Source organism: Toxorhynchites rutilus, chromosome 2 (genome assembly GCF_029784135.1).
Source record: "Toxorhynchites rutilus septentrionalis strain SRP chromosome 2, ASM2978413v1, whole genome shotgun sequence".
NCBI lineage: Eukaryota > Metazoa > Arthropoda > Insecta > Diptera > Culicidae > Toxorhynchites > Toxorhynchites rutilus.
In genome coordinates this window covers 276,627,609-276,699,697 of record NC_073745.1, presented here as the reverse complement: position 1 = coordinate 276,699,697, position 72,089 = coordinate 276,627,609, and the positions used below count along the sequence as shown (strand labels likewise).

The 72,089-nt window shown below is 39.8% G+C and overlaps 2 protein-coding genes across 2 annotated transcripts; both read right to left on the bottom strand.

The window, feature by feature from the left end:
- Positions 1 to 47,012: 47,012 nt before the first annotated feature.
- Positions 47,013 to 59,396, bottom strand: LOC129766911 (uncharacterized). Its single transcript, XM_055767510.1, has 2 exons — positions 54,314 to 59,396; positions 47,013 to 48,157 (listed from the first exon to the last, which is right to left on the bottom strand). Exons 1-2 carry the CDS (start codon positions 59,394 to 59,396, stop codon positions 47,013 to 47,015), a joined length of 6,228 nt encoding a protein of 2,075 aa, XP_055623485.1.
- Positions 59,397 to 65,514: 6,118 nt separating this feature from the next.
- On the bottom strand, positions 65,515 to 70,869 carry LOC129766910 (uncharacterized). The gene has a single exon (XM_055767509.1). It carries the CDS (start codon positions 70,867 to 70,869, stop codon positions 65,515 to 65,517), a length of 5,355 nt encoding a protein of 1,784 aa, XP_055623484.1.
- Between the last annotated feature and the right edge of the window lie 1,220 nt (positions 70,870 to 72,089).

Sequence of the window (72,089 nt, the reverse complement as noted above, 5' to 3'; positions counted from 1 at the left end):
TTTCTCTCGTTGACTGTAGAGTGTGATAATAATTCGTCGGTGCACAACAAGCCGATAAAAAAACACGGAATACCATTGCCACGGCACCGTCATCCGTCCGAGATGAGGCAACACCAATTACCGCTCCTTTTATGATAACAATCGAAGATCATCGTATGCATAAGTTATTGGATTGTTTTTTCCCTGCCATCGAACCGATTGTTTAACTGTCACCCTTCCGATGGGGATTATTAAGAGATACTCGATATGGCAATCCTAATTCGTCATATTCGGAGGTGACATTGTCAGCTAATTGGCCACAGACGCGATGTTACCGTGAGCGGTTCGTCGTAATTTGCACAACCGAGCAACAATCCTACCGTACCTCGCTGATCTTAACTATTTCACCTCACTGTAATAAATCCCTGTGTTGCTTGAAATACGACGTGTTAAAAACAATTAATTTAATTAGTGCCGTGAAAGTGTGGTGTAACACTCGATCCGAGCGCCGTGCGAAATCAAATCCACTCACTCTTAGTGCGAGTGCCCTCCCCTCCTTAAACCTGTACCCAGAATTTCTCAAGAAAACACATCAAAATCGACGCCTCGGAATTGGTTCTTTTGTGCAGTCATTAAAATTTTAATTGCTTTTGGCTGGATTTTATTGTTTTACACTGAGTTTTCCAGCGGAACGCCGAATCCCTTTCGTCACACGAAAATGCGATGTCGTGCGGTGGGAAGTGGTGCGATTAGTATGGATAAAAGCAGCGAAGCTTTGGGTGCTCATTAAATGGGAAGAAAAATCGATGGCAGGGAGATTGTGACAACAATATGAGCTGACGGTTGGATAATTTTATTTTGAATTTAACTTCTCATACAATCCCTGTTGCCATTCAATTTTATCCGGTATCATCAGTTGTTTTATTTTTTAAATATTTATTTTTAGGCATGGTTTACATAATGCTAAACATACTATAGTTAATATATTAGAAAGACTGGAAGAACAAGACTATGAAGTTGATCTTCCAGCCTTAGGATTCATAATAAAATTGCATGTTATAAGTAACAAAACATTGAGTCCGATGTACATTGTACATGCAAATTAAGTTCCGATACTCAAACTATACATTGACATCGAGGATATAATTATGAGAATTTTATCAGTAACTAGCTGACCCGGCAAACGTTGTTCTGCCACATAATTTATTTATAGAGAATATTTTGATTGGTAAACATAACGAATACATTTCAAGAGAGTTTGTATGCGAAACATAAATATGCGTACCGAACTTCCCTTTTTATTTTTCCAACTTTGTCCCGCCAAAACATTATGTTTCGTTATCACATCCACGTTTTCTTACTAAGCGCTGTTCATGGGTCCATTCGCAGAATCATTCATTGATTGATCTTCTAATCTATCCTTTAAAATTACCTTTTGCTATAAATTTTCTAGTACTTCTACCAAAACTCGACATATCAGATATCAGATTATTTTCAGACACAATTCTCGTTCAAGATTTTTCAACCACTTGCAAATAACATGTTTATCCGTTACGTTACATGCCAAATTTGGTTTTATTGCTTGATTAATTCTCGAGTAATGCAGAAATTTGTGTTTCATTTATATGGCAGCCCCCCTGAGAGGGGAGGGGGGGGTGCAGTATCTAACCGCTATAAAATTATTTATTGCACCCTTACACCTCCATATGTCTAATTTGGTTTCATTTGCTTGATTAATTCTCGAGTAATGCTGAAATTTGTGTTTCATTTGTGTGACAGCCCCTCTTAGAGAGGGGCGAAGGAGTATCTAACCACCATAGATTCATTTATCACACCCTAAAACCTCCACATGCAAAATTTCATTTCATTTGTTCGATTAATTCTCGAGTAATGCAGAAATTTGTGTGTCATTTGTTTGGCAGCCCCCTCTTAGAGAGGGGGGTGGAGTGTCTCACTACCGTAAAAACATTTATTGCACCCTTAAACCTTCATATGCCAAACATGGTTTTATTTGCTTGATTAATGCTCGAGTAATGCAGAAATGTGTGTTTCATTTGTATGGCAGCCCCCCTTAGAGAGGTGGGTGGAGTATCTAACAGGCAAGATACACCTATCTAACAACCATAGAAACATTTATTGCACCCTAAAGTTTCCATACGCCTAATTTGGTTAAATTTGCTTGATTAAATCTCGAGTAATGCAGAAATTTGTGTTTCATTTGTATGGCAGCCCCCCTAAGAAAGGGGGGAGGGGTATCTAACCACCACAGAATCATTTATTGCATGCTAAAACATCCACAAGGCAAATTTCGTTTCATTTGCTTGATTAATTCTCGAGAAATTTAGAAATTTGTGTTTGAGACAGTATCGGGTCCATAAATTACACGAATTTTTTCGGCCACCTTCGTTGCAGTTTTACCTCGCAGGTAGTAAAAACGTAAAATGTGGCGAATTTCTTGATTGGTAGACTCCATCTTTGACGCGCTATAACTTGAGATTGAAAAGGACAATCACAACACTGTCAAACTGACACTTGTAGCACAGATTGTCGTCTTTAAATAGCCGTATAGTATGACCCGATGCGATAAGTACAACACAAGATATGTTTATGTGTTGCCATATATTGACAATATACGACATTTCTTTTTCCCCAAGAAATATAGAAATAAAGGGTGTGTCACATCAAATTGCATCACGGAAAAAACGCTGTAAAAATATCATTTTCAGGAATTATATCTTCAGCTTTCGCTTATAATCAGATAAGAGTGTATAGATCACGTTGGTCATGCTTCACTGTCAATTTTTCGTAAATTTGGAAAAATGTCGTCGAACGAAAAAGAGCGTCGTGAATTAATCCTGTGCACTCATTTCGAGAATCCGGAGTTGTCACATCGGGACATCGGTAAGATGCTGGGAATCGTCCAATCCACGGTCAGCAGAGTACTAAAACGATACTTCGAGAACCTAACCATCGACCGGAAAGTGAAGAACGGCAAAAATGGATGCTCCGTCAGTGAAAAAGATCACAAGCGCGTAGTTAAGCAGTTTAGACGTGATCCGAGAAGTTCGGTCCGGGATGTCGCCAATAAGCTGAATTTATCAAGTTCATTCGTCCAGCGGACCAAGCAGCGGGAGGGCCTGCGTACATACAAGGTTCAGAAGACTCCTAACCGCGACGAAAGGCAAAACATGGTGGGGTAGACGCGAGCCCGGAAGCTGTACACCGAAATGCTGACGAAGCCGCATTGCCTGGTAATGGACGACGAAACCTACGTCAAAGCGGACTTTCGTCAGCTGCCGGGCCTGTTGTTCTTCTCCGCAGAGGACAAATTCAGCGTTCCGGAGGAGATTCGCAAGCAGAAACTATCCAAGTTTGCCAAAAAGTACATGGTGTGGCAAGCGATCTGCTCTTGCGGAAAGCGGAGCGCCCCCTTCGTGATGACCGGCACGGTAAACGGGCAGGTTTACCTTAAGGAGTGCCTACAGAAGCGCTTACTACCACTATTGAAGCAGCACGAGGGCCCGACCATCTTCTGGCCGGATCTCGCTTCGTGCCACTATTGAAAGGACGTGTTGGAGTGGTACGAAGCCAACGGGGTCACCTTCGTGCCAAAGGAAATGAACCCGCCCAACGCACCGGAGCTTCGCCCAATAGAGAAATATTGGGCGATTATGAAGCAGGACCTCCGGAAGAACTCAAAAGTTGTCAAATCGGAGGCGGACTTCAAGAGAAAATGGATTTCTGTTAAAAAAAACTACAACCTGACGTTGTACAGAACCTTATGGACGGGGTAAAGAGGAAGGTGTGAGCATACGGGCTTGGGCTCGAAGTATGAATAAAAAGAAAATGCCAAAAGTTGTTTAATAGTTTTTATTTTACTGTCTAAAATTTTCAAAAGGATCGGTCTACTGGGCGAATTTCAACAGCGTTTTTTCCGTGATGCAATTTGATGTGACACACCCTTTATATATAGAAAACTAGCTGTACCCTGCCATGCTTTGCTGTGGCACATTGTGGTTACATGGTTGATTTTTCATTTTCAGGAAACATCATTAAACGTTGACATCGGCGTTTCTGAGGAACAGGTATAGATGAAGCAGAAGATCAGGATCACGGCTACCTAAGATATCCCGGACGGGGATATCCGATTGTCTGCCTTTTGCTCTCAGTGCTCTAGAGAGCTGAGAGCGAGCAGCATGGAACCGGATACACGATCAGACAATATGCTCGATGTCGTGGTAGCCATCGCCACAATCACAAAGATTGTTTGCTGCGAGCCCAATGCGATAGAGATGCGCGTTTAGGTTGTAGTGATTGGACATAAGCCGAGATATCACGCGAATGAAATCACGACCTACATTCAATCCCTTGAACCATGCCCTCGTCGAGACCTTAGGGATAATCGTGTGTAACCAACGACCGAACTCATCACCACTCCACATGCGCTGCCAACTAACGAGTGTGTCCTGACGAGGAATGTGAAAAAATTCATTATAAGCAATTTGCCTTTCAAAAAGTGTGCCTTCTAAAGCGCCCACCTTAGCTAGCGAGTCCGCTTTCTCATTCCCCGGAATCGAGCAATGAGAGGGAACCCATGCTAAGGTAATCTTGAATAATTTTTCGACCAAAACACGCAATAGATGTCTTATTCTTCTTAGGAAATAAGATGAGCGTTTATCGACTTTCATTGAGCGGATTGCCTCTATTGAGCTGAGACTGTCTGAAAAAATAAAATAATGGTCGATGTATTTTGTAGATGTATAATTAATCATTTTTGTATGTTGTAACAACAATCCTAGTTGTGTTTGGTTGTCTTGTATATTGTATCATAGTTTGAGCTCAATCGATTCCGTACTTTTCGAGTTTTTCATGCGCACACAAATGAACAGAACATTTATATATATATATAGAGATAGAGATAGATGGAGGAAATCGATAATTTTAAAATCACTTCGAAACACAATTTCAGTTCATGATTTTGTCAAACACGTGGAAAAAAGATGTTTCCTTCACATAGAACACATATTCATCACTGAGTAGTCAATTTTCATTAGAAGTTCAATTTCAGAAACGCACTTTGGTCATATATAAAATCATTTTTCTTCCAATTTTCCAATTTTTTATGCCGTAACAACACTCCTTGAAGTGGGTTGTATGTTGAATACAACTTTGAGCTCAATCGGTTCCACACTTTTCAAGTTTTTGATGCGTACACAAACGAACAGAACATGTTTATATATATAGAGATAGTCAGCAATTTGACTAGAAAGTAGTCACATTTTGTAAAGCATCCGAAAACAAACTGTATATATTTTTATTTTATTATTTTATAACTGTCAGTCCCAGAGTCGATGCGCACGAGAGCAAAAATAAATGGCAACTGAAAGTAGCGAAGTACGCTATTCATACGTACAGAGTATGAACAATTGAAAAGTTTCGCGCAACAAAAACAATCAACACACACAAAACCAAACACTGGTGGCTCGAAGCGACTTAATATACACACGCCCATAATCATTTTGCTTTTGTTAGTATTATTGGCCTCGAAAAGAGACGATTGCTTGGTGAAATGCAGTCGCAGCTGTACTGTGTAGAAGTCATACTTGGTGGAGACAATTTTGCGACTGAAACGCGAAACTAAATTACACATATCATTCCAGCAGAAGAATAATTTTTCTTGTGAGCCAGCGATGATGATACAGCTTGATTTTTCCCTACATAATGAGACAAAAACATTATGATTACGTTTGCTTTGCCATGGCTCGGCTCGATGTGTTGATTGCAATGCCAGATGCACAGCGAGTAAAATATTCACTCGCGTCCACAGCTCGAAGGGAAACGAAGATGACATAAAATGGGCAGGATAACAGACTGAAAATTGCTCTCAGAGGAGGTGCAATATTTATACACTAGCGACAGCGCACTTACTTAGCAAGAGTGGAGTTTATGTCGCAAATATTCTCTTTTCGTTATCGCATTAGTTATTTTTACTCTCGCAGTTACATAAGTTGCCCGTTATAGATAGGTAAGCCATAGATTTGGGAAAATGAGAATGCTTCCAATTTTCGCCAATTTAAACCATTTACAGACTATGAGATGATATTGTTTAACATATTAAACAAATATCAGAGAATTTCTGATTTGATTCTTCAAAATCAAAATCCTTTCGCAGCAAAAATAGTTATTAACATCGCCTTTATTTGATAAAAACGTGCCTTTTTTTTGATTTGGCACCCTTATTGAAAAACGTAGTCCAATGTCAAAAGCGAATTACCTATACAACCTAGAGCATTATTATGAACTGATAGAAAAGTGTAGAATAAGAAACCCATTTTCGATAAAACCAATGTCGCAGTCGAATTTAATTTCAACGAAATAACTAGAAGAGTCATCAACAAGAAGAGGAAAAAAGTACCGCGGGTGAATCTGTCTGTTGGTTGCAAATACGACGGATGAGATTCGTGAAAAATGAACCATATAAAATGTTCTATAAAACCTCGTTAGATGCTCCGGAACGCCCACTTTTTGAATATTTTGAATATTTTTGAATTTTTTTGAATAAATTTTTAATTTTTTTTTATATTTTGGAAGACCGAAAATATTCTGCTACTTCTTTTGTACACCTCCACTAGACTAGTAAACGAAAAATCAGAAAGATATGCGTTTACCACCATACATTCCTCTGTTTTTCCAGGAACGATTCAAAAATCTTAAAAACTCGAAATGATAAGAAAGCATTACTATTTAAGGATTATTAATAAATGTTCATTCATTATTTTATTAAACTTATGGTTTAAGCTCATTGTTCTCATACTTTTAATCAAATTCTAAACAAAATGGTCGCATAACGTGAAAATAAAGTTCTAATTTATGTAAATGCAATTCATAAATATCTCGTAACAAGAAATATATGACTTAGACCACTTTCATAATCAGAGGCACAATCATGGAGATTAATTCAATGATTGCTCACTGAAAACAGCAGATATCTGTCATTTAAAAACGAAACCTACATTCATTTTGTCAAGACAATATCGTATGCAAAGCAATTTCTCAAAACTGAGAAATCAGAGAAAACTGAGAATCAACAAGCCTTTTTCGAATAGCACTTTGAGGAACAAACATTTTGCTGTTTCTCACATAGTTTTGCACCGATTCAAGCACCACACTGAGCGAAATAAATATAGCACCAAATGATCACATGGTGGTGGTAAAATGAATAATTACACGTGTCATGCTAAATGGGATAGATTTATGCGTTGTTCCTTATCTAAATTTGTTCAAATCATTATTGAAATAATAGGTACATGTATGAATCAAGCTGAGCTTATTCACATAGAGTAGTAATTAGAATTTACTCATACGTGCGAAAAAGTAGTAGGAAACATAACGCTTCACATATTGAGGTTAGGTTTTGGTCGAGGTGGCATATTTTTTCAGGATCAGAGCCACAAAAGGAACCCCTTGAAAAGCAACAATTGATGAGGTAGATCAGCTTTGGAAAACATTACATTGTTAGTCGTTATCCAGTGGTGGCCCATTTTGCCCCTAACAACAAAGTAATTTCGAATGCGAATTAATCACTGAAACCAAACAAAATATATGTTCACCTCTCATTGAATATTTGAACAGTTGTCCAAACTGATGATTTGTCGAAGATATCAGGACGAATAATTTAAATTTCAAGGGAAATTCCTTAAATACGATGCGCACAGAATTACATCGAAATGGCTACCGTGAGAGAAATTTATGTTTCATTTATTATTTTTTACATTTGACAGGTTAATGCATAACAGGGTGTCTTGAACAGCTTCAAATGTATCAATTTATTTATAGCTTAATTATCGAAGTTTGAGCACTGGTTCATTTTACCAACCCTGTTCATTTTAACCTCATTTCCCTTATATCATAAAACGGAATAAAAATAGCACCACCTTGGTATTCATATGACAACTTTCTGGTTTGGTTTCCACAACAATAGAATTTGAGTCAAAGTGTCAAATTTAGTCAGTCAGCGGGTTGTGGATTGCAATAATGCTGCAATCCACAACTCAAAGCTGACAAAACAATGGTTCGCTGATACAAATATATAATTTCTCGGGTGGCCAGTCTGTTCTCCGGATCTGAATTCGATTGGGGATATTTGACAACGTAAACCAGCTCAAATGTCGAAGTCGTGAGTTCTAGGAGAAGGTCTCACAAGAAACCCTTGAAACACTGGTTTTGTCCATTTAAACGCGTCTGATTGAAATCATCCCTAAGAATGACTAATATACACATTAGTAATCACTTCTACATGTTGATTTTTGAGAAATTAATTTTGATTTCGGAAGAAAATGTAGGTGGAGTTTTATTCATTTTGCAGACTTTTTCAGTTTTCTCAAGTTCAAAGAGAATTGGTTACACGAAGCAAATTTGTTTCACGCTGGATTGATCTGCTACACAATTAATAACATGTTAAAGAAAATAATTGAGACGACGCCCAACATCTGTTATTGAGGGAAAAAATGGATGGTGCTATTTTTATTTCGCTCAGTGTATCACATCTTTGGAATCTGATTAGCCGAGTGACGCCCTTCATCACCTCTGTACCACAATTGCAACCCGGCCGATAAACGCGTACACTTGATTGAATTAATTATGCTAATTTATTCACCTCATTAATTTATAGATTTACGACGTGGCCGTCTGCCGGTCGGTATGTGGCGCTGTAGTCAAGATGCAACAACATTGTTTGCGCCTAGTCCTCGTTGATTGATTTGTGAGAATGTGTCAACAGATTGAGTCGTTGTCGTTGAGCTTACACAAAACTAATTGTGTCGAGCTTTTTTATAAATCTACTAAGGCTCAAAGTGTGTTATCCACTTCCTTATCTTCTAAGCGACTAAATAAGTATTCAGAATCTCTGAAAAGAGGATGCAAAGGCAGTAAACTCGAGACCAAATATATGGAAATCGTTTGGATTCTCGGCCGCTTGGCCAAAGAACCGATTTTTGCTGACTGTCGTCTGTGGACGAGTGAGAGGGAGAGACCGAAAGTCAATTGGAAGTGGCTATCGAGAATGGATTTCATGTGGAGAATGTTGGGGGACAACAGGGGAATAGTTTTCTTCGCTGGTTTGCCTTAATTTCCATTTTGATGCTTTCGGAACCGTATCCTGAGTAGAAGTTGATCAACAGTTAAGCCCTTGAGCCTGGGAGTAGGGGCCTTTCGAATCGATCCAACGCATAAGCAACAGAAGCATCTTTCCACGTTTGTTCTGCTGCTGTCAATCCGTTGATCTACTCCGACGATGAAACCGCTACCCTATGATGTAATCCGAGAAGATTGTTTCATCCGTGGCACCCAGGATATGGGCTCTGTGATTGATGAAAACGAAGTAAAGTGGTGAAATGTGTGAACGGTGTTCGTCTTATCGATGATTATGTTTTATTACAATGCGGCTCACCGTTTTTTTCCACTCCGCCATTCACAACCCGGTCACGACGCTTCTTCATCACTTCTAGTGAGATCAACTTTGAATTGGCAGTGTGCGAATGCTGGTGCTCTATCAGGTGTAATCTCATTAAAACTTTTTCCCCGGAAAGCGATTACCTTCTTTCTTCTGTCGCGTACTATTATTTGCCTCCCAGTGGAACAGTTTGCTTGGTTACCAAATGAGTATTTGCAGACCAAAAGTTTTTCATTTTTGTGTGTGAAGGTACAGTTTGTGATTTCTTCAAATGATCAGATCTCAGTCAATTTTAGGAACAATTCTTGCTTCCTGTCTACTATGGTAATAAGGCAGACGAAGCGTGATAGACTTGCACTCAGACAGCAATCAGACGCAGACAACGTTTGTTGTTTTGACAAGACTAGAACGCTTTTGGGGTTTTTTTCCAAAAATGTTTTTGCTCACTGCAAAGTGCCTTGAACATAAATTTAACTAGCGTCTGAGTTTGACTGGTACATACAAAAATGACAATCCATCAAAAATTTAAGAAAAAACCAATGATTGGAAATCGAGTAGATAGTTTGTAAGTGGTAGTGTATGTCGTATCGGTGCAAAAAAACGACGTCAATAACTTTGTACAATTTACTTCATTGTGATTGAAATTCAAGGAGCAAGGAAAAATGTTACAGTTTTTGAAGATCTAAAGCCCATTAGCACATACAAGTATAGCTCTTAAGAATTCTAATTCATACCTGGTTCTCGCTACGTTTCCAGGCACATTTCGTTACCAAGAACTACAATGTCATATAGCCATAGTCCATCCGGTCATATAGGGTTACTCCCCACAGAGCGTGTCCAAAACAGCATGATGGGAGCTCCCAAGCTGCTCGGCACAGACGAGCACCGTCCATTGACTGTTCCCGTCATCCAAGACATCTCGTTTCTGTGTCCGAAGCTGGCGAGGAAGTCTTCAAACTTGCTATCTAAGGCAACTACGATTACTGTACTGCTTTTTCACTTCCTGAAATCGGTTCCATTGATAGGGTCGCTTACATCCACGATGTGGTTAACACCATGCCGAACTCTGATGCCTCCGTCGATTCTGCTACTACTACTTCGCCTTCCAACGCTTTCGACCATTTGAAACTAGAAAATCATCGTATATTACTACCTTCAAGTGTTCGTTTTCGTTTTTTAGCCAAATGTTTAGAATAACGATTGATTTTACAAATTTTGCAAATTGTATAGAATCGAGACACGCACAATAGACGAATTTCATGCCAACTCACTCGTCTTGGGAGTTGGCAGCACCATCTCAGATAGTAGTGAAACGTTGTGGGTGTAAAGACATGGGTCATTCAAGCAACTTTGCATACTTGAAATATTCGAAAAACAATTAGAATACTTTTTTGTCTTAATTCTTAATTTTTTGTCTTAATTTTTTACAAAAATTTATAACTTAAAAACTACAAAATTCTTGTCAAAGGATGAAATGTAGGAAATTGTTCAAATTTTCAAAATTTCGCTGACAAAAAAGTTATTTAAAAAATTAAATTTCATTTTTATTAAAAACGTATTTTTTTAAATTCCCAAAAAAAAAAAAAAAATATATATATATATATATATATATATATATATATATATAGATATATATATATATATATATATATATATATATATATATATATATATATATATATATATATATATATATATATATATATATATATATATATATATATATATATATATATATATATATATATATATATATATATATATATATGAATAGCCCTTACAATTTCCAACAAATCGTCCATACATCGGAAGATGGGCACTTTTAAAGGGAAAAAGTTTTTCGAACAACAACTTTTTCATGTTTTCTTTGAAAAAAATACAACTTATCCTAATTTTGTTCAAAGTCAAGATAACGATACAGTGTATTCTACAAAGTTTTAGATCTTGGTAAAATATAACCTTTTGTCGAAGACATCAACTTTGTATCTTTTTATAGTTTTTGGAATATATGTCATTTTTGTATGGAGACTTCTGAAAAAAATAATGTTTTGCTCGTAACATTTTTGTGTGTAAATTCTCACGTTTGCCATGTTCTTGAAATGTTTCTAAATAGAGAAAAGTTAGCAGAGCATTTGAAATGCGATAATTTATACAAAAAAATGTTACATACAACATTAATAGCATTTTTTCAAAGAAAAACATGAAAAAGTTGTAGTTCGAAAAACTTTTTCCATGTAAATGTGCCTATCGTCCGATGTATGGAAAACGTGTTGGAAATTTCAAGGGCTATTCATATCTATTTCTTTCAGAATTTTGAAAGCTTATGTTTTCGAGAAAAATGAATTTTAATTTCAAAATATTTTTTTTTTCAATGAAATTTTTTTGATAATTTTTAATGAAAACCAAAATAATTTCCTACATTCCATTCTTTGACTAAAATTTTGTAGGTCTGATATTTTTTTTGTAGGTTTTTTTTTTAAATTTTGAGTTTTCCCAACTTGTTTTCGAAAAATCTTGATTTAAAAACTATAACATCTATAAAAAGATGGTCAGAGAATGAAATGTAGGAAATTGATTAGGTTTTCATTAAAATTATCAAAGAATTTTTTGGAAAATAAATCCATTGAAATTTTTTTATTGAAAAAAAAAATCATTTTTCTTGAAAACGTATGCTTTTAAAATTCGGAAAAAATAGATACAAACAGCCCTTAGAATTTCCAACAAGTTTTCCATACATCGGACGATGGGCACATTTACATGGAAAAAGGTTTTTCGAACAACAACTTTTTAATTTTTTTCTTAGAAAAAATATTCGTGACATTTTTATGTATAAACTATCACAATTTACATGCTCTGCTAACTTTTCTCTATTTCTATTTGGAAACATGTCAAGAACGTGTCAAACGTGAGAATTTACACTCAAAAATGTTTCTAGCAAAAAATATTTTTTTTCAGGAGTTTTCATATAAAAATAACTTATATTCCAAAAACTATAACAGTCTTCGACAAAAGTTCACATTTTAATAAGATCTAAAACTTTGTCGAATACACTATATCGCTATCTTGATTTAAACAAAATTAGGATTAGTTGTATATTTTCAAAGAAAATATAAAAAAGTTGTTGTTAGAAAAACTTTTTCCCTGAAAAAGTGCCCATCTTCTGATGTATGGACGACTTGTTGGAAATGTTAAGGGCTATTCATATACAGGGAAACTTCGATATAACGTACCCTCGTTATATCGTACCCTCGATATAACGTCACTCGATATAACGTACATTTTACCTCGATATAACGTACACATTTCCAAAGTGTAAAGGAAAATTTTTTTCAATATTTTTTTTCTGATAGAATAATGAATTATCTTTATTGTGATGCTAAAACAAGTTTTGTACCTTCAATCAATTCCGAAATACAGCTGGTTTTGTGATTCCGGATTCTAAATGAATCAAGCTTTAATCAACAGTACGAAGGGAAACATCATGAAAAAGGCCGGCTTCGTCTTCTGATTGAAGTTATTTATTATCTTTACTAAAACAGCAACACAATAATGTAATATAGACTACGTTTGTGAGTACTTTATTATGCTTCGATATAACGTACAATTCAATACAACGTACAATTTTGAAAGTGAAATGTACGTTATATCGAAGTTTACCTGTATATATTTTTGCGAATTTAAAAAAAAAAAGAATTCTAATTTTAAAAATAACGTTTTTTCCAGCAAAATTTATTACCAAAAAATGTTTGGTATTTTTTTTCGTAAAAGTTTAAACAGTTTCCTACATTTCATGCTTGGACATGAATTTTGTAGGTGTCATAGTTTTTAAGTCATATTTTTTTGTAAAAATTTTATAAAAAAAAATTGGCTTTTTCCAAGAAGTAGCCTAATTGTTTTTCAAATTTTTCAAGTATGCAAAGTTGCTTAAATGACCCATGTCTTTACACCCACAACGATTCACTACTATCTGAGATGGTGCTGCCAACGGTCAGTCGAGTTGGTATGAAATTCGTCAATAGCAGATATACTCAATGCGGCGTAACTATTAGAAATGGTAAACTATCATACTACAAATTTTATAGTATGTCAATGGCAGATGTGTCAACCTACAAAAAAATTAAAAATAAAAACGAGTGACTTAGAGCGCCACACGGTGGTGATTCCGGGAACTTTTTGATGAAGGTAGTATGTCTCGTCGTCCATCAATATGCAATGGATGGGATTATCTATAAAACACTCATGAAGCTTTCGAGCCATGGTTTTAACACGGATGTTGCTGTTCCGTAGTTTGTTTGAATACTTTCTGTTCACTGTAGGTTTTCAAATCGTGATTGTTCTTAGTCAACAGGATCATTCCAATTCTGGCATTAAATTCAACGGCCATGTTACGAATAGAGGTAAATCGATGCTTACGAATGATACCACCTTTCTGGTTCAATCCGGGATTCACTAGAATCGGGTTTAAGTGCACTTCTTGATAGATCCTCCAGGGAACACTCATTGGCAAATTTATCAATTATTCGTTTCACACTCCCCGGGAAAATTTTGGTCCTTTCCGCATTCGATTTGATTGATATGATAAACGCCCTTCTAGGTGTACCAAATGTTCAATTTTTGTTTTGTTTTTAATTCGTTTCGCGGCATCATAAAAATCCTAAAACTTTTCAAATGTAAACAATTGACCTGCTATTATGTTTTTGACAGTACACTTTCAGAAAATATGCACGAGGTAATACACTTGTTATATCGAGTTTCCAACATTTCGATTCTCTTTCAGTTGTACGAAACCTCTAAGTCTTCGAAATATGCCTCAGTGTCACACTGCAGACTGCCCATTGGACTCAGGAGAGTGGTAATGGATCCACGTTTCAATCGTCTAAATCGTCTAAAGAAATCCATTCTATCACGCTTCAACAACGCCAAACCGGCTGTTGAATCATCAACGCGCATCTGTTTCTGGTCGACGGTCAACAAACGCGGCACTCATCGCGCGGATAGCTGTCATAATGTCGTGCAAAATGTATCCCACTCGTTCTTTTGAAATGCCAACGGCCTCAGCTAACTCGCGTTGCATCACTTTACGATCGTTCAAAACGAGTCGATGCTTTACGATTGTTTTACGATTTCTGAATTCGTATTCTTTTTTGGTACAGCGAGGTGCATCTGCGGTGCTTGTACGGCCCATTCTAAATTCACTAAACGACCGATAAACTGCTGTTCTCGAAGGAGGAGAAGTACAATAACATTTCGTCAACCACTGCATTAATCGTTCGGGAGTTTTTCCCATCAAAATCCATTTTTTGATCAAAATACGAATTTTCTCTTTTTCTATTTTCTATTCGAATGCTCAGGTAGTGACACATAAACAACTGTATTTTGTGGACAAATAAACGAAATGTCATGAAACTTCATACATAAGCTTGTGTCAGATGAACCTCTCGAAATGAATCTTGTTCATTTTTTAGTGATTCCATATGTTGGAAAATCCCGGAACTTTTCAGCCCATGTAATAATACATTATGTCAAATATGTACCCGTTTGGGGGTCTCCGTAGCCACATTTGATGCGCGTTCGCTCAGTAAACGATCGATCGTGAGTTCAAAACTCAGGGTCCTCATTGACAATATTTGTGTTGTTACAGAATAACTACGTCCACGAAGTTATGATGAAGCGATGAAGATCGATACACGATCGAAATAAGATCGATTCATCCATACAACTGCTCTGTCTGTCTCCGTTGCCCGGTGGTCTAACTGGATAATGGAAGAACAGAAGGAAAACTCTTACGCCTAAATGGCTACTGTGTAAATGTACCATATTCAATGGTATAGAAGGGAATACTTGGGATGTATGGACCTCTCAAAGGGGGGGGGAGGTTGACTTCCATACAAATGAATTTCTGCATTACTCCAGAATCAATCAAGCAAATGGAACGAAATTTGGCATGTACATGTTTTAGGGTGCAATATTTGTATGGTTCCTCCCCTCTCAAAGGGGGGACTGCCATACAAATGAAACACAAATTTCTGCATTACTAGAGAATTAATCAAGCATATGAAACCAAATTCGGCATTCGGAGATTTTAGGGTGCAATAAATGATTCTATGGTGGTTAGACTCCACCCCCCTCTCTATGGGGGGGGGGGGTCTGCCATGCAAATGAAACACATATTCCTGCATTACTCGAGAATTAATAATGCATATGGAACCAAATTCAGCATGTGGAGGTTTTAGGGTACAATAAATGATTCTATGATAGTAAGAGACTTCTCCTCCCTCTCTTAAGGGGGGCTGCCATACAAATGAAACACAAATTTCTGCATTACTCGAGAATTAATCAAGCAAACGAAATAGTCAACTGAGGATAGTCAGCTGACTATCTGACTGACTATATCCGTATTCGCTAGCAATGACTTTTGACTTCTTCACGCAGTTTCTCCGCCAAAATGACTAAACAGTCAGTCGGACGTTTAGTCGCTATCTCCCTCTACCGACTCGACTATAACATTTCATTCTGCCCAGTAAAATTGTCCTCATTGCATTTTGAAGTGACTTCCCCCAAAACGAATTCGTTCCTCTTTTTCTCTCTCCCATGTACGTGTGCATGCATCGATGTTCGATTTCAACGTGGCTTGACATACGCTACAGGTGAGCTAGATTATTTTGTATCGTACACGAAAATTACTCACACGTATAAAATAGCGTGTGCAGTGTATGTGCGCTATTTTGCACGCTATTTACTAATACTAACGCGAGGACCTTTATAGCATACTTCCTACATGTCTAAGTGCGTTGTTTTGAATTCACGATGGGTAGACAATAAACCGTCCATTGGGTAACTTCTTTTTTGCATCAGAAATCAATAATTTTTTTTATCGGCCGGTACTGAATCGGTATAGTGTGCGCATGTGCATATCGCTCCACACTTATTAAGTCGTCAGACCAATCTATCGGCCGACAAAAGTCTGCAGTTTGCGGGGGCTCTAAGTGTTGTCATTCTTTTAGGCAATGATTTTAGTATAAATGCTCGAAAAATCATTTCAAAGACTATATTATTCAGAATTGTGTTGCTATACCATAGGAATAAACTTAGTAAGTCGTTCGTTCTTACTAAAAGTGTAACTCAAACCCACAAATCATTCTGAGTGGAACTGTCGCATGATGCGATTCAAAAGTGTACTCCACTCAGTTGGCAAATCGAGCGATGGTTCTATTATAGCTGTAAATTCATTTGTTTCCGCAAAGAAAAAAGACCCACCATGAATCACAAAAACCGTAAGTAAAGGCGTAATTCAACAAATTTATAAACCTTTCAAGGATTCCCAACCCAGCGAGGAATTATTTTCCTCGGGCCAGCGCAGTAAAGCGCTAGTGCAGCAGCGCCAGGGCAAGCCAGCACAAAACGATTGGAAAATTGCATAAATGAATTACATAGCGGGGCAGAAAAACAAACGGACAGGAAAATCAAGCGAAGACGCGGACTCGGAAGAACAAAACCGAGACCCGAAATCAGAAGAAAAAATATGCATGGAAACGCACAGCGAAAAAGCACTCTATCTTATAAACTTTTATGAGTAAACTTTGTAATGAAAATAAAGCCGGACAAGGAAAAGAGGGAAAGCCAGTTAGGATTCGGTCCAGAATTGGCGGGAAAAAGAAATGAAACCTCCCTTTCGACGGAGTTGATAGAAGGAACGACTTGGAGAGGCAAAAAAAACTGGGTTCTTTAAATAACTTTATGATATGACGATAAAAGCTGTCTGGCGCTATTCGTCGCCTTTTTTCACCGACTTCCACTGAAGACGGTCGACATCGTTCTCTTGTTGGTATTTTTGCATCCGTTGACCAGTTCTTAGGAATAGACGGGAGCAGTGCCAACCGGAGACAACAATTGGGATTTTCGTGCTGATCCGGGTCTTTTTTTATCGCCGCTTTTTGGACCGACGGCTCTCCCATTCTGTCCTCTGAAGGTGACAGCCGATTGGAATCGATGAGCAGCGATGCAGTGGAATGGAATCAATTGAGTGGATATTTTGCTTTGGAAAATTAAAGAATAACACAATTGCAGCGGACCAACGAATGGATCCACTGAACTCTTGGGAAAGTAACGACCCGAAGCTATACTCACAGATGAAGCTTTCATTGGCACACGAGAATTAATTGATCTATATAAAAACTCTCATTGAAAGAATTACTGGAAGTACATAAATCGATTTATAGTTGCAATTCATTAAAAAGCATTTTCGAAAAAAATCACCTAATATTTTTTAAGTAGCTGCAATGAAAATTTAGCTTCACCCAATAGTAAACAACTTTTCTCCCGAATCGCATCTTCTGTGCTCTCTAGTCTCGGCTCGACGGAAGGAAGGCCGCGATCGTTCGCCGGATATATCAACATAAATTTCGCATTACGAGCCTGGCCCATGCGATATTTATCGGCTGATTCATGAAAGGGCACATACACACTTCTGCACAGCACAGAACGAATATCGGGCACGCAGTTTGCACCAGAATCGAAAATATATACGACAGGAAATAGTACCATGGTAGCACATTCAAAATGGGCTTATCCTTTTTATTCCCACCGAATGCGATGGTACTTCCTTAAGCCCGGGTGGAGCGATGATATTTCTTCCGGCGGAGCGCCACCGGAAGTGCGGGACGCCCATCGTCACTGAAATATACGATCCATCGATGTCGTGGTTCAATATCCCATCCATAAGCTTTATAGATTGAAAGCAATAATTCTACCTCGAGAGAGATGGGGAGCTAGCTAGCAATGGAAGCACCAACGAGTGGAACACTGCTCTAGGGTCATGCCTATGTGGGAAATCTCTCCGCTGGGTACCCGAACTTGCTTCGCCAGAAGAGTGATCAAACCGGAAGAAACCGTCAAGGAGCGCTTCTGCATAATTTTAATTGAAAAAAGTGTGTATAACCTGATTTTCATCTTACTTTATAAAGATTAAAATTTATAGTGGCTCAATAATTTTAACAAACAAGAAAAAAATCCTTAAAAAACAAAAAGGTTTGAAAAACGGTACCAAAATTGGAGAAATAACAACAGTAACAACAAAACATCCATTGATAGCATGCCACGTTATAATGCTGAAATCATAAAATCAAATTGAGGATTTACAAAATACTGAAAGACGGAACATAAATGATAAATGTATCTTTTTATTAGAATGAACTGCAAGGTTTAAAGCTTCCTTAAAACAAAGAATGAATTGTAAATGTTTTGGAAAGAAAAACTATGCTTTCCTATGATAATGTGGTCAAAGTTATTACAAACGAAAAACATTTTTATTTCAGGATTGATTTTTTAATTTGGTATAAGCTGAAGATCTACGAGTGAATACACCTAGCACTAGGATCATAATTGATTTTTTACTATAGTAATAGAGTCTTGATTTTTCAATCCTCCTGTACTCGCGTGCAAAATCATAACACGTATACTCGCGCACCGAAAGTTGAGCTTTTCTGTAATATTGCTATTGTGTATTTTTTAGGCTTCATATGTATTTATTTGAAGAAGAGGGTGAAATTGTTGGAAAAAACTTCAGAAAATATCTTTTCTCCGCCTGCATTCAGTTTTAATAGTCATCTAATTCAGCCTCCTCAAAACAGAGTATTTTTTTTACTCCAGCGCAAATAACGAAATTCGACTTTTTCCTGTTATTAATTAAAAGTATACGACTGAATATAATTCATGGAAGTATAAAGAGCTATAAAAAACATCGATTGTGGTTTCATTGGAGTAACAATATGAGAATAACTGCATGCTCGAAACAAACATATTTCTACATTTCATGCAGTTGTAGCGTCTTTTTCGAATTTTCAATATTTTTTGTCTCTGTTTTCTTGGTAAACTAAAAATTAATGCTTTTTTTTAGATTGAACATAAAAAGGTGATATAAAAGGATATCTAGGAACTTCCTTTTCTTTTTCTTGTTTTCTTGCCGATATTGTTCATTATAAAAAAAATATCCCTGAGACTGTAACTTTAAATAAATAACCATAAGCCACCGATTAGTTTATAGTTTACTGTTTACAATTCTTCCATAAGTGAAATTTTTTCACAATAGTGTATATGTGTGACCATTGTATTTAGCGAATAACTATACGAAAGTCAAACATTTGTATTTTGCTCTTGTACGTATGAATCTAACGACGAATATATTGACGAATAGTTAATATATGAATCCGTTCAATTCGGTGACCAAAAGGACTAAAACGGACTAATTCAAATAAGAATAGTCCGGTAATGATCTTATGCATTATATTGAATAAATATTTCACGCCACTAACATTTATTTATACATTTCATTCAACAATATTCTAGAATATGAAAAAGGCACAGAAAGGTTGTGTCCAAGACACGACCGCATAGTTCACGTAGGATTCCGTTAGGCTATCTGCTGCATGCTGATTATGGATATGTTTGAAAAATTACATTGTTAAAGTCTTCGATAATGATTTGGGTCCGTTTTGTCTGGTTGCTAGGTATTGTTTGTTCACTCCATCAGTATCCATAACCGAGTGATAAGTATAGAAGGATGGTGAGTATCACGTAAGCCGCCCTCTGTGATCCTGGACGAGATGGCTCTTTGTTGTGTATGGATGAAATAAAGAAAAAAATGCTCATCAATGTAATATAAGATAAATATCATTATCGAACACAAGTTTACTCACCAGAAAACAATGTTACTTTAGTATAGAGAAAATATATTTGAAATGGAAAAGATAAATTCATTCATAATTTTTTATTTTTTGAGTGTTTATTCAACCCATTTCCTTTTTGCTTTAAACCCAACGGAACACGATGCTACATGTTTCAATGCGAATATCAATTGGGCTAACAGCACCCAATACGATATGTAGAGCATATGTGAAATCACTTTTTCGAATATTCCTTAATTTTTCCAATTTTGCTCGTCGCATGGAAAAAAAGACGGGTGGGTAATGTCGGGGACATAACCGGAGTGACGTAGGACTATACAAAGGGGACAGCTTTTGTTAAATATATATTTTAAATATATTGTTTTATTTTCTTCTCCTACGTGAATACCTACCTATCTACCTGAAAAATGGATTAGTTTACTGTATACTCTTTATGAACATGTTGATGGTTCTGAAAAGAACCTTTGGTGTTGTGTTTTTGTTATCACTCGATATTCCTATCTTGTTCGGTTAAACCTTCCTGTTTAGCTATTGCGTTTGCCACTCGCCACAGCTTTCACAGTTGGAAAATTTCTTCCCATCCAGCTTGTGACATGTTGTTCAGTAAATTACATTTAATGCGACGTGCCGGAGAAACACTTTGCCACTCACTGAAACTAATTGTTTCCTTGATGAGCGCCGAACCGAAGCTGCTCTGTTCTTGATGCGGGTTTTCTGATTGTCGTGGGCAGCTTTGCAAGCCAACTTGAGCACTCCGACGGCCGAAACTCTATAATCGCTGTTAGGTATACTGGTGCTCCGGCCCCAATCCGTTCGGCCTAGTTACCCTTGCGGAGCAATCAGTGAATGCGACCAACAGGGAACTGGAGACCTGCACGGTTCGAGTGAGACTTTGCCTTTCCCTTAACTTGTCCTCCTTTCTTACGTCCACGATGCCGATGCCGTACAACCACACGGGTTTACGGTTTGAAATAAAATAAGATATTTTATTGGGGTCCGCGTGTTTTATACTCTAGCGGTACACACTCACAGCATAGAACCAAAACGGCAGACTCAGCCAGAGGGGCGAGTCCAACGAGACGAACGAATGAGCGTTAAAAGGGAGCGATGGCAAAAAAATACATTCATTACGATTTGTTCGCTCGTTGGATTCACATGCAGGCTAAAAAGGGTCCTTTTCAGGATCACAAAATTATCTTCAATCTAAAGAGTTTATTGTTTTGTTATCACTCGTTATACCCATCTTGTTCGGCTAAACCTTGCTGTTTAGCGATTGCATTTGCCACTCGCCACAGCTTTCACAGTTGGAAAATTTCTTCCCATCCAGCTTGTGACATATTTTACAGTAAATTACATTCAATGGCACGTCGCATTACCACCACTCAGTATCGGATTGGAAGTAATTTTAACCTGTAATTGAACATTTGCGATGACAGTGGTACAGTGTCGACTTTCAATGTGGGGTCATAATTTGGACCCCGAACTCTATGTTTACAAAAATGTCCAACAAAATAGCTCGCATTACAGGTCCGTCCAATTAGCTAAATGTCGAGATAAGTGTAAATTACTGTACTTTCAATCTAGAAGCAATTTAAGAATTGGTGAAAATCAATAAGCTCAGAACAACTGCCAAATTCACATACTCATCATATCCTGGCAAACAAATTATGAAAAAATCAATTTGTGTTTTATTATTATTTTGGATATTGTTTTAGAAAGCATTGAACTGTATTTCCTAAACTCTTTTTTGGAAGGTTTAATGGCCCTGAAAAGCGCCTTGTTTTTTGGAATGGTTCCAATTTAGAAAACTTAGTACTCGTGGTTTTGGAAAAAACCATTTCGAACGCCCTCGATGCCGCCTTGTTCTGGATTTGGCACCAAAGCAGTTTGTATAAAGAACAAACTTTTTTTCTTCTGCTACTTGATGCCGTTTTGCGATTGCGTTTGCCACTCGCCACTCGCTGCAACTGCCTGTTGTCTTGATGTCCACCGAACCGAATATGTTCTGTTCCGAATGCGGGTTTTCTTATCGTCGCGAGCAGCTTTGCCAGCTAACTCGATAACATCGGTGGCCGAAACTATATAACGCCGGCTAGGTGGACTGGTGCACTGGTACTAACGCGCTCGGCCTAGCTACCCTTGCGGGGAACTCCAGATCAAAACGGTTCGAGCGGGATTTTGCCTTTCCCTTCACTTTTCCTCCTTTACCATGTCCAGACATGGTTGCTTGGGTTGGTTTGTTGATGTGTTGTGATGCGAACCGATGTGGTGTACGGTTTGAATGAGAATGATCGTTACGGCCGCGGAGCGGGGATTTTTAAGCTGACTGGCTGGCTCGAGAATTACGCATGTGTGAGACTGCGACCAATGTTTCGTTAATTATTTTCTTTTTCCTTTCCAATCGTGCTTCATTCTATTTCGCTGCTGCTCTGGTTGCCCGTTTTGGTCGGTACGATTTGAGGAGCACAAAATGGACCAATCAAAAATGGGCACATAGTGCATTTTGACAATGCTTGATATTTCACAATTATTTAATTATTTATCTCAAGAAAAATGAAATGTTATTCGTTATGATAGATGCGTAGATATATTTCCTATCAATTGATGCAAAAACTTTTGCGATCTATTGAGAAATGCTCGAGTTATAAGCGTTCCAAATATTGCATTTTTTTCCTACTTGTTCAGTGCCTAGATTTCCATTTCACCCCCTATATCTTCCGGTTAGACGTAGTCCTACGTCAAAAGAAATCGTTTCATATTTCAAGTCATTTAAACACAATAGCTACCATATACAATTTTGCACTTACAGTTGTGCTAAAAGTTTTACAATAAATGATCGGTCATTGATATAAAATTTCAGGAAGCAACCAACAAAAAAATTCAAATTTAAATTTTATTTATATTCTATCAATCATAAGTTCTATTCAGTTCATTGAAACATCATTCTTCCATCAATCCATCGAAAGATTCTGATTGGAACGAAAAAACACTCGTTCTACGCTCCCAACTTATTCGCCAGCACGTATGGAATCAGCAATGCCCACGCTAGTTACAATGAGCACTATTCATTTGTGCGCGTCGTTAGTTAAATGATCGACCACGAGGGTATTTACATGCCGATTTCCCCCAGACGCCTTGGATTTGAAATCTCTGTTAGGGAATACATGTCGGTGGGAAAAAAGCTCCCCCTACTTATGCAATGCCGATTTCCCCCAGTCAGCTTGATTATGATGTCTCTGTTAGGGAACACATTTCGATGGAAACAAAAACTCCTCCTACTTTCATGTGTTTGCAATGCTGATGTCCCCCAGGCAGTTTGGTTTTGATGTATCTGTTAGGGACCCGCTGCATGTGTCGTTAATTTCGACCAATCAGAAGTGGGTATTTCCGTTAGGATAGGGGTTGATTTTTCAATTGTTCGATAGTTAGTTTCATGACATAAATTATTTTATTAAATGTAAAAATTTGTTATGGAGTGCCGAAATTGATTGACGCAAAAAATTCATCAATCCATCATGAAATGACTGAGCAATAAGCGTTTGAAATTGGTCAATTTTCACGATTTGCTCGATTTTCGATTTTCAATTTGTACCCCAATATGTTCCCGAAAGACGTAATCCTACGTCAAAAAAAAACACTTGTCCAAAAAAGATACTCCTATACTCGCGTCAGAGTCTCAGACCGAAAGTGTTAAAAACGTCCCCTTCTTACTAACACATGCGATACGCTAAACGATGACGAACGACGAATAAGGAAGCTATAGAGAATCGCAAAGTCGTAGTGTTGATATTTTCTGAGAAATGAACGAATTATTGAATTCTCGGTCTGACAGACCTATGCGCGAGTATAGGAGTGTTAATATAGTAATATATTCATCACTGAAAACGATTTGATTGTTTTTGGTAACTTTCTCATTTATAAGCTCTGCGTTACAAACAACTTTCCAGGGATTTAAATATCAAACTGGAATTTCTTCAATAAAAATACACGCTTTTCTTTCTCGAATGGTTCAAAATATTGTATTCGAAGTAATGGCCATTGTAAGGTGCACTTTTTCGCATCTGTCAGGCAATTCATGAATATATCGTCAAGAAAAAAATCTTTGTTTTTTGAGCCAATTCAGTCATTAAGCCATTTTCGCACATTCTTATAAATTGAAGCGCTGCTCAGCGAATACTTATCCGTTATGTCACCGATGAAAACAAATGATATTCGGAAGAACCCATTTGATTTCCGAGAGCATGCTCGACGTAAGCTTGCATCAATATTATATGCCAATCTGATGCGGATTCCTTCAGTTTATTATAAAAAAAATAATTATGTCCGCACACCGTAGATCGTAAACACGGAATCCACCTTTCTTGACACACATAAAAATGTGACTGCATGAAACTTCTGATATTTGCTGAATTGGATATTGTTGATGGACGTCAGAAAACCAGAAAAAAGTGACGATTGATATAACACGGTGCCCTGGCAATGCTATGCTGGCTACAAAAAAGCGACCATCCTTGCAATTCCTTGATATAACATTCAACTTTTTACATTATATGTATGTTAGTATATGTGAATTTCGGTTCCATATGCATAAACCTGATACAAATATTAGAGTGCCGCACAGTAAAAATTGTCACAATGAGTGAAATGTAACAAATTAACCTCCGATATATATAATGGTAAAACAAATTTTAAAATGCTTCGTGTAACTTCTTCATGATTCTGCACTTTTACACTTTTTATTTTTGCTTAATTTTGCATCGATAATGCGGTGAACAGCGATATTTCTTTCAATTTCACTTTCAACATTGGGTTTTATATGTGACTAGCTGACCCGGCAAACTTCGTCCCGCCCAAAATCTGTTTTCCGTTATCACATCCACGTTTTTTCACTAAGCGCACGTTCATAGGTCCAATCGCAGGACTGTTCATTGATTTAATTATAATCATTATAATATCAGATTATTTTTTCATACACAATTCTCGTTCAAGATTTTTCAATCACTTGCAAATAACATATTTCTCCGTTACATGGAATAAATGTTTGATACAGAAATTATGATAGAATAAAGACAGCCCTAAATCGGACAATTCCTTTTTTGAGTTTTGCTCTTATCAACACATTCGATGATCCATTTTTATTCATATAGATAGAAGAAGGTATTTGAGTAATTTTTTATAACATTAAAAAAAACAATTGTCATGTTTGATTGGAATATGTTTGGTTGAAATATGTGTATTATTTTTACGGAACTCCCCATTCATTTCAGAGGAGGGAGGGGTGTCATACGATCATAGAAACATTTCTCATATTCAAAAACCTTCACATGCCAAATTTGGTTCCATTTGATTGATTAGTTTTCGAGTTATGCAGAAATTTGTGTTTCATTTGTATGGTAGCCTACCCTTAGAAAGGAGGAAGAAGTATCGAACCACCATAGAAACGTTTATCGATCCCTAAAACCTCTATATCCTAAGTTTAATTCCATTTGTTTAATTAGTTCTCGAGTTGTTCAGCACCCACCCGTCCTCCTCTTAAGAGAGGAGAAAGGAGTGTCTAACCACCATAAAAACATTTATTGCTCCCTAAAACCTCCATATGCCTAATTTGGTTCCATTTGCTTGATTAGTTCTCGAGTTATGCAGAAATTTATGTTTCATTTCTATTATGTTTCATTGTATTTCATTTGTATGGCAGCCCCCATTAGAGAGGGGAGTGGAGTGTCTAACCACCATAGAAACATTTACTGCATCCTAAAACCTTCACATGCCAAATTTGATTTCGTTTGCTTGATTTATTCTCGAGTAATGAAGAAATTTGTGTTTCATTTGTATGACAGCCCCCCTTAGAGAGGGGGGAGGGGTCTGAAAATAGCATATGAACCTTTCCCGACCCCAAAAACCCCTACATACCAATTACCATGTCGATCAGTTCAGTAGTTTTCGAGTCCATAAGAATACGACAGACAAACAGACAGAAATCCATTTTTATATCTAGACTAGCTGATCCGGCAAACTTCGTCCCGCCCAAAATTTATTTTTCGTTATCACATCCACGTCTTCTTACTAAGCACACGTTCATGGGTCCAATCGCAGAACTGTTCATTGATTAGTCTTCTAATCTAATCTAATCCCTTTAAAATTATTTTTACTATAAAATGTCAGTACTTCTACCAAAACTCGACATTATAATATCAGATTATTTTCAGACACAATTCTCGTGCAAGATTTTTCATCCACTTGCAAATAACATGTTTCTCCGTTACATGGAATAAATGTTTGATACAGAAAATATGATAGAATGAAGACAGCCGGATAGAATGAACACAGCGGACAATCCCTTTCTCGAGTTTTGCTCTTATCCCATTTTAGGCCAAGCGTTAGAAAAATCGAACAGCAACTTTGATAATTTTTCATGTCTTTGAAAAGCTACCATATGGTAATGTTTTTGCATAAAAAGATAGCTTCATTTATTAGCCACCACTTACTATCAAAACACTCAGTTTTGTATAATTTTATTGGGTAATAAATTCGATTTAATGCAAGTATGTTTGGAACGTGTTTTTAATTTCAACTAAAATACCCAATAAAATACAAAATTATGTGAACTTTTCTAATGTTTTACTTTAATAAAAGAACATACATTGCAATATGGGACAAAAATCGTTCGATTCTGATGGATTAATAGCAACACATCTAACCTCGGCAGCGCGTTTTGGTTCATTTACTTTGGAAGACGGAAGTTTTTTCATTTGTTTTTGCATTCTCATTTGTGAATGTTTGCAAATGTCAAATAATTCAGTAAATATTATTGAAAATCTGTATGATTTTTTGTCCGTAATAACCTTGGGTAATGGTGGCCCGTAGAATTTCATATGTAGAGGAAATGATCAGTACGTATAACGAGGATTTTAATGAGATTGCTGGTGTGAATATTCTTTCGCCGAACCGAATAATAACCACCCAATCCTCGATTCCATTGTTTTTTCGCATCATTTTGGTACTTTGCAGGTATTGGAAAATATTTTTTCGGGAAATGGATAATTAGAAAGAAATAATTCTTAAGCATAGACATTTGTCCACGGCCAACAATAAATGCAACGGCATATGCCTGCCAGTAAAAAGTTAAAGTTACATGAAATAATAAATGTCACATCTCATCTTAGTTGGATTAACTTAGGTTTAGACTTAGAAATCCTATCCTCCTGTGCTTGTTCGTTCGTGAATATAAAATTGATGCATTTATGAATACCGTATTTGCTAATTGAACTGATTTTCAGTTCGCAGTATGTTTATGCTTGCAAAAGAAAAAAGTGCGGGTTTCGGCCAATGTTCGATTTTTCTAATAATGCTTTAACATTGGGGTTTCTTTAGCATCAATAATCCAAATAACACCAATGGCCTTAAAATCTATTTTCACTTTCGAAGATCAATTTCGTTACTGCAAACATCAAATGGACTAACAACGCTTGTCAATATGTAGTTGTAGAACACATGCGAATTGAATTTTTCGAATTTTCCCATTTCACTTCAGAGTTTTCCGAAAATTTTGCAATTGTCATGTTTGGTTGAAATATGTGGATTATTTCCGTTTGCTTGAATAGTTTTTGAATTATGCGGAAATGTTTCGTTTGTATAGCAGCACACAGAACCCCCCCCCCCCCCGTCCTTAGAGAGGGGGTTGAGTATCTAACCACCATAGAAACATTTATTGCATCCTAAAACCTCCACATACCTCCCCCTAAGATAAGGGGGAGGAGTCTCTAACCATCATAGATTCATTTATTGCACCCTAAAACCTTCACATGTCAAATTTGGTTTCATTTGCTTGATTAATTCTCGAGTAATTCAGATATTTGTGTTTCATTTGTATGGCAGCCTCCCCTTAGAGAGGGGGGTGGAGAGTCTAACCACCATAGAAACATTTATTGTACCCTAAAACCACTATATGCCTAATTTGGTTTCATTTGTTTGATTAATTCTTGAGTTATGCAGAAATTTGTGTTTCATTTGTATGGTAGCCCCCCCTTAGCGAGGGAGGTGGAGAGTCTAACTACCATAGGAACATTTATTGTACCCTAGAACCTTAATATGCCTAATTTGATTTCATTTGCTTCATTAATTCTCGAGTAATGCAGAAATTTGTGTTTCATTTGTATGGCAGCCCCCCTTAGAGAGGGGGGTGGAGAATCTAACTACCATAGAAATATTTATTGCATCCTAAAACCTCCATATGCCTAATTTGGTTTCATTTGCTTGATTAATTCTTGAGTAATGCAGAAATTTGTTTTTCATTTGTATGGCAGCCCCCCCTTAGAGAGGGGGGAGGGGTCTCAAACTAACACGAAAACCTTCCCCGGCCTCAAAAAACCCTACATACCAATTTTCATGTTGATCGGTTCAGTAGTTTCCGAGTCCATAAAAATCAGACAGACAAACAGAAATCCATTTTTATATATATAGATAGATAGATGATGCTACATTCCATGAAGAGATTAGATCTTATTCTCAACATTTTTCCGCTAGTGAACCCGATCCATATGCCTGTTTATGCTTGTAGCAAAATTGTTGCTTCTAAAATAACAATGTTGCTGAAGACACAGGTCTTTAGTCTTTTTGAAGTATTGTGCAGCGAAGAGGTAAATTCTTGTCCGACACACACAGTGTGGACAACACAATGACGTACCACCTGTGTTGGTTAATATAAAAAAAGAAAAATTAAGAAAGAATGAACGTATGTTATTTCTCCATTAATTTTGGCTTAAATCCCAATATAAATTTGATATCAAAAGCCCCAGCCAATCGATCAACCGAACTTGATTAAGCCTTCAGAAAATGATTTTCTCACCAAACTAACGCACTAAACTGGAAACAGTGATAGAAACGTTCTTCCATGCAAAAATGGAAGCCAGTCTAATATAACATCGAGTATTGATTTTTTGCTAACGATTGCACTTTTAGATTATTGTCTGGAATTTGACCATTTTCGGTTCATATAACGAACAATGGTAAATGTTGAAGAAAGAAAAAAAACATAAGGCTTTTGTTAGATTTTCCTGCCGAAGCATATAAACGAGCTTATTTAAATAATATGAATTTATACATCGTTCCGAACATCCCATACTATGCTATTTAGATATATTCAATGTTGATAATCGAACGAATAATCAATGAATTAGCCAATAAAGTACTAAAAAGCGGTTTTGGTTGAGCGACAGAAAAACACTATTTATTCTGAGCCACGAATTGTTAAAAATGTGACCTTCCCTGCCAATCATGATCATGATTTTGCCATCACTGTCAAAGCTTATAGGATTCTAGGAGAATTTTGTAATTCCTATTAACGAAATTATCTTTTGTATTCTCCATCCCGACCGTTCCATAAAATAGTCGGTTCAATTTTTAATGCGAGCTGGGCTAACAAATTAAATGGTGCAGAAGATGAAAACAAATAATAAAACATAAAACGGTCGTTAAAAAGTAGAGTTTTTTTTTCTATTTGAACATTTCTAAATATTCTATTGATAATCGTATAATGCACATAATAATGCGTTAGATGCACAAACAAAATATCTAAAATAACCAAGATTTTAAATGACCAAAAACATTTGTTAATGTTTGTGTTGTATACGATCATACCTGCAATCATGTCATTTTTCAGTTGTAATCCTTTTTTTCGTATACAATCAATATAAATGCACTTTGGAGACAAAACCACACTTTCGATTTATCCAGAGTATCAAAGAATGAAAGCACCATCCAACGGTAACCCGAATGAATTTAGGCAGCAAGTAACGATGGTGAAAGCTCGTACTCTTACTTATGGCCTTTCTCCATTTCAACCCATCTAACGAACGTATGAATGTGCGGCACATCAATTCTAACGATCACCCAAGAGTCTCCATATACTGAGCTTACTACTGGGCGCATGGTTACCACTAAACATGCATAGTACACTATCATACAAGTGGAGTGGAGTGTGTCCATGGGATGCCGCTACTGCAATGTGAACGATGAACCGGCTTAGGTTTCGCTAGAAATGATCCTCGGAGCAAGGGGATTCGGTTTTATTGACCACTTGCAAACCGATGCAATAGGCATTCAATTCATTTGGCAATTTTATTGTACCGTTGTTGCACAGTTGCACATTCCCGATGCATGTTCGATATCTCGCTCTCCAATTCCAATTATAGTTTTTGTTGCTCCGCTCTAGTTTCTGGATGCGCAAAGCAACTGAAAACATCTACTCGAGCCCATTCAGATAACACACGCATTACAAAACTAAAATGATATTTATGATTTAATAACAAAAACAGTGAGTAGCGATTAACTTTGTTTCGGTCTCGTAATTTTTTAAATAGTTCTTTTAGCTGGTAGGACATAATTCGATAACAATTTTCACCAGATCTACTGGGAATGATACCCACCTCTGGCAGGACGAATCTCGTCCAACCACTTTCCCACCATCAGGAACCCTTGAAGTACGACCCGAATCGTAAGCAAATGGGACCCGGATCTGGGTGATGTGAGAATTTCCAATTTGATTACAATTCTGTCAACTTGTTCGAAGATTGATGATTTTAATGTGACAGATTTTAGTGCGTTTTTATGTGTTTCAAATTCCCCCCGAAACTCCGGCATTCGGCATCCAGTGGCACCAGTGCCCTGAGTAGGGTGGGTTGGGATAGCTAGAGGAAGCTGGGTGAGCAACGAATGTGGCGTATTTATTCGCGCGCGCCCCTTGTCATGCGGGGGATCTCGCATCAAGCGGTCGATTTGAGGACATAAAAATTGGCATCCCATGCGTATTGTGCGCAACATTTATTAGTGCTCGGCCCGATTGTGTGCGATTCTATTAATGTCAATTTTATTCGGAATTTTTCGCGTGTTAGATTTGAATGTAATTTATCTTTTTTTTTCTCCCGCTTTCGTTTTTTTTTCCAATGCCGTTGTCGGGTGGAAGCCACCCACGACCGGAAGGAGGCCGTAGCATTTGCAATAATCATTCACATGGATCGCCATTACGCTTCACATTTTATTGCCGTGATAAATGATAGTTGGTGTTCTCTTATTCTAAACGAACTGAAGAGATGTGGGCAATCGGCTTGATAAATGGTAATTCAATCCTAACAACCAATAAATGTTTGTTGTGACAGGTCCTGCTGTTGGAGGAATTCTATGATGCTATGATTTGTTCATAAAATTAGTTACAATCATCTGTTTTAAGTCAAATATGCGCCGTTTTGTTCGATGACTTGTTCCCAACGAGATGCCAACTTCATAATACCCCTGTTATAGAAGCTCGCTTCCTTATTGGCAAAAAACTCGGATAGCCAATTTTCACAGGCCTCTTTTGTGGCTAACTTCTGACTACCTAGCTCGTTCGCCATGGACAAAAACAGGTGGTAGTCACTTGGTGCAAGGTCCGGACTATACGGCGGATGCAAAAAACCTCCCATCCGAGCTCCCGGAGCTTCTGGCGCGTCACCAAAGAAGTGTGTGGCCTGGCGTTGTCCTGATGGAAGACAATGCAGCCTCTCTTTATCAAAGATGGCCTCTTCTTCATGAGTGCTACCTTCAAGCGGTCCAGTTGTTGGCAGTACAGGTCCGAATTGAGCGTTTGGCCATAGGGAAGCAGCTCATAATAGATTATTCCTTGACAATCACTCCAAACACACAGCAGAACCTTCCTGGCCGTTAATGAGGGCTTGGCCACCGTCTGAGCCGCTTCAGCGGGCTTCGACCACGACCGTTTGCGCTTCACGTTGTCGTAAGTGACCCACTTTTCATCGCCAGTCACCATCCGCTTCAGAAACGGGTCGATTTTGTTGCGATTCAGCAGCGATTCACATGCGTCGATACGGTCAAATTTGGATTCACAAAGCTTCTTTGTGAATCCAAGCTTCTTCAAATGGTTAATAACGGTTTGATGACTTATCCCCAGCTCTTGGCCGATGCTACGGCTGCTACTATGCCGGTCTTTCTCGGCTAATTCAGCGATTTTGTCGCAATTTTCGACGACAGGCCTTTCGGAGCGTGGCGCATTTTCGACGACCTCTACACCAGAACGAAAACGTTGAAACCATCGTTGTGCGGTGGAAATGGAAACTGTATCGGGTCCATAAACTGCACAAATTTTATCGGCAGCTTGAGATGCATTTTTGCCTTTGTCATAGTAGTACTGTAAAATATGTCGGATTTTCTCTTTATTTTGCTCCATATTTGCGACACTATAACTCACGAACGACTTAACCAAACAAAACATAGCGCACAAAAATACCTTTCCAACAAGATATAGTATGACTCGATACAATGAATATAACTAGAACTACGCGCTTACAACGACACCTCGCGGAAATACCGCAGGACTTTTTTGACAGCCTAATATTATAGCTGATTTTTCGGTATGTGTCTCGAATTTAAGAATCCGTTTTTATATGCTCCAAACTAACACAGATTAATTCATAGCACTATTCGGTTCAAAGATACCTTCAATGATTTTTAGCCATAGTAAATACATTAAATAAATAAATTGCATAAAATTTAGTGGCTATCTCAAATTCAGAAATATAGTGTGAGTCATCAAATGGTTTTTTTTTCTAATCACATGTTATTTCGATACTGACATCTTTCACAAGGTGTGGAAGTTAAAATTGTCCTTTTTTTTCGATGAACAAAACATCATTTTCAGGAAAACCTCAGGTATTTTTATTCTAATTTTGCGGATCTATTTTTCGTCATCTCTATATCCGGCCAAGTGCATGTCAAATGGAAGCGGTTTCGATGGCAGTTGAGGATTTTTAATGCGTCCTTCACTGTTTTAACGAAGTGCCCGTTGTGCCGTTATATGGCTAAATCCATCAATGATGGAAAATCGCGTTTTTGATAACCAACTGCATTCAGTCTTCGGAGCACAGTTCGTTCGGAGATGTGTAAATCAGTGTTTTGTCAAGTTACACGTCTAGTGAAGAACGATTTTTCAGCCACTTCTCAATAAATTCATCCATAATTGTAGTCTTTCTTCCTCTGCTAGTATGTCTCATTCCCATGTCCACAAGTCCTTTAAACTTTTTTTTCCAAAATTTTGTTAGCTAATTTCATGTTTTCGCTCAGTTTCTCTCTACTAACGACCTTCTGATGTTCTTTCACGAAAAGTTTACGAATATCTACGGGAAGTTTCCCATTTTTGCCAGACTGAAACGAGTACGGTAAGTCGGGGTGATTTGGATCATCCCTTCATGCGATTTGGTGTAGTGGTAACATCCCACGAGTTTAGTTCTCACTCCCGACATTCTTCCATAATGGAAGGTAAAAGTGTCGAACCAGCCAAAAGTGTTAAAAGTCACTATGATACAGAAAAAAAAAGAAAATCAAAGAGCATAGTGGTTTCAAATAGAGTTTAAGTAGATTTGACGCCTAGTAGTAGACAACCTATTGGAATCAGACTTAAGTACAATATTCGTGAAACTGGAAGCAGTAAGGAAAAAGGACAGAAAAAAGTATTCTAGAATATTCGATAGATTTCCAATTCACGAAACAAAACCGACTCGATCTTTTCCTTCTGAGCCGCCGAGCGAATCAGTTGATTCTTAGAGTGTTAAATTTCAATAGTTGTTTTGGTGAGATAATATTTAGTCAAGTAAAGTTTTGTGATTTAATTAGAAATTCCTATTCCAGAAATTTTACGATTTTTTTTTAATATTAAAAAAATCGTGAGTTTATGTGGAATAAAAAAAAAACAATACAAGTGAGTCGTTTATTGAATTAGACAATAGGTTTTTTGTGTAACTTTAATTTTATTTGTGAATAGGATTATTGTAGAACAATTCTACAAGGAATACGGTTGCAGCAGTTTTTGCGCACCAAGTGAACGGAGGTAAATTTAAAACTAAAAATAAAATATGTATTTTCGGTAGAAGACAGGGCATTAATGACACCATTAATTTATGTAGCCTTGTGGCTCCACGTCCGGAGTACATTCAATCCATCCTTGTGAATCGGTGCGTCGGTAGAATCCCCCGGAGTGGCCTATCGCCTCGTAGTTGCGTACTACTATAGGCCATTCTGGAGTGCGTTGGTCATCGGTGAGGAAGCTCGGTCCCACGGCTGCCGTACGCTACAAGCGGCAACACTCCACCGTGGTTTGCCTCAGACAAGGGAAAAGACTGCCAACGCCAGCGAGATTCCCGAAAACTCACGTCGGTGAACGGAACGGTGTGCGAGCGCATCAGCAACCATCAGGCTGCTGCATCGTTCCATCACCGGTGCTGCAACGTCATCGTTCGATTCGTGAGTACCCTGAAACAAAAGTGTGCGCACACAAACCCCTCCCAAGTAGGGAAAACCATTATAGAGATAATATATACACATAGAGTAGAGCTAAGAGTGACGTCATCCTTAGGAGTTAGGTTTAATTTGGAGAAAAAATTGACGATTGAAAAAAGGAAAGTTTCTGGATTAGTTTTTTTTTAATTTCACTTAATTTTTAGTGAGTTAATCTAACTGATTTGGTCGATTTGGTTGTTTCCGAAATCGAAAATTTGTAAGTTGTAAGTTGGTTGGTAAGTTGGTTGAAAGGTCAATTGAAGGTGGATACTGTCGCGTGGCCAAGCGAAAACGCTGGTCCGGGCAACCATAAATTTGAATCCCGACAGAGGGCCGTGGTCCTCTGGCGCGAAAGTCGGAGATTTTGAAGACCCGAGCAGGATCCCCCTTACAATCCTTTCATTTGAAAAGTACGGCTCAACTGGAAATTTTTATAATGTCATCCCATTTTATATGAACCTAACGTAAAAAAACTTTGGTACAATTTGACAGGCGGCGGGAAATGGTAGCATGAGCAAGGCTAGCACTTTGATTGTAAGAAAATGTAAGTTTTTCTATCGCGGTTTTAAGATTTTTCTTTTGCCGATTAAACAATCTTTTCGTGTATTGTGCATTGAAGTTCTGTTCGTCTACAGGAGAGGAACAATTTGATGCAGCGAAACTATAAGTGCGATAACAATAAATGAAGGAAATCGCATTTAAGTTTTTGCATGGTTTGTGGAGTGATATGGATACGTTCCTGTGGGATGAATTGGTCATACGGGTTTGAGACTTTTTTTTTGGTCTAATTGATTCCAGATGCCGCAATTGTTTATGGCGAATATTCCAGACGCAATAATTACACCATTCAAATGACTATGGGAGTGATCATATAAATAGAGCGAAGCATGTTCAGTAGGGTGCTAATGAATGTATGGGAAAAAAAATCGACCCTAAAATTTCAAAAAGTTACTCTATACAATATGTTCACCACCTCGAAAAAACACCCTATGCAAAATATCAGCTCAATCGGACTTAAGGGAGAGTGGGTTTTTGACAATTTTCTTTTGGAGATGGCACAAGATCTCGACGTTTCATGCAATTTTAAAACATTTGGCATCAACATTTTTTTTTTTCGAAAATCACGATTTCCCTTACTGCCTCCTTGGGTGATTTTTCGATTTTCAAAAAACTCAAACTTGGACCGTTTTGCGCCGCTCTCCCTTTAGTTTTATGGGGTAACTTTTAGAAATTCGAGATGACCATTTTCATTGGCACCCTAATGTGAACATTAGTTCAGTCGCAATAAATCCTTCGATCAGTACATGTCAGCTTTGACTATATTCGATCTCGTCATTCAACTGGTAACCAGTCTGTCCTCATCTCAACACTCGGGAAATCTGCTTAGAACCTATCTGAGCGGAGACATTTTGGCGCCGTAATTCACGGATCCCTTTGCGGAAATAATCGGCCGGCTTGTCGGCTAATCACGAATCGATCCAATTTTTGACTTCATCAAAATTGGAGAAGTGCTGATCAACCAGGCCATGTTGCATCGATCGGAAATGGTAGTAATCGGACGGAGCAATGTCAGGAGAATACGGCGGGTGGGATAGGACCTCTCATTTCAGCGTTTCCAAGTATGTTTTCTCCGGTTTCGCGACATGCGGCCGAGCATTGTCTTGCTGCAAAATAACTTTATCGTGTCTTTGCTCGTATTGTTGCATTCCCATTGCTTTTAAACGATCGGATATGGTTTGCTGAGCTACTCCAAGTGTATCTGCAAGTTCTTGCTGCGTTAGTGAAGGACCTTGATCGAGTAAAGCTTCCAATTCTTCGTCTTCAAACTTTTTTGGCGGTCCGGAACGTTCTTCGTCTTCCAAGTCAAAATTACCACTTTAAAACCGTGCAAATCACGTCTGACACGTTCGCTTAGTTGGAGTATATTCACCATAAACTTCCACCAGAATGCGATGACTTTCCGCAGCTTTTTTTCTTCATATTGAAGTAATGAAGTAACGCTCCCCGCAAAAACACTCTCGATGGTACGAAATTCGACATATTCGAAGTGGAAAACTTTTTGACATAAACTGAAACAGACGCACAATGACAGTAGCTTTGCAACGAATGTCTGGAAACTTGATTCACTGGAATTCTAATCAAGTTACGCCATCTGTTGTAAAACCGAAGAAACTTACCGGTACACATAATATAATTCCAATAAATAGATATCATTTTATTCATTTTCATCACAATTTAGGTAAAATAGTAACAATTAAATTCAGAAGTAGACAAACAAACAGACAAACAGACAGACGAATAAAGTAGATTATTTTCGTTTGCATATTCGAGAATGGACTCTTAGTAGAAATATTTGGCAGCACAGAAAAGAGCTGATGAAAGAACGCTTGCACTCAGGAGCTTGTACGAGTCTCAAATTGAGAATCCAATTTGGGCAAATCGTCATATTAACACTACGGATGTACTGTTGATTGCTCGCTGTCTAGAGCGATATTTGAACATTGAACTTCTTGAATATTTGAATAGTTTTCCAGCAGCTCTAAACAAAATTACATCTCCAACGCTCCGAAAAATACAATTTTCTAAAAAAAATATTCCACAAACTATATTTTCCAGAAATTATACAACAGAAAATTCGAACTAGATCGGTTGTGTGGTGACGGTGATTGCAATCGTTGCGGAACGATTTTTTACCTTGAGATTTTTACCGAAGAACTCAAATACCATACCTGGAGAATACGTTATTCATACTCGGCTCAAAACGCGCTACAGTTTCTGAAATAACTCTGTAGTGGAAAGTTTTGGTTGCTCTGAAAAGGACCGATGGTTTGCGTGGTTTTATTGAAGCAGAATTTAAGACGGTTGATTGTTGATTTATTATTGTTGCCGTGATAACAAGCTGGTCATATATCAAGATTTATGACCATATTGCTAATGTGCATAATGTATCACAACCATGCGATGCTCCGTTTTGGGTTCTTCTACATTTTGGTTGATGTTAACTACTTCTTTATTAGAAATTGATTGATCACTTCGCAGTGAGGCTGCTAATTTTATACATACTGGATGGCAAGAGAATCACACAAAGGTGAAGCTTACTACACAACGTGTCGCTTCTCTTCAGTGGCTGAACAGTGTGCAATATCTTCCGTTGTATGCGACATTAGTAAAAACTGTTGTCTGCTGGTACAAAACTGAGGTTGACAAGAGCGAGGTCAATATTAATATGCTGTATATGATGTTTGTTCTCCGAATCCGAATTGCATTGAATTGCACGTTGTGTTTACAAAAGATGCAAAAAAATTGATAACGTAAAAATGCTAAAATTACGAGTTCATGGGTGCAGGATACCTTTGAAAACTTTGTTTTGTCAATGAGCGTTCTAAAGTTAGAGAAATTCATTCTTCGACAGAGATGGTTATATTTTCATTTCGTGCTCTTTTTTTGTTAAAAAAAAATATGCGAATAGCATTTTTTCCAAGCACTGAAATATGAATGGCATTTTAACTTGGTTAATCTTTGAACACTTTTCCACAATCTTTGGATATCTTCGGTGTGGTAAGAAAAACGTGGTAGTGTCATTTTTTCGCTGAGTGTAGATGTATTCAAAAGTCTCTCTACGATTACAGCAAGTGGCGGAAAACTTTTCGATTTTCTATCTATATCTATATACCGAAGTTAGAGCTACATATTGTGCATAAGTTTCTCTTCCCATGGAACTGTAATTACACCATTCAGCTGCCCAGCAGATGCAACGACTCGAAATTGTATGTAATCAATCAAGCTCACACTGATAACTCTGAAACATAACATATGTGCAACAGTCTGTGATTGATGAACAAACACATAAACTTCTCTATTGCAATCAGGAAACGTGCCTTTTTCTAAGTCCGTCTTTATTCTCGAAACATGGAAAATAATCCTATCTAAATCCTGCCAGCAGAATTTAAAGTGGGTGGCTTAAAAAAGTGCTATCCAGATAAGCACAAACTTTCCACGAGCAATATTCCCATAAATATTTAATCATCGTCCCATCAGCCTCAATGCTCATTTTCCTCATTTCTCATTATCATTGAGCTATTAATGCATTTCTTTTCGCCGTAAGCTGCTAGATTTTGCCCACTTTGGCGGGATGAAATATTAATAGTCATTTCGCTCGTGAGAAACCATTGTGAGCTGTCGAAAGAAAGCTGCACAGAGGAACTGTCAGAATGATGATGATTAGCATCACTGCTGCACGCATGAATTGGTAATGTCCATTTACCGAGTGGTATCCCCGTCACAATGAAATTTTTTGTGTTTGTCGTTTGTCAAGAAGGAAAATGCTATTTTCTCGAAAATGCAATTCGACCTGGCAAATGAGGCTGCAATTTGAATGACACTTCGAGAGCGCACTGCGGCGATGGCGGAAGACACAATGAACGATCTGTTTTATTTGGCGCAGCAAAAATAATCCGCTTTTGTCCTACGAGCGTAAGAACAATAGAGAGAGGGTTTAAATCCTTCGGTAGGATCAATAAATAATGGCTTATAATTAATAACGGACGGAACAATCTCACTTTCATTTAGTAGAAGGATGCGAAGATGTTTTTTTTTTATTGAAGAGGCTATTCGTCTCAATGTAATCATCAAAGTTACAAAAATTTGATCTACAGCTATTCAAGGACTCTAACGATTTTTCACCTTCAACGGAACACTTGTTCACGCACAAATTAAACTCATCCATTCTACCAGTGTTACACGCATATCAGCGGGCTTAATTCAATTACTGTTCAACATTTAGACTAACATAGGCTAAACAAATTACGGCCAATGCCCATCCATAAAACAACAAAGCTTGTCAGGTCTGATCAAGAAGCACGATAACGTATCTGGAAATGGGAATTGGAAAAAGCGATCGAGCCACTGCTTCCTGTGGCCCCCAATCCAAACCGGAATGCCATGACTCGAGCACAGGTATTTAATTCCCTCCAATTAGTTCCGTTCAAAATAGAGGGACGAACGAAGCAAAAAAAAAGAAACACATAGAGAAACAACACAAAACTACACCCGAGAATGCGATCTAATAAATTGTTTCCATTTCCACTTCTTCGAACGCAACGAAACGCACACCGCGCGTCGTCCATTTGTCGTCCCGTCGTATTGTTGACCTGTCGAGAGGCCGCGTGTGGCGTTTTTCGCCCGAAATTCGTGTTCCTCGCGTGCCGGTGAGTTATCACAATTTGGGCCCTCCCCGGAGACCCCCCGCTCGAGAGTGTCTGGTGGGCATTGTCTAGCAATTACGCCACGAATGGAACGAAAAAGTTGGCTAAAACTGTTGGGCTCTTTGCGTGAATTTGGATAATTTACGCATGTCTCCACTGTTCGATTGGGGCGGCCCGCGAATTCGTCAGAAGTCCCCCACACGCACACACGTTTTTTGCGGTCGGCTGCGGTCGCTCCAACCGCGGCCAGGTTAAAACGAAGTTGGTGGCTCGATTGGACAAATGAGTTGGGTGTTTGGCTGTCCTGTTTGGTTCAAGCACGAAGTGCTGAGAGAACCTTGCCTGAGAAGAAGTGAATGAGCATGCAATTAATTTTCTACCATAATTCAATTATGTCAAGTCGGACAGCAAAACGAAATGCAATCGGATCTTGACTTCGGGGCAAATGTAAACGAAACGAATCAACATTGACAGTGCTTTACGTACGGCCAGCCGATAATTATCTTTCGCTGATCACTAACTAGTTTTGTTTTGAATCTGAATTTAAATCTTTTGTTTTTTGAATAAATTGTGATGTTTGCATACAATTTTGTAGGGTATTTTTCATGCTTCGGAAGTTAATCTAAAATAACACATAAATAATTCTGAATCCCTGAATGAACAGCAAGGGGCCTAGCTGGCAGAGGAAGTGAAAAGTGCTCCTAAACTCAATAACCATCTCAAGTGAAAATATTGTATAGGGAACCATATAAGAAATTTTAATTATTTTTCGAATCCCTATGCGGTTCACCATAGAATCTATGGCGAAAAACGTACTTTTTAGTCTTTTCACGTCATCCTCAAAAGCTTCTAGATAAAAATTTGAAAAAAAGTGAAAGCGCATGTTATGGTGTATAGAGAAATATTGTCAAAAATGTATTCATCAAAAACTGAAAATATAAAAATCCCGTGCGATTGTTTTGTGCGGTTTTTGAGAAAAATGAAGTCATCGATAATTTTTTTCTATCTTTGATATGTATTTCATCGCTCTACATAGGGACTGTGTCAGCTAATTCCCATTCTCATGTTTTGTTTTTTTTTTTGTTTTAAGGTGTCAGTAGGTACTTATTAAAAGGAGCAAAGAGTTGATTTTATGATCTGCGCAAGTGAGTAGGCCGTTTATTAAGCCGCTACCGGAAAAATCCTGCAAGGCCAATTTAGCATGCCATTACCGTTTGAAAAGCGCGGTAATCCTGAACCACTACCGAAAAAATCCTGCAAGGCTAATTTGATCCGCTATTAATTTCAAAAACTCGGTCACCCAGCCGCAACCGGAGATAACTGAGTGGCTAACTTACCCACGTCTACCATTCAAATGAAACACCAAATTCCGCATAACTCGAGAATTAATCAAGCAAACGAAAAGAAATTTGGTATGTGGAGGTTTGAGGGTTCAATAAATGATTCTAAGGAGGTTAGATACTCCACCACCTCTCTAATGGGGAGCTTTCATACAAACGAAAGACAATGTTGGGGGTCGGTTCGTTGATTGAGTTTTGACTTGATTTTTTCTTCCAAATCTACGTTGTGAAAAATGTCCTTCTTTTCCGGAGACAAAATTTTCCACGTCTGTTCGTCTCGAAGGTTCGATTTATTATATCCTATTCTGATGATTTTTATACAGTTGCAATTTTTCATGTCATGGCTTACTAATTTTCCTAATTTAATTTTTCATCAGATATAATAATATTTCAGGGGCAAACATAACCGCCCCCTTGAAACTTGTTTCAACACAATCTATGACAAAATCCTAGCTAGTTCAATTCAATATGACAGAAGTTAATTGACATTTATTCTGTAGGCTTCGCAGAATCCTCAAAAGGCAAAGGACAGATTCGATTGGTAGGACGCTTGTATGTCCCTTTTGCTGTCCTAATCGTTGCTACTCGAATGACTCCGTCTGCGCCAGGATGAACTTCGATTACTCTCGTTAGTGGCCATTGTAATGGTGGTATGTTGTCCTCTCGAAGAACTACGATTATACCAATTCTGATATTTTTTGATTGAAGATTTTTCGTTGCCTGCTGCAGTCCCGTGATGTATTCTCGACTCCAGCGTTGCCAGTAACGTTGAAACATCTGCTGTCGTTGCTGATAGTGGGCTAGGCGGTTAGTGGGTATGGCGGTAATGTCGGGATCGGGAAGAGCCTTCATAGAAGACCCGATCAAAAAATGGGCTGGTGTGAGGGCGTTTAAATCTCTTGGATCGTCTGATAATGGGGCTAAAGGTCTCGAATTTAATGCGGCTGATATTTGTACGAGTAGAGTGCAAAATTTTTCATGATTTAGTTGGTTGGTGCCAATCACTTTCTTCAGGCAGGTTTTGGTTGAGCGCACTGCTGCCTCCCACAATCCTCCAAAATTAGGAGCGCGAGGTGGAATGAAGTGCCAAGAAATGCCTTGCTGGGACATTTCATAACCTATGGCTTGTTGTCCGACTTTGCTGTTGAGCTCTCTGTATAGTTCATACAATTCATGCTTGGAACCTTGAAAATTTGTCGCATTGTCGGAGTGAATCTGCGATGGAAGCCCGTGATGTCCGACAAATCGTCGAAATGCGGATAAGAATCCAGTTGTTGAAAGGTCCATGACAAGCTCTAAATGTATTTCTTTGGTCGTGAAGCATATAAAAACAGCAATATAACATTTCGTTGGTGCGGCTCGGCGGTGAGGTGGCTTTAAATAAAAGGGGCCACAAAAGTCAACACCGGTTATTAGAAAAGGGGCGGGCTGGTTGTATCCGTGTAGATGGCAGCTGTCCCATCGGTTGTTGTATTGATGTGGGGTTTGAACGGAAACATCGATGACACTTTCGGAGGACGGCACTAACGACACTTTTGCCATGAATTGGCCAATATTCTTGTCTCATAACTGAAAGTGTGACATGACATCCTCCGTGATGGGTTTGAAGATGATAGTATTCAATGAGTAATCGGGTAAAAGTGTGCGATTTCGGTAAAACTGCTGGATGTTTCGTTGAATAGTTCTCTAGCGAGTGTCGTAGCCGACCACCAACTCTAATAATGCTATCCTTGTCTAAAAACGAAGATAACAGCTTCAAAGATGATTTATGAGGAACTTGATACCGCTTCTTTAAGGATCTGACTTTTCAGAGAAACATTCCTCCTGAGCTAGTCGCACGAGAACCATTTTTGTCTGATTAATTTCATTTGTTTTCAAAAATACCGTAGTGTTTCGTTTGACGGATTTTCGACAATTGTTAACGAATCGTAAGCATAGTGCAACTATTCTGACCAAAGGAAGTAAAGAAGATCGATATGAGAAGATAAAGCTGGTTTCTTTTACTGTCGCGGGAGCGACGACTCAGGATTCAAGATCTATTTCTTCAGGTACGGTTCCAGAAAAAATCGTCTCCCATTTTAAAGGTTCTTGTTTCAGCCATGTAGGCCCGTGCTTCCAACGGTCACTTGCTAAAAAATCTTCAATTGACATACCTCGAGAATCGTCTTGAATTATGGGTCCTTTTAAAAGAACGTCGTTGAGGGAATACCAGCTGTTTGTACGCGCCGAAGCGTCAAAGACGACACGTACTTTCGTAGTTGTACTTGATTCTTTTATTACTGCGTGGTGTGGTAAATAAAATACTTTGTCCGTTCCGTTTGCCTCTGCTTGAAGTTCCAAATGAGTTATTTTTCGCATGTGCTGTAAATCCACATATTCTTTCATGAATGCGTGGTATTGTTCCTTCATGTTCGAATTTCGTTCCAACCGATTCTCCAATTTCTGGTATCTGTCTAACGCCATAGCACTGAATTTTCCGATCCGACCGTTGATGTTAAACTAAGGATCTGCCATCTGGAGATTTGGAGGGATATTCCAATGTGATATAGGTACCGTTGTCGAAGGAAGTTCAGACTGTCCAACTCCCGTTATTGGAACGCAAATCGGTCGACGTTTGAGTTTTAGCATTTGACAAAGCCTCTCACTCATAACATTGATCTGGGATCCATTATCCAGTAAAGCCCGAGCTAGTTGCTTACCACCATTTTCATCCTGTATTGCTACGACCACCGTAGAAAGAAATACCCTAGCATTCATGTTGTCTTTTTTCGTTCCGACACTATACAATCCGAATGAGAATCCTTCTGCTGCTTCACTTTCTCCATCATTGTCTAATTCTGCTGCAACGTGCGCCCTAGCTACGGTGTCTGTTCGTTCAGAGCCATTAATTGATCCACTGACTTCTAGATTACCTTTGTTACCGCTTTCTCCTTTCACCGTTTGAAATCCCGGATGTATTGATGTGTTGTGCTTCTTTCCGCATGTCTTGCAGCTAAACTTGGAACTACAATCCCGTACCCAGTGACCAGTTTTGAAGCAGTTGCTACATAAGCGCTTGCCATTGACAAAATCCAATTTTTGCTTCAATCCGAGATTCTGAAACTTCGAATACCTCACCAAATAATGTAAATCACCGCAACATTGACAAGTAGGCTCATATTTTCCACCTTCCGAAGACGTGTGCACCGCCACACGTTCACGTTTAACCGTTGTCTTGGACTGAAACGAAGTATTGCTAGTGTTGGACAATACAGCATCCAGAACTCTGGTTTGCCTTTCCAAAAAAATCCACCAATACCGAAAAAGTTGGTTTCTTTATAGATGCTGCATGATCCTCCCATAGCTGCAAAGTTCTCGAATCCAGCTTCGAGCACATCCAATGAACAATCATCGCCCCCCAATGCTCCGTTTTCTCGCCCAGTTGCTTCAAAATCTTCAATCGTTGATCAAACTCGTCCACCAGTCCATGTATTCGCCCTGCCGATTCCTTTTCTATTTTTGGCCATCAACGCCTGAAGATGACGCTTCTTTAGTAGGTATTCGTTGGAGTAACGCTTCGTTATAGTTTCCCATGCTATAGTTTCCGTTAGTAATAGTAAGGGACTCGATTAACTTGGCTGCTTCTCCTTTCAATGCGGACTTCAGATAATGAAATTTCTGCACGTCATTGAGCTCATTTGAGTCGTGTATCAACGACACGAAAGTTAAACTTAAATGAAAGCCATCCTTTGAAATCTCCGTCAAACTCTGGTATCGAGATTTGCGGTAATCGAACCCCTGTGTGCGCACCAAAAACACCGTTGTTCCGACCAATATTATTGTCCACATTTGCCACAGATGTGGGGAGTTCTAATTTACCTCGAAGCCAGCATACGCTTTATGGATATCTTTCTCTAATTCACCCTTTGTATCTATCTCTGCTCCCGTGGCCGAGTGGTTAGCGTCATAACTAACATGCCGGGTGTTCGGGTTCGATTCCCGTTCTGGTCGGGGGAATTTTTCGTCAAAGAAATTTCCTCCGACTTGCACTGTGATCACGCGTATTCTAGAGCTTGCCACTCAGAATGCATTGCAAGGCGTGTTATTTGGCATAGAAATCTCAACTAAGTACTAATAAAAATGACGCAAGTAATATTACGTTGAGACGGCGAAGTTCCTCTAGGAACGTTAGTGCCATTGAAGAAGAAGAAGATCTATCTCTGCTATTTCTTCCTGCAGTTCATTAAATTCTTCCCAAGATAGTTCTAATTTATCTAATCGAGATTGGATTTTTTTGGTCTCTGGATCGTATTCTTCCAAGAAAACCACATGCCGTTCCAGAGTTGCAAAAATGCGATCTCGCTTCCTGAACTTCTCTTTGATTTTTGCAGCCATACCCACACTGTGACTCGCCTAATTCAGCCTCTGTAGTTTGAATTATCCTAATAACCGCCCACTGCCAAATACCGCTCCGTTGAAACAATCGATGGAATGGAAAATATCTCACACAGCACCAACAAAACCAGAATACTTATATTGGACAGCTACTAACCTGTAGCCTGTCAATAGGAGGCCTTGATTTTAAGTAATGAAACACCTAATGTCACCTCTCGATGGACCCACCAGTTGTCGCCGTTTTTCGTGCTTACGTGCTGCTGATATCCGCTGTATTAGATGTCCTTCCCGTTCGATGTAGCACGATCTGCTCCGCAAATTATCCCGTTGTAGCCAAACCGATGGGCAGCTGCTGAGACCTTTGCCAGGTGTATGTCATCCGAATCTTCAAATGCGAATCACCATCCGATGTAAGAAGAAGAAGAAGCTCCGATGCCGCTCCGTTCAACCAACCAATGGATTGAAAAAATATCTCACGCAGCACCAACAAAACCAGAATACAGATATTGGACACCTACTAACCTTAGGCTGTCCACAACAGGCCCTAAATTATGTTATATCACCGTACGCCGTCCAAGTCCTACAAAATTGGAAAATGATACTCAATCACGTATCTTGGTCTCGGCACCAATGTTGGGGGTCGGTTCGTTGATTGAGTTTTGACTTGATTTTTTCTTCCAAATCTACGTTGTGAAAAATGTTCTTCTTTTCCGGAGACAAAATTTTCCACGTCCGTTCGTCTCGAAGGTTCGATTTATTATTTCCTATTCTGATGATTTTTATACAGTTGCAATTTTTCATAGCATGGCTTACTAATTTTCCTAATTTAATTTCTCATCAATTATAATAATATTTCAGGGGCAAACAGACCAATTTCTGCATAACTCGGAAACTAATCAAGCAAATGGAGCCAAATTTGACATGCAAAGGTTTTAGTGGACACGAAATGTTTCTATGGTGAATAGACACTCCTCCCCTCTCTCTAATGGGAGGGGGGGGGCGTGGTGTTGTACTGTCATACAAATGAAGCATACATTTCTCTATAATTCAAGAACTAATCAAGCGAACGGAACCAAATTTGGCATGTGGAGGTTCTAGGGAAAGGTTTCTAAGGTGGTTCAACACTCCTCCAACCTTTCTAAGGGGGCATTTCTGCCATAGAAATGAAACACAAATTTCTACATAACTCGAGAACTAATCAAGCAAATGAAACCAAATTTGGCATATTGTTCTTTTTCGTGAGAACAAACACCGTCTTCGTAGCAGCTGACTTAGCAGCTTCAAAGCTGTAATTTATTATTTCAATTAGTTACAAATTCAGGTAAGTATTCTAATCTTACATTTCAGTTTTCTTCTTTTCTTTTTACAGGTTCGTTTAATCCTGGATGGACGATTCCAGATTGATCTAAAGGTAAGTACATCACAGGTTATGTCCGTTTCCATTTCTCTTTCAGATTACATACCTCGAATTCAGTAATTTTCCACTTACTACGTAGCACTACACTACAATATTTACTCACAAATTCTAAATATCTATCTACTCTTTTAACTCCGATATAAATACTTCTTCCACTTGTTTAATTTTACTCAAAGAACTTGATGCAAACGCTAATTCACTGTTGCAATTGTTTTTGTTGTTTACATCTATACGTCATACCGTTCACTTCGCCCGACAATGTCGTTTCGCTCGTGAGGGTTCGGCTAATCGGTTCACCACCTTTTCGCCGCAACGAGGGGTATCGGCGACATCCCCCGCCCCGTGAACCATTTCCGTTCCCGAATCATATACGTCCGACTTCTTGTAGTTACCTTCTACATCTAGAACCGCTAATTTAACCGCAGGTCTGGCGAAGACTCCTCTAGCTGTCTGAACGGTAGCCCGTCTCACCTGCCCAGATTTGTCTGGAAAGGTTTCCAGTACGCGTCCTCGCTCCCAGCTATTCCTCGTGTTTTCGTCGACTATCACGACCAGATCGCCAGGTTTCATCGGCTTCACGGCTTCGAACCACTTCGTGCGTCGTGTCAACATTGGGAGATACTCCCGTACCCATCTACGCCAAAAGTCATCCACAATATGCTGCGCCAGCTTCCAGCTGTCACGAAGGATGTTTCCACTCACAGGATTGGCGACTGGTTGCTTGATGCCGGTTGATCCACACAGCAAAAAGTGATTTGGCGTGAGTGCCTCATCGTCTTCCATATCCAGGGGAACGTAGGTCAACGGGCGCGAGTTAATAATCGCTTCAGCCTCCAACATTATCGTTTCCAACACCTCATCACTTGGATGTCGTGGACTTCCCGATATTGCTTTCATCGCCACTTTCACGGACTTGACCATACGCTCCCACGGTCCTCCCATGTGTGGAGCTGCTGGAACGTTGAAGTGCCACTGGGTATTCGCGTTGGTGAATGTGGCGGCACAGTCCTCAACGATGTTTTGTATTTTCTGCTTCTCCTCTGACAACTGACGATTGGCTCCCACAAAATTCGTGCCATTGTCGGAGAACACTTCTAGTGGAGCACCACGTCTGGCAACAAATCTCCGGAAAGCCATCACGCACGCGTTTGATGAGAGACTGTGGGCCAACTCCAGATGAATAGCCCGTATTGTGAGGCAGGTGAATAAGCAAATCCACCTTTTCACAACACTGCGGCCGACTTTGACTTCGAACGGACCCATGTAATCAACACCAACGTAAGTAAACGGTCGGATGAATGGTGTTAGACGTACCTTCGGTAGCGGGCCCATCAGCGGAGGAACGGGAGTCGCTTTTTTCACCTTGCAGTGCTGACAACTTCGGCTGACTTTCCGTACGAGAACTCGAAGTTTTGGTATATAAAACTTCTGTCTTATTTCATTGCAGACTGCTTCCCCGTTGGCATGCAGGAACCGTTCGTGGAAAGAATGACCCAAAAGCAAGGTGATAGGATGTTCTCTAGGTAGTGTGTGTGTATATCTTGTTTATTAGGCTTTAACATTTGTTCTACAGTAACTAGCTGCTCTGTCATTCGCCTAAGTTTATCTCTTTTACATTATTCCCTATATTCCCTATACTCCTGTTCACCATCACTTTGAGCGGGCGTTTTTTGCTCTGTTCACTCTTTTTCATTTTTTGAGTATTCGTGATATGGTGGGCCTATCTCTAGTCCCTAACTTAGATCATATTAGTCAAATTACAGTCTCTTATGAAATCACACGTTCTTTTTATGTTCTCAGTGCTATTTTTCAGAATTATTTGGATGTTGTCTCCTAGTCCATGTTTCCGTCTTTCAGTGTCGTACTTTCTACACTCCACAAGGATATGTTCTACTGTTAAAGCTGTTCCACAAGTTTCGCACGTGGGTCCATCTTGGTGTCTCTGGCTCATGATTGAGCTGTGCGTCATCCAGGTGTGGCCTATCCTGAGCCTAGTAAGCAACTTCTGGTCCCTAGGGTTGTCTGCTTCGGTCCATTTTTCTACGCTGCATTTAATTTTCCTGAGTTTCTGTTCTCTGCAGTGGAACCAGGTTTTGTTCCATTCGTCCTTTATTGCTTCTTTGATCCACCTGATGGCATCTTCCTTAGGTATGGTTCTGTCTTCAAGTGGCTTGGATCGACCTTCGTTGGCTAAAACGTCAGCTTTCTCGTTGCCTTCAATCCCAGTATGGCCGGGAATCCATGTAAATCTTATACCTTTTTCCCAAGCTGTTGCTTTGGCCTGCTTCAGCCATGGGTGGTCGCAGTTTCCGCTTTCCAGCCCAGCCAGACAGCTTGCCGAGTCCGTGAATATTATTGAACCTTCTCTGGCAGCCTGGGTTGCCTTATGGAGAGCATATGCCTCAGCGGAGAATATGCTACACTGTTTTGGTAGTCTACCGTTTATGCACACGTTTGTGTTGGGAATCGTTATACCATACCCCACATCATTTTTTGTTTTCGAACCATCAGTGTATATTAGGCTTCTTCCTGGGTAATTGTATGTGTACATTCTGAAATTCGTTTTTGCGACGTTATTTGGGCATCCTGCCTTAGTATTGGCTTTTATTGTCCAATCAATAATTGGACATTGGTGTACCCATGTTCTTTGTTTGGTTGGTACACTTGTTACGGTTTGAGGTAGATCTTGATTTGTAAGCTGTTTAAAGCTGAAGTTTGCTCTTTCCAATAGAGGGAGGGTTTCCCATTGGTCTGATGTAAGCCTGTCTTTCAGTTGATATGCTTTTGTACAAATGTTTCTAGTGATTTGGTATTTGAGAGGGAGCTCTCCACATTCGGCATAAATTGATAGTACTGGGCTGGTGCAAAAAGCACCTGATGCTATTCTGATTCCTTCGTTGTATACAGATTCTAGAGCTTTAGTAGCTTTATCGCCTACTCTTGAGTACAGCTCAGCTCCATGTAATATTTTGGCTAATATTGTAGCGTTTACTACCTTTATTAGGGTACATCTGTTGCTAGGTTTGAACCTTCCTGCTATTATTTTCATTACTCTTATATAACCTTGTGTTGTTCTCTTAACGTCTTCGAAGTGTTGTCTGAAGGTTAATTTTGAATCTATTGTTACTCCCAGTACTTTCATTTTTCTATCTTGGGGGATTATGCATTCTCCCAGATGGAGCGAGGGGGCCTTTCTATGGTGTCGTCTTCTGCATATATGTACTAGTTTTGATTTCTGGGGATTAATCTTGAATCCCCTTTCATCGGCCCAACATTGTATGTGGTTGATCGCTCTTTGAGTTTTCCTTCTATTCCAGCCTGGCGTTTCACCGTAGTTAATAAGTGTAATGTCATCTGCGTATACCACCAGAGACACGTTATTTGGTACCCTTTCGAAGAGGGACTCCATAGCTATTAAAAATAGCGTTGTTGACATGACTGAACCTTGCGGTATGCCGTTTTGTAGGGTTCTAGATGAGCTCAATGCTCCTTTGCAAAACACTTTAATTTTCCTATCGGTCAGGAAGTCTTTAACGAAGCTCAGAATGCGACCGTCAAAACCCCATACTTTCATTTGCTTTAAGATTGGTAGTCTCCACGTCCTATCGAAAGCTTTGGACAGGTCCAGCGAGACCATGTCTAGGTGGGCATTTTGCCTTGTGGCTGTATTAATTATACTCTCGACGTGTGCTAGGTAGGTGGTTGTACTTTTGCCTCTTCTAAAAGCATGTTGTCTTTCGTTTAACAGGTTTCTGTACTCTAGCTCATCAATGAGTCTTCTGTTGACCATTCTTTCTAATGTTTTGCCCACACAACTAAGGAGGGTTATAGGTCTATATCCATCTGGGTTCATGGTGTTGCTGCCTACTTTGGGAATTGGTATGATAATACCTTCTTTCCATTTTCTTGGTATTTTGCCGGTATGCCATACTTCGTTAAGTGTTTTTAGTAGTATAGCTTTACCCTTAATTGGAAGATTTTGTAGTAGTGGATAGGTTATATTATCTTCACCTGGGGATTTTCCTGTGGCACTGTTCAGTGCCCATAGGAGTTCTTTCATGTCGAAGCTTCTGTTGTAAATTTCATTATTTTCACTTATTTTTATATCCACTGTTTTCTCCTCGTTCTCTTTGAAGTTTCTAAAGGAGGTCTCGTAGACCTCATCTGACGATACTTTAGTGAAGTGCTTGGCAAGTTCTTCTGTTATGATGTTATTGTCATCTGTTATTTTTTGGTCAATATTCATTATTATTCTCTCACATTTGTATTCTCCTTTACATGCTCTAACTTTAGCCCACATGCTGGAGCTGCTTGTGTTTGGGGAGATCCCTGCTAGGTATTCCTCCCAGCTCTTTTTTCTTGCCGCCTTTATTATGGTTCTTGCTTTTGCTCTCTCTATTCTGAACTTTTTCGCGTTTTCCTGGTATTCAGGTGAGGAAGGGTTGGAGTTCTTCAACTTCCTGAGTGCCTTTTTACGGCTTTTTATGGCTTGGTGTACTTCGCTGGTCCACCATGGGACCTCTCTCTTTGGCTTGTAGCCAGTTGTTTTCCTCATGCTTTTGCTAGCCGTAGTTGTTATGATATCTGTTAGTCCCATGGGGTCTATACTTTCTATACCTGTTAAGGCACGTTCGATTTCACTCTCATATTTGTTCCAGTTAGCTGCTTCTGTTACCCATCTTTTCCTTCTTGTGGGAAGTACTGTTGTTTGGCCATGTTTTTGTAGTAAAATAGGGAAGTGGTCGCTTCCTCTTGTGTCTTCGTCAGTTCTCCATAAATAGCTGTTGGGCAAATTATGCGAGGCTATCATCAGGTCTATTGCCGATGGTTTACCAGAGGTTGGGTGCATCCTAGTCGGATTACCTTCGTTTAGTATTTTCCATCGATGTTTATCTGTCTCCTCAAGGAGGAGATTGCCTCTTGTATCGTTTTTGTATGATCCCCAATTTTCGTTGTGGGCATTGAAATCGCCCACTAGTATGTACGGTTGTGGGAGTTGTCTCGCAATGTGTGTTATTTCTGCAATTATGGCCCTTTCGGTTCCCGGAATAAATCGCCACAGAAAACGACTGCAACAGAAACCACCGCTTATAAAATGTGTAGTAGGCTATAAATATTGTGGCGCGGTATTGTATTTCAAAACAAGAATTAACCGGGCAAACGTATCGCCCCAGGCAAACGTAACGCCCCGGGCAGACGTATACCGTCCGACGCTCGCTAGAGCTCGGTCGGACATTGCTAAAGGATCGTATCCTATGTTTCAAACTAACCGGGCAATCAGTGGATCCCAGGTTTGCGTGCGAGACACCGCCGCTTCCGACGGCGGGTCGGCGGTGGACTCGGATTGCGTCATCTTGGCGGCATGGGCCGCCTCGATTCCTTATCCTCGCCAAATGGGGACTTCGTCCCCATTACATTGTCCTCAGAATAAATTTCGAAAAACGAGAACAAGAGAATAAATTTATAATAGAAATGTGAGGCACATGATGTTTTTCCCGCGCCAAATATTTCTAGCCTACTACACTTTTTCTAAGCGGTTGTTTCTGTTGCAGTTGTTTACTGTGGCGATTTATTCCGGTCACCGGCCCTTTCATATTCGATGTTTGTATAGTGTGGCGATATGTATATGTTTGCGATCGTAAGTTTTAGTGGGAGGTGTATAGTTACTGCTACGACTTGCACCTTATCGATCCCACTTACATCTATCCACTTATGAGGTGCGTCGTGGAGTACTCCCAATGCAACCCCGTTTTTGTTTGGGTGACTGTGATCATTGTATATTTTCCAGTCATATTGACCACCTAGTACATTTTGCGGTATTTTGGGTACCATTGTTTCTTGAAGTGCAATGATGGATGGATAGTGTTCGTTTACTAGTAGCTGTAGCTCGTGTAGTCTGCCTCGGAAGCCAAAGATGTTCCATTGTAGTATTAGTGTTTCATTTGTGAATTTGTGATAGCTCATTATGGAATATTAAAAGTTTCACTATAGCTCCGTTGTGTCACTTTGTGACATTTCGGAATCGGAAAAGTTTCCGCTTTTCTTGTTTTTCCTTGACGGTGGCGAGGAGTCAGAGGATCTTTTCTCTTTCCTCTTTTTTTGTTTTTTGTTCACCTTGTTATTAGGTTCGCTCGTTCTCATGCCCTCATGAGCGCTATGGCTGGTTGAAGGTTTTATCAGATCGGCTTCGTTTTGAACAATTTTGTTTATCATGTTGTTCTTCTGCATCTCTGTAATGATTGATTTCAATTCTTCTATCTGTTGCTTCAGTTCTTGGATCTGGGCCTTAAGAGCGTTATTCTCGTTTATGACCTCATTGTTTACCACCAATCTTTGCTGAACTTGGCTTTTGGCTACATCAGCGTAACTTTTTGTTTGTCTTTGTGTGTTTACGTACGTTCTTTTTGCTTCCCCATATGGTATGTTTCTTGATACTTTAATTTTTAGTATATCGTTCTCTCGTTTGTAAAATGGGCAGTTTCTGTCGCCAGGCCCATGATTCCCTTTACAATTGATGCAATATGGTGGTTCTTCACAAGATGCGTTTATATGGTCTTTCGAGCATTTTTTGCACCTTGCTTCTTCTCTTTGGCATTTCTTCTGTGTATGCCCATATTTGTAGCATTTAAAGCATTGCATTGGTTTCGGGAAATAGTGTCTAGTTTTAAGTCTTAGTAGACCACATTTCAGATGCTCCGGAGGCTCTGATCTATTGATCGTAATGATAAGAAGAGGCGTGTTAACCGTTTCTCTCTTTTCGTTTTTCCTAGTGATTCTGTGTACGTTTAGCACACCTTGGTCTGCTAGCTCAACTTGTATCTCTTTCGTTTCCATTTCCATCATTTCTTCGCTGTAGACCACACATTTTGAAATGTTCAGGTTCTTGTGGTATTCTACTTTTATCTTTTCTCCGTTTACTAAGCTTTTAAGCATTAGTAGCTTTTCCGCGTTTCTGTTGTTCTCTAGAACAATCAGAAAGCTTGTGTCTCTTTTTATGTACTTTATTTCTATGATGTCTTTCGTTAGTTTGGATAGCGTTTTTGATATCAAGAAGGGGTTTCTTGTTATCTTTCCATCGGTTTTTTCTGCCGTAAGGCTGAGGTAAGTTTTACCTCCTACTCCGCTCATCGTCGATACAGTTTTTTGTTTTGGTTGGTTTTGTTTATTATTCTCCATGTGATTCCCACGAGTCGCTAGGGAAAGGTGGGGTCCTCCGCGTCAGTGCCCTGCTGTAACACGGTAAGGGCTGCATACTGTGGGGTGCGCCCCGGTGCCCCACAGGCTCCGTTAACGGCTTCTCATTTATATCGCCCCTTCCACCACTCAGCTCTCGGCACGGGTCGCATCACACCTTAACTTTTGGGGCCCGTTTTCCCCCTTCCTTGTCTGCGTACGACCAAAGGTCCCACCGGGGTTGGTTACCCGATCTTTCCTAAGGTTGCTCATACCCCAGCCGGTACCTCGGGGAGGTAAGGATAGGAGTTCCAGGGCGGAAGCTGAAGGGCCAATAATTGGCACTGGATTGCGCTGTACCCTGGCTTTACCAGCCTCTCTAGGTAGTACTATGGGATATTTCACTGCGAAGGGGATGGTCGGGGCGTTCCCGATTCGACCTCCTACCCGAATGACTCCGCGTTCATCCAAAAATGGAGCCAACGACTGCAACGGACTTCCCTTTTCAATGCCGCGTTCGCTTTTCAGCCTATGAAACTCCTCCGAATATCCCTGTGCCTGTGCCTGGCGCCAAAGCGTGTCTTTTGCCTTCACAAAATCATCCTGATTCAGAACGTGCCGTGCGTCTCTTTCGCCGAGGGTTCTTCTCCAGATTCTCACGGCCAGGTAAACATAAGCCAAAGTTCGGACTAAGCGATTCCACTTTGAAAAGCGTTCGACGTTGATGATTTCTTCAGTTGTTTGGTGTACCGCTACCACTCGAAGTTCTTCGCTTGCTGCATCCGCTCCATTCACAACTACTGACTGCCTAGGCCACATTTCTTTCGGTTCTCGTAAAAATTGTGGACCTTCGAACAAACGGCTTCCTGGATCAAACAATGGTCCCGAATTCCACTTAGTGGCATCGTCTGCCACGTTGTACTTCGATGGTACATAGTACCATTCATCCACGCTGGTGAGCGAAAGAATCTCCCCTACCCGAAATGAAACAAACTGGTGATATCGGCGACTATCCGAGCGAAGCCATGCCAGAACTGTTGCCGAGTCCGTCCACAGAAAGCGCTTCCGAATATCAAGGGTGAGTGCTGAACAAACATTTTGCAACAAACGTGATCCCATCATGGCAGCTTGAAGCTCCAAACGAGGTATTGAGAGCGTTCGAAGTGGTGACACCTTTGTTTTTGCTGCTACCAACGAACACAAGTTCCCCCTGGTGGACGATATTCTAAGATAAGCTACGCACGCACATGCCACTACGCTTGCATCCGTGAAGACGTGGATTTCAATTTCGTCAACCTCCTGTGGTCGAAGATTTCCGAAGAAGCAACGAGGAATTTTCACTTCGTTGATAGCCGCATACAGTGCAATCCATCTACTCCATAGATCATGTAGTTGTTGTGCAATGGGCTCGTCCCAGTTGGTACCCGTTCGCCAGATCTCCTGCATAAGTATTTTGCCCTGCACCACAAAGTGTGCCACGAAGCCTAATGGATCGTACAATTTCATCACGGTACGTAGAACTTGTCTCTTTGTTGGAACTGCTCTATTTTCACCCATGATTCCATCCAACCCTGTCTGTTCGAAGGTGAAGTGATCCACTGCAGGAACCCACACAACTCCTAAGATACGCTCATAGACTCTATCCTTTTCTAGGTTGAGCAACTTGTTGGTTGGCGATCCAGTCTCCCCTAGAAGATCAAGCACCTCCTGCGAATTGGATGAAATTTTTCCAAACTCGAAGCCTGCGGCTGCATGGACCAACTGCACTTGTTTGACAAGCTGCACAGCTTCTTCCACCGAATTGACACTATCTAGAAAATCATCCACGTAGTGGTTTTTGATGATCGCCTCTACTGCTCGAGGATATAATTCCAGGTAGTCGGAGGCATTTCTGTTCTTAACAAACTGCGCCGTACACGGTGAACTGGTTGCACCAAACATCGCAACGTTGATCACGTAAACCTGGATTTCAGCGTCTGGACTGTCTCCCCATAGAAAGCACTGTGACCATTTATCTTCCTCTCGAATGAGGATCCTCAGGAACATTTCGCGAATGTCAGAGCACACCGCAATCTTTCCTTCCCGGAATCGTAACAAGACTTCCACCAAAGATACGAGGAGATCCGGACCCTTCAGTAGCATGTCATTAAACGACACTCCGCCAGCCTTCGCAGCAGCATCCCACACCATTCTGATCTTGTTCGGTTTCTTGGGATTCGTTACGACACCTAACGGAAGATACCACATTCGCTGTCGACTGATGTTTCTTAGTACTTCTGGTGGCACTTTGCGGACGTACTGCTTCTGTTCGTAACTATTGATTTGTTCGTTGACTCTTCTACGCAGCTCAGGATCCTTGGCCAATCGTTTCTCCAAGCCCTTCAACCTACTCATTGCCATTGGAAAACTATCCGGAAATTTTACATCGTCATGCCGCCAGAGTAAACCCGTCTCCATACGAGCTCCTCGTCTCACCGTTGTTGCTTCTAGAATACTGCGTGCCCGCTTGTCCTCTTCGGCTTCTAGTTGCTTCGTCACTACAGCCTCCTCCACTGCGAAAAACTTTCGCATAGAGTCATGAAGGTCGCAATTGCTCATCTCACTGCAAGCGTGGACGTGCAGTTGTTCGAAGGACCCTTCGTTTCCCGAGTTCCTTCCATACACGCACCATCCTAATCGAGTTTTTGTTGCGACTGGTTCACTGCCGGTACCTTCACGAGTCTTCAAGCTTGTGAGAAGCTGAACGTGCTCTAGACCTATAATCATGCCTGGCCTGGCATCGATATAACTGGCCACTGGAAGTCCTCGCAGATGCGGGAACGTACTACAAAGCTCCACGTAATCCAACGTTTGACTTGGGAGTCCCAGCTCCCGAACCGTTCGCACATTACCTAACTGGAACATTTCCTTCTTACCAGCCCCGGATACGTTCACACTTAACCGCCTGGATGTCTTCTCATGCCGACTGATCTTTCCTGTCCAGCTCAACAACAGGTTGTCTGGTTCACCTTCGATACCCAACAGTGATGCGATTCCTTCTTCTAGCAACGTTGAAGACGATCCATCATCCAAAAATACAAATGTTTCGACTTGTTTTCCGTTTCCATAGAGCGTGACTGGCAGATAACGGAACAGGGAAAAGGATTTCATGTGATGATGATACTGGTGAACAGTTTCGGTAGATTTGGTACCGTCGGCAGCACCGTTGCGATTACTGTGAAGCAGCATATGGTGTCGAATACGGCAACCGTCCACTCCGCATTCCTTTTTTGACCGGCATGGCCATTTACGATGCGGTATCAAGCACAGTCTGCACAGATTCTTCTGCCTCATTGCCTTCCAGCGGCCTTCGACGTCTAATGACCGGTAACTGTAACAGTTGGCGATCTGGTGACCGTCTTTATCGCAATAGGAACACGCTTTCGAAATGCCTTCTTTGCCTTCATCCACCTTCTTTGGCACCACTGGTGACTCATTGGCATGAGTGAATAACTTCTCCTTCGGCTTCGTCCTATCCCCTCTAGGTTGCTTGTGGTAGTTTTGTGCCGAGTCGACCCCGATGCTCAGATCGGATGCCAGATTCACCAGCCCTGACATGAAATTGTTGAATGTCTCCAGGTTGACGTTCCCGAACGATTGCTTGTAGGTCCCCCATTGCAGTTTAAGCGAAGTGGGTAGCTTGTCGATCAACTCCTGGAGCAGCATCGGATTGCATAAATGCGCTTGTTGGTCGGTCAAAATAATGTGATCCACGAGATTTTGAATTACTAGACCGTACGTGACAATAGTGTTCAAGTTGTCCGACTTTGGTGACGGAACGTTCCTGACCTTCTTTAGAAGAGAACTAATCAATGTTTCTGGCCTACCATAGAGCTTACGCAGCGTTTCCATAACATATGGAACAGATGCCGGTAGGAGCAGACGACTCTTAACTGCCTCCAATGCTGAACCTCCCAAGCAACGCTGCAGCCTAGCTAGATTCTCGGCATCCGTATATCCACAAACCTCCGTCGTGTTCTTGAACGAACTATAGAACATAGGCCACTCCTCGGGATCCCCGCTGAACTTCGGCAACTCCCGCGGCATTACTTGCCGGGCTGCCAATTGGGCACTAGTTGGTCCTACCGAAACGATGGAAGAATTGAACCTATTCACGTCTGTTCCCGGCATCGTTGGCAACACTGAAGGCATCATCACCGGCCTTGTTACTGGATACGAAGCAGAAATTGGGGGGAAAACATTCGGATTGCTTGGAATTCCTGGAAACGAACTAACAGTAGCAGAGATCAATGGTGGATACCCGGGTGGAGCCCCATTAGAGACCGAGGGAAACGACAGATACGGCATTGAACTAGCAGTGCTTCGATCCAAGTACTGCTGCGGATTTCCATATACACCACTATAACCACACTGAATTGACGGAACCAGCCCAGTTGCACTAGAAACCATAGTATTCATTGCAGGGTACGCGTAAACCGGTGCAGTTCCCAGACTGATAGGAGGATTTAGGATTCCCGCCAAAGAAGCATTTGGAATCTGTGGTACGACTGGCACTATCGAAGCTGTAACTGTTGGCGTAATTTTTCCAGACGTAAATAATTCTCCACTCGCTGTTATCGCAACTGTTACTGGATCCGTTGAACTCAAAGGAAGATAGGATTTTATTCCAGATACCGTTGGCACTACCAAGGATTCGTAGGATTTTGCTAGAGCTGTGACGCTGCCACCAGGAACAGGAATAGTCGGATCCGGGTACAGCATACCCTGATTCAATGGAGTAGGGCTGCTAGAAGATCCTACCTTCGACGAAACAGTCATCGATTGTGTGACTCTGGGATTTGTTTGGCTGATGTTTGGAACCGGCAGAGTAACCTTCTCTCCGGGCGTTGACGATTTTAGCTGCTCAGCTCCGCCTACTTTGGCTTCCTTACTAAGCCATTTCTCCATCCGCTCACACCTATTCTTCACACTTACTCCGCTTCTTCTGCTTGACGAATCCTTTTCATCTTCTATACGCATCAATAATGCATACCTCTGCTTCAAGTATTCCTGCTCTTCGTCCAGCTGCTTTAACTTGGCTTCTTCTTCCAGTTTACGGATCCTTTCTTCTTCATCCGCGCGCTTCTGCTTCAGTTTCCGTTGATCCTCAAGCAGTTGTAGGCTGAGCTGCAATCTCTGCGATACTCGACTGCTTTTGCTGACAGACGACTCATTAAACGATACATCAGACTTCGCTGCACCCTCACAGTCTGCCAGACAATCGCTGCACTTCCAACTCTTATCCGGCTCCGCAATGGATTCGCCAACACCTGCGCAGTTAAAGTGAACCCACGACTCACAAGCATCACAACACACCATGCCTTCCTGCAAATCTGGACGATCGCATTTCTTACAATACTTCTCCTGATTTCCCGGGACTGTATCATTTCCCGTTATTTTATTCTCGTCCGACATATCGAGATCAATCTAATAGACCCTAACTGTATTAAACTACTCTGCTATCTACTACTTTTGATTTAGCTAGCAGCAGCGAATCTCGCGACCGGTGGAAGTGACAAAATTAAACTAAGTGCACTGACTTTATTTGCTGCTTTCCTGCTCCGGTTCGTGTTTCCTGTCACACTCTGGACTCGCTTTGGCTCGGGTTGGCTCTTCAACTATAGGTCTTCTTCAAATGTCCCTCTTCCAGGGCAGATAACCGCAACAACAATCTCCAACTGGCAGAAAATCATCCAACTTCGGATGAAATCTTTGAAGAAAATGTTCTTTTTCGTGAGAACAAACACCGTCTTCGTAGCAGCTGACTTAGCAGCTTCAAAGCTGTAATTTATTATTTCAATTAGTTACAAATTCAGGTAAGTATTCTAATCTTACATTTCAGTTTTCTTCTTTTCTTTTTACAGGTTCGTTTAATCCTGGATGGACGATTCCAGATTGATCTAAAGGTAAGTACATCACAGGTTATGTCCGTTTCCATTTCTCTTTCAGATTACATACCTCGAATTCAGTAATTTTCCACTTACTACGTAGCACTACACTACAATATTTACTCACAAATTCTAAATATCTATCTACTCTTTTAACTCCGATATAAATACTTCTTCCACTTGTTTAATTTTACTCAAAGAACTTGATGCAAACGCTAATTCACTGGTGCAATTGTTTTTGTTGTTTACATCTATACGTCATACCGTTCACTTCGCCCGACAATGTCGTTTCGCTCGTAAGGGTTCGGCTAATCGGTTCACCACCTTTTCGCCGCAACGAGGGGTATCGGCGACAGCATATAGAGGTTTTAGGGATCGATAAACTTTTCTATGGTAGTTCGACACTCCTCCCCTCTCTCTAAAGGGGGGCTGCTATACAAGTGAAACACAAATTTCTGTATAACTCGGAAACTAATCAAGCAAATGGAACCAAATCTAGCATGTAAAAATTTTGTGGGGACAAGAAACGTTTCTATGGTGGTTTGATAGTCCTCCCCCTCTCTATGGGGGGCTACCATACAAATGAAGCATAAATGTCTACATGACACATGAACTTATCAAGCAAACAGAAGCAAATTTGGCATGTGGAGGTTTTAGGGGACAAGAAATGTTCCTTAAGTGGTGTGACATTCCTCCTCTCTCTAGTTGATAAGAGCAAAACTCGAGAAAAGAATTGTCCGATTTAGGGCTGTCTTCATTCTATCATATTTTTTGTATCAAACATTTATTCCATGTAACAGAGAACCATGTTATTTGCAAGTGAATGAAAAATTTTGCTCGAAAATTTTGTCTGAAAATAATTTCGAGTTTTGGTAGAAGTACTGCAATTTTATAGTAAAAAATAATTTTGAAGGGTAGATTAGACTATCAATCAATGAGCAGTTCTGCGATTAGACCCACGAACGTGCGCTTAGTGAGAAAACATGGATGAGATAACAAAAAACAAATTTTGAGCGGGACGAAGTTTGCCGGGTCCACTAGTATTCTATAATTTTTTTTCCTGGAAAAGATTTTCACACAACAACTTGCAACTGGTTCTATCTAATTAATTTTAATTCCTGTGATGGGTGTAGATCACTAGCGTTGGCAGAAAACATGTCATCATTGGCAGAAAAGATGCCATTTCCTGTTCATGAGAGTCAAATGCGCAAATAATGAGCTATTTTAAAAGCTTAAAAATGGTTTGTATGTATGCGAGCAGACATCTCTTTCTGTTTTCTTTTCTCTTTTCATTTGGGATTGTGCAAAAAAAAGTCCATACGACGTCAATGGGGATCGAACCAAGACCGGCTGGAATGCAAAGTTACTTTACACGACCACGCTATTCATATAGCTGCCTGCGCTTTAATAAAGTAGGGTGATAATATTACACCTCATAATAAAATGAAGTTGGAAGGTGTTTTCTAAGACGATAAAGAAGAACATGAACGAGAATATATCTGTCTCTGTCTGGGCCGTGTATTTGGCAAACTATACGAAAAGCTTTCATATGTTTTCATTTCAATGTGTCTCCTGTTCCGCTCGCTCATATTGGCTCTAGCATATATATATTATACAAATGATATACATGTATTGGGCAGTAGAACATTTTATGTTATCTTTTAGCTCATTTAATGTAATAAATCGGGATGCCAGAACATGTGCTAAAAATTAACTTTGGGTGTACATGAACGGGAATTTTTTTTTCAACTAATGCCACTTTGAATCTCTTGCAATTCAGGAATGGACTTTAACATAACACTGCTTTGTTTCTCCTAGACTAGCCTTCCATTTTCAATGTACTTCCAAGGCAGTACAGTGATGCTTTTCAATCCGGACGCTTTTGAACCCCTAATGTCAGTGTAGAGAAACGCAAAATCCTATGGGCACAGCAGTGGAACTCCGTACAATTCACTGACTAAAAAGTGTCCAGATTTTCAATCCTTGTTTACATGAAGAATAAAAATGTTTCAGGCATACTTGATTTGAGAGTGTATCGATTTCTAGCTGTCTTTACGTGAGGTCTTTAATGAAGAATGATAAGATGGGATGATTTATATAAACATGTTCATAATTACATAAGTTTATTCAAATATTGATATTGCTCTTATATAAACTATTCAGTGCAATTTTATCAAAACTTGAAAGAAAAAAATAAAAAAGGAATGGGTTTTTTCAATAAATCCATGATCACCTTTGCTTAAACATTTACCCCCCATAATATGTAATTTTTTCTGCTTTTCGTTTTTGACCTATCATTTTGACAGTTCAATTTGAGAGGTTTAAAATTGCGAGTCAATTGCGACATTGAAAGAACGAATTGTGGAAAATGAAGTGGAAAATTTTCTAAGTTTCTTAGATTTTCTGTAGTCCTAAATCTCTGAGTTAGTTGAATGACAAATTGAAGTTGATTTATAGAAGAATAAGATTTCATTTGATATGTTGATTTTTGAAATCGGCTCAATGGTAAAAACATTATGAATTTTTGGAAGAAATCATGAGGTTTATGTGCTATTTTAAATTCTTAACTTTCAAATCATCGAACTTATTTCAAGGATCTACATATCAAATGGAATCTTATCTTACTATGAATCCGCAAACATGGCTAGTAGTAATCCAAATAAAACCTAATTCAAAACGACAAAAAGTGTCTTCGATTGTAGGATATGTAATGAGAGAAAAATATTATATGATTAAATTTAATTATATATAAAAATATTACACTTGCGATGGTGATATCGGAAAAACATTTGAAAAAATATAAATAAACATACAGTACACATTCGCCTATTCGCATTTTGCATTGTTTTAGTTAGAGTACTTTTTAATTGGCGTTTCGCTAATTTGAGTGGAGCACGTGCCAATCGAAAAGCAATCATCCTTCAAAATTGTTTGTCGGTTTTACTCTGTTGTTTCAATGGCATTTTTGTTCAAGAGTCTCTGAATGTTAAACTCAAAAGTTAAAAGCACAATATAGCATGGTTAAGTTTTACAGTTCATTTTGAAAAAAAAAAACAATTTTTTCCACTTTTTCCCAAAAATGACTTTTTTTCAAAAATTCATAACATTTGAACCACTGAACAGATTTAGATGATCGACATATCAAATTGAAGAAATTGAACCAATAGACTGTTGGATATTGAACCCGAAAAAATGGATTTTGTTTCCATAATTATTGATTGAAGCTATGGACTAGAGGGCGCTATTTTTTTATATTTTTTCTAAAAAGGTGAGGCTTTTTTACATAGCATATCTTTTTTTCGTTTTTGATATATTAACCGATGGTTCAAAAAACAATTTTACCCCTTGTTTCCACTAAAAAATTTCATAACTTTTGAACTACTGGACCAATTCAGATCAACAGATCAAATTGAGGTTATGAGCTTCGTATATAATATTACTTTTTCGAAAAAATTGGATTTTCGTTTTTGTATTCATTGTTTGAGCTAGTTTTTCATAGTTTTCTCGGTTGAAGACATAGGGCGCCTATTTTTTTTATATTTTTCTGGAAAGCTTTTACATAATATATCCGAAAATCAGAGATGTGTTATTTTTCGTTTTTTGCAAATTAACATGTTTTAAGTCTTCGTTCAATATTCCTATGTGACTAGACTAGACTCCATTCTTTTCACAAGTGTGATATTTTTTTCAAAGAGGCTTAGCTTATTGGCTTCAATTTTATTATTCAATTATGTTGAATAATAAAATTGAATTTTGCAAAAAAATAGTTTTACTGTGTTACCTTATGATTGTTCAGTAACTATTCAATCATTCAATTTATTCCGATGAAAATGCTTTAACATATATTTTTTCACAACTGATGCTCTCACCACGTTTTGACTTTTTATTCAATGTCCAGTTTCTATGGTGAAGCATCATTCGTGAGTTACGACACATTTGTCATCATTGGTGGAATACGACCATAAATGTTGTTATGAATAGCACAACAAGTTAAGATTACAATACATATGTTTTTATATTGATAATGCAAATATTAACGACATTATACATAAACCGATAAAAATGCGTTATAATATTTGTCCAGAGCTCTTCCAGCGTCTATATGTATATTCTATTCAATGTTCAGATCGTAGTTTCTATCCCATTCGCCGTGTTTATCATGATTATGCTAACATTAATAACATTATATACGAACCTCCCACCTTATATATGATGTCTCCCACCGTTTTAGAGACATCTTAACATTCTGTTAAATTTTTAGAGCGTAAACCATCTGTCAATGTTTTCACTGTTTACATTTTCTTACCACAAATATTTGCCACTTTTTTCTCTCACGTTCCACTTCTCTTCTCTGCTATGGGGTTGACAAACGCAAGTTGTCGCGTGTGTTGACATGAAAGAAAACAAACAGATCTAGAAATTGAATCATACAGGTGCAAAAGAGAGAACGAATCCGACAGGGGTTGCAAAGAAAAGAGAAAGCGAATTTTAATGCGTTCTGTGATTGAAGTTGTTTACTCGCGTCGTTCAGTATACTATTCTTGGTGCGGTAACACGTAGAAAAATGCAAACAAGCAAATACGACGAATACTTCCATCCGTTATCTTTGTTATCCGATATCTCAAATATCTCAAATGAAGCAAGCGTTAAACAACTGTTATCGAGAAACAATAATAGAAAAAACGAATCACAGAATATCAATTGATGTCAGACTGCGAAGAGATTTTAAAAATTTCAGTTGCTCAGTTAGAGTATGAGAATATTTTTTGAATCAGTATCAATTATTATGCTATAGTGAACCTCAATTACAGGTCGGACTCGATTATCCGGAGTATTGACTTTTTTTTTCACTCCGGATAATCGAGTCATAAAAAAACGAATTTTTCTCGGTAAACGTAATATAATTATGATTTGCACTTATTTATTAAACGGTTCTATCAAGGTTGACACGTTTGTATGTTTGTGACTTTGTAACTTTGTCTGTAGAGTTGTACCACATTAATGGAAATTTAACCCCCTTCCTGTTGACCGATTGTTCTGAAATTTGGAACACATCTTTATCTTTGGTGTCATTATAAAACTGCCTATAACATGATCTTGAAAATCCAAGATGGCGGCCGCTACAAAATGGCGGATTATGTACATATTTTCTCAAAATCCCATCAATATGGGTTTTCCCAAAACCCGATCAATATGGGTATCGAATGAAAGGGCTTGACCAGTAGAACACAATTATTTATGGAAAATGTAAATCAAGGATGGCGACCGCTACAAAATGGCGGATTACATATTTTCTCAGAACCGCTTCAATGTGGGTGTTTTATTCACTTTTGAAAAACTTGGACAACCTACCTTGTGTTTAACTGTTTGTATTTTTGAATCTACTCGGTTGAGATGTTAAAGTCCAACTGAACTAGATGGTCGGGCAGCTATCCTCAACAACTCTGTTTAAGAAAGTGTTGCCATAATCTCCATTGGTTTTCGCCTATACTACAACTGCGCCCACTCACGGGCGAAAAATGCCTTGAAATGTTTCAGACTTATCGTTTTCCTGAACATGCCCGCCGCCTTGAACAATGACGTTCAACTATTGTTATTACAACAAAAACAAACAATCGTATAGTTGGTGCTTAATTCTACATACATTATACAATATTTTCATTTAATTCTGTAAGTTCAGCTTGTTCTATTGCTGTATGTGGATTGATTGTCTCCGAATCACTTGCTTCTGGCCCGGAAGCGTTTGAATAAACAGGTAACAAACAAATTTTAGTAATTGGGCGTGTGATGTTTCCTTTAGCAGTGCGCAGTGATACAACCCGCGTTATGTTGTCGATTCCAGGATGTACGGATATGATGCGAGCTAGCGGCCATCGGAGCGGCGGTTGCAGCTCATCGACAACGATGACCATTCGTCCTGGTTTGATGTCTTCGTTGAGGCCGGCACGTACGGTATCCCTTTGCAATTCCTGCAAATATTCACGTCGCCAGTGGTACCAGAATTTCTGCACATGTAACTGGAGCTGTTGATAATGGTCGAGGCGGTTCGTTGGTATATGGCTCAGGTCCGGGTCGGGCAGGGCGTTCAACGTGGTCCCGACAAGAAAATGGGCTGGAGTAAGAGCGGCTAGATCATTTGGATCCTCTAAAAGTGGAAGAAGTGGTCTGGAGTTCATTTGAGCTTCAATCTGGGTTAGGACTGTACACATGTCTTCGAATGATAGTCGTGTTGAGCCGAGTTGACGAAACAAGTGTTTCTTCGCCACTTTAATCGCCGCTTCCCAAAGGCCACCGAAGTGTGGTGCCTTCGGGGGAGAAAAATGCCATACGATTCCTTCGTCAGTACAGAAGGAAATAATTTTTTCTCTCTCGGTTTGCTTTTGTTGCCAAATAAATAAATCCGCGAGCTGGTTGCTCGCACCTTCGAAGTTCTTCCCATTATCCGAATACACATGGGCTGGACGACCTCGTCTGGCGATGAATCTTCGGAAGGAGCATAGGAAGGCCTGAGTTGTTAGATCGCTTACCAACTCCAGGTGAACTGCCTTAGTGACAAAACAGACGAAAAGACAGAGGTAAGATTTTACAGCGTGTGCTCTTTTGTGTTGCGGTTTCAGGTACAGAGGACCTGCATAGTCCACTCCAGATATGGTAAATGGACGACTGGGGATCACGCGATGAGCAGGTAATTGTCCGATCTGTTGTTGAGCTGGTTCTGGGTTTAAGCGATTGCAGCGGAAACAATTTCGAACGATGCTTCTGGCAAGACGACGTCCTTGTATTGGCCAGTATTCCTCTCGAATAGCGTTTAATAAGAGGCGCCCGCCGCCGTGAAGCAATTTATGGTGAAAATATTGAGCAATTTGATTGGTGAAAGGGTGATTGGAAGGGAGCAGTGCTGGGTGTTTAGCTTGGAAAGATAACTGTGAAAAGCGCAATCGACCTCCCACTCTCAACACACTCTCGGAATCAAGAAACGGATTTAGTTTACGAATTTTGGATTGCTTTCTTAACGACTTTGCTTGTTTCAAGTGTTCAATTTCTGAGTTGAATTTATCTTCTTGAGCAAGACGAATGAGGATGATTTTGGCTTTTTCCAGCTGATGAACGGTAAGTGAACGACATGCTGGAACTGCATCTGATGACATTCGAGTTCTGGCTTTTTCTCGTGCGTTGTTGGCAAAACGGAGACAGTATCCAATCACGTGCAATAATCGACTGTAGGATGACCATCGAAGAAATAAGCCATTGACTGCTTGATTTGTTTGAATGGTAGCTTGAGCTGTTTGGATGTTTCGTATTTCCATCTCTTTAACAGGAATGTTTGATGGTGTGCTGATAGGCCATTCATGTGCGTCTCGTTTCAACCATAGTGGCCCACAACACCAGAGCTCGCTGACGATGAAGTCCGATACGTCCATGCCTCTTGAGACTAAATCGGCAGGATTCTCTTTTCCAGAGACGTGGTTCCAATGGCATGTCTCTGTGAGGTTTTGAATTTCGGAGACACGATTTGCTACGTAAGTCCTCCATGTATTAGGTGGCGATTTTAACCAATGCAGCGTAACCGAAGAGTCCGACCAGAAATAGGAGGCGGAAATATTAACTTCAATTGCTTGTTTAATGCGATTATGTAATTGAGCAGCAAGGACAGCAGCACAAAGTTCCAAGCGAGCGAGTGTTATGCGTTTTAATGGAGACACTTTGGATTTAGAGGAAAGTAGATGGACAGTAATATTGCCCTTCGTATCTTCGCATCGTATGTAGGTGCAAGCACCATATGCAGCTTCAGAGGCGTCAGAAAACGTGTGCAATTGAAGAATGGCGTTTGGTAGGAAAGCGCAGCGTTGTATGCGATATGAGGAAATCAATGGCAAATGTTGATGATATTTGTCCCAACTTTCCTGAATATTCTTGGGAACAGGCTCGTCCCAAGAGCAAGATAATAACCACAAATTCTGCATAAGGATTTTGGCTCTCACAACTATGGGCGCTATTAATCCTAGCGGATCGAACAGTCTGGCGATCGTGGATAAAATGCTACGCTTCGTTGATGATTCATTGTTGTGACGAATGTTCGAATCGAATCGGAGCATATCAGTCCCTGGTTCCCATGTAACTCCTAGAGCCTTCACCGTCTCATCGGGACTAAAATGCAAAGCCGACAGTGTTCCAATTTGGTCAACGTTTAATCCTTGCAACACCTCCAATTTGTTCGAAGCCCATTTGCGGAGCGTGAATCCGCCTTTGTTGAGAAGTTCACTTAATTCGTTCCGAAGCTGTATCGCTTCTTCCACCGATTGTGCACCATCGATAAAGTCATCGACGTAGAAGCTTTTCTGTAACGCTGGACGACCAAGTGAGTATGGTTCGCCTTCATCATTTGCCAATTGCTGGAGACTACGAGTTGCTAGAAAAGCCGAAGGAGCTAGACCGTAAGTCACGGTTAATAATTCGTATGCTTGAATTGGAGAATCCTCAGAAAATCTCCACAGTATGCGCTGCAGTGGTACGTCATCAGGATGAACCAAGATCTGACGGTACATTTTAGCTATGTCACCGACAAGGGCCACTTGAAACGTGCGGAATCGTAGAATGATATTTAACAAGTCGTCTTGGACTACTGGGCCCACACACAGAGCATCGTTGAGCGAGAATCCTGTAGATGTCTTTGCCGAGCCATCAAACACCACGCGTACTTTTGTGGTCTTACTAGCTTCCTTCACGACGCAGTGATGAGGCAAGTAATATTGCTTTTCGTTGGCATATTCTCTTTCTACCAGCCGCATATGCCCTAGAGTGAGGTAATCGTGCATGAATTTATGGTATTCAGTTCGTAATTCAGAGTTTTGTTTTAATCTTTTTTCGAGTAATTCAAAGCGATGAATGGCAGTGGCTTTTGAATGGCCTAGCATAGACTCGAAATCTGGCTTCTTGGGCAAGCGAACAATGTATCGCCCTTCCGTGTTGCGTTCAGAGGTCGATTGGAATAAGGTTTCACATTGTCGCTCTTCGATCGAGAAATTGTCTTTGTTGAGTAACTCTTCGCATTGCCAAAATCGTTCGATAGAGTCCTCCAGTGAGAGCATAGATATCTCGACAATATTGGAATTGTACGTTGGTGTATTTGCGTTGGCGGAGCCTGCGATAATCCATCCAAACACACTGTCCACGAGTAGGGGAAGTTCAGTGCCTAGCTCAATACGCGCTGAATGAGGAAAGAAAGAATAGAAGTGTTTGATTCCCAACACCATGTCAATGGGCTGTGATTTGTTGAATTGTGGATCTGCAAGAACCAAATCGCTTGGGATTTTCCATCCAGTTAATGAAACGTTCTGGGACGGAATGTTTCCAGTGACTTTGTCCATTATCAGGAACTCAACTCCGCAAGAGAATTCTTCTTTTCTCGATTTTATTTCTGTGAAAACAGATTCACGAACTACTTTGGACATTTTACCCGCTCCTTGTATAGTGACATTCACTTTTGCTCGCTTCAGTTTCAGAATTTGTGCCATTCGATCAGTAATCAGGTTTGGCTGGGAGGCGCTGTCCAATAGTGCACGCGCTAGATGATCGTGTCCGTAGGCATCAACAATTTTTACGACAGCTGTTAATAGAAAAACGTTTTCAGAAGTTTGTTTTACAGGTGTACAATTGACTATGTTCGGTGTAGTTTCGGTGGCTGTGACCGATATTTGTGACGAATCTGGTGCATTAGACGGGACTGGTAGGGACCCAGTTCTCGTGAACGATTCTGGCCTCGCAGAATCTCGGTTTCCAGGTTGATTAGTAGAGCTCTCACGGATGCCGGGATGTAATAACGTGTGATGTCGACGGTTACATAATCGGCAACTGAAACTGGATGGGCAGTTGCGAGCCATGTGATCCTTTCGCATACAATTATGGCATAATCGTTTCGTTGCGACAAATTGTTGGCGTTCAGAAGGGGAAAATCGATTGAACTTTTGGCATTTCATTAAGCAATGCGGCAGATTACACGCCGGACATTTATCGGTAGAAGTGGCGGTAGATGTGTAACAAGAAAGTCGAAACGGTGCTGACTTTTTCGGTTGGTGTGCTGTGTTCGTGGAACTTGTAGATGCGTTATGATTATTCACAGATATTGATTCCAGCACTCTGATTCTCCGCTGGAGAAATTGAACAAGACAAGTATAATTCGGCTCTTCCTCACGCGAAGCATGGTCCTCCCACGCTTTCAGTGTTTCCTCTGGCAACCTGGTACACAAAAGGTGCTCAAGAATTGTGCTCCAAGTGTCGGTTGGTTCTTCTAGTTGATGCAAAACTTTAATATGACGTTCGAACTCGTCTACTAGTACATGAAGGGTAGTCGCTGATTCCTTTTTGACCACCTGTATGTCGAAGAGTGCCTGCAGGTGTCTCTTCTTTAATAAGTAGTCGTTAGAGTATCGAGATTTCAAACTGTGCCAAGCTAAATTATAGTTAGCAGAACTAATCGCTATCGACTCAATCAATTGAGCTGCTTCACCTTTGACCGCAGCCTTCAAATAGTGAAACTTCTGTATTTCTGGTACGTCGGGGTTGGAGTGGATCAGTGCTAAGAATGTGTCGTGAAATGCGAGCCAATGCATATAATCTCCATTGAACTCGGGAAGTGTTATCGTCGGCAATTTGATTCCGGAGAGAGTGGAGTTAGTGCGTGCAGATTGAGGGATGCGAGAGTTATCAGTAAGTGGAGAAGACAATTTAGAAAGAAGATTCGATTTTATTAGAAAAAGTCGAGATTCTATACCAGCGTGAATCTCTTCATGCTCTCTCCTACCTTCACCTTCCTCTTCCAGCTCCACTAAACTTTCCTGAACATCTTCCAGCTTTCTCCATAGCTCATCTAAGCGTTCAATCCTCAGCTGCACCTGTGGTAGATCTCTGTCCTCGTTGAAATTTGCCACGAATGCCTCTGCCCGACCCAACGTTGCAATCAAGGTGCTTCGTCGCGAGATAAGCTGCTCTGCACTCGCCATCGTTGATACTCGAACAGATTTTTCGAATTATCCTGGCGATAAAAAGACCAAGGTAGGCCGGACAAACAAATTATAGCAACTTGGAAAGGTGCTCACCTGTTCCAAGGCAATGAAATGCCTTGTACAATGTATTGAAGAAATCCTCCGATTCTCGGTTGAATAGAAAATCCTTTTTGAATTTCAGCACGCTGTCTCGTAAACGTAGAGTAAAACGAGCCCACACTCCGTTGTATCACTAACAGGTTGAAGGCAGCTGCAGTTGAACTCGATGATCCAGAACCGCAGTATCGAAAATCCAAGAAAAAATTGGAAATCTAAAGGGTATCTGTTGCACCCTGCGAGGATAATTGGACAGGTCTTTACCTTGTATCCTTATACAAAAGGCCTTGTACTATTGTATAAAATCCTCTCAAATGGCGATGGCTTTCAATAGCTGGACAATCGATGTTGTTGAAGTGGACAATTGTCTGAATTGTCCGAAGTCCTTTGAAAGGGTCCTTTCACGGCAGTTTCAAAGGAAACAAAGGATTCAAAGATCCTGGTCACGGCACCAAATGTTTTATTCACTTTTGAAAAACTTGGACAACCTACCTTGTGTTTAACTGTTTGTATTTTTGAATCTACTCGGTTGAGATGTTAAAGTCCAACTGAACTAGATGGTCGGGCAGCTATCCTCAACAACTCTGTTTAAGAAAGTGTTGCCATAATCTCCATTGGTTTTCGCCTATACTACAACTGCGCCCACTCACGGGCGAAAAATGCCTTGAAATGTTTCAGACTTATCGTTTTCCTGAACAGTGGGTGTCAAATGAAAGGATTTGACTAGTAGAACTCAGTTATTTATAAAAAATCCAAATCCAAAATGGCCGCCACCAGAAAATGGCACCATATATATATTTTTTTGTTCAAAACCTCATCAATGTCAAAAGGAAGCTCTCGACTAGTAGAACATAGCAGATAATGAAAAATCCAATTCCAAGATGACCACAGTCCCCAAACAACTAATTACTTTTTAAATGGTTTCATTCAGCTTGCCCTATTTGTATGTATGTTTGAATGTTTGTAGGGTTGTCCCATATAAATCGAAAGTTGACCCCGTTCCTGTTGACTGATTAATCTAAATTTGGAAGACACGTTTTATTCTACTGTCATTATAAAACTGCGTATTCCATGATCTTGAAAAATTTAATCTGGCCGTCGCTAAAAACTGGCTGAATGAC

Bases quoted from the DNA above. Each gene is read 5' to 3' on its own strand.
- LOC129766910 (XM_055767509.1), bottom strand. From the start codon at position 70,869: ATGGCGAGTGCAGAGCAGCTTATCTCGCGACGAAGCACCTTGATTGCA.
- LOC129766911 (XM_055767510.1), bottom strand. From the start codon at position 59,396: ATGTCGGACGAGAATAAAATAACGGGAAATGATACAGTCCCGGGAAAT. The intron at 48,158-54,313 runs GTAAAGCCAGGG...TCGTACGGAAAG, and splicing joins AGTACTACCTAGAGAGGCTG to TCAGCCGAAGTTGTCAGCAC.